Source organism: Vigna unguiculata, chromosome 6, assembly GCF_037176805.1.
Source record: "Vigna unguiculata cultivar grain cowpea cultivar isolate G323 ecotype 2 chromosome 6, ASM3717680v1, whole genome shotgun sequence".
NCBI lineage: Eukaryota > Viridiplantae > Streptophyta > Magnoliopsida > Fabales > Fabaceae > Vigna > Vigna unguiculata.
Window position 1 is genome coordinate 34,530,879 of NC_140797.1, and position 52,418 is coordinate 34,583,296.

The following is a 52,418-nucleotide window of genomic DNA, read 5'->3' on the forward strand; positions in this document are numbered from 1 at the left end:
AATGAGTTAATCCACGAACTTAATCATTCAAAAAATTCATGATTGAAATCAAATCTTATTTATTAAGTTAGGAAAATGTGTGTGAAACAAGATGTAATTAAAATTAAATCGATGAATTTGACTGTAATTTTTTAAGGCCTTAATAATTTTGCATGAGGAAATTTTTTTCTTAATTAAATAAATCGTGCACCTCATTCTCATTTATTTTTCATATGACACTTTTGAAGAATATTTAATGTGTTTAGCTGATGTTACATATAAAAATTATTAAATCACTTATTTCTATCAATTTCATAAATGTTTTAAAAATAAATTAAACATGTCAATGTATATTGACCTGTATTATTCTTTGAATTTGAATTCACCTCATTGGCTCTTTTACCAATCTTTCTACTGTTTCAAGTTCACCAATGCAGGAATTATATTGCTTATTGTTAAATATGAAAATTATAGAAAATTATAAACTCAGTTGCAGATACAATAAGGAGTATATAATTTGTTTAGTTCAGACTTAAATTAAATTTGAACTATTTCATTAAGATTATTACAATGTGATTGAATTAAGTAGGACAAAATTTCTTTTGTTATCAATTAACATATTATATCTAAAATTCACAAAATATTTAAATATTTTGAATAACAAATATTTTCTTGAACTTTTTTCACTATATTCTTTGAAGAAGTGATGATACAGGAATTCTTAGGCTGTATTCTAAATCTCATCTTTAAATTACTTTAAAAAAAACACACACATACTTTGTCTTTTAATGTATTCAAATTCATTCTTTTACTCCCTCTTATATCAAATTTCACAAGTGATTTTAGATAATTTTTGAACTTTGATAGGTTATATATGTATAAGGTTGAAATCATCTCTACAACTTAAGGGTAGAGGACATTTCGACATAGATCAAAGGGTAGACACATATGTCATTGCAATGTGGATTCACCTAAGCAAAAGGCCAAGTCATAGAACAATTAAGGGTAAGTAAGTATGTTAAGCAAAATCTAAAACCACATAGTCTTGCATAATTCAAGGCCAACAGTCTAGGCTCATCTAGGTAGTATAAATACAGTAAACATTCCCTTATGTCCGTACTTATTTAAGTCCACATCCTGTCTAAATCTGCATTTGAAAATGGAAAATTCTTCGATCAATAATTTTGTGACTTTATTTTCAGAAAAAAAAAAATCACGTAAAATTATTTGACAACTATTTTTTATTTGTTCATGTGTGATTGTTGATTGACCATTTTGTAAAATACAACAAAAGGAAAAGAACGCACCTTAACTTGATTTAAGTGATCCGATAAACAAATCTCACATGGACTGCGGTTTAGATTGCTTCAACAAAACAATAATCTCCAAGCATTGACGATCATTCAAATGTGAACTTTGACCTTTGCATTTCGTATCTTCTTGATTGCTCATCATTTGCAATAATAAGGCAAATTGATTTTTCAGAAAATATAGAATTTATTATATGACTCATTATTAAAAATATTTACTTAATATTTTGTATTTAAATTAGTTTTTAGAAAATATTTCTATTTTTTAAAATATCTTTCAATTTTAAAAATTAGTTATTATTTTATAATTAGAAATATTTTATATTTCATACTCTGTTACATTATATATATATATATATATATATATATATATATATATATATATAAAGAGTATATGAATAAAAAAAATTACAAGTTTTTCTATATAACATATCTATTTTATCTATCATATATCATCTATCATATATTTCTATAACTTCATATTTCCTAGAATTTCCAACATTGATAATATTTCATACTATAAATATATGACTTCTAATATTTTATATTATAATTATATGACATATAAAATTTCATAAGTCCGCATCTAACTCTCCAAATTAAAATGCGGACTTAAGTGAATATTTATTGTAGTATTGTTCACAAGGTAAGAAACAAATCTCATTTTATTACGATCACCTATATTTGTTGCAGTAACTAACTTGAGCGTCGAAGTATTTTTGTAAACACTCTCACGAGGACATCTTTGTAAGAACATGTTATTTTGAATCATCGTAATTACAGTATCAACATAAAGTTTATTTATTTATTTATTGATATCGTCCTAATAAAATAATCCTTATAAATATTTAAAATTAAAGAATAAAAATGACACTAATAATTTCACATTACAAAAATGATGTAAAAAATATTCAAGACATCTTAAAAGATCATGATAAAAATGAGTATGATGAATTAATATTTTAAAATTATAACAAAAAATTATATTAAGTTGTTTTTTTTTCTGTTATATTTGTAACAATGATAAAATATATAAATTTTAAATATATTGTTTTAATTTCTCAAAATTACTAGTTAAAATTTGTAACTAAGATACTGACATATAGTTCTACATTTTGTTCCGTAAAAAAATTTATATATAGTCATGCCATAATAAATGGAATTTTTTTGTTATATTTGAATTACATCAAATGTCCAACCAAACCAACAAAGTCTTTAACAAACCTTATAAAAAATCGTTCATCTCTTAAACTGAATGTTCAAGAAATATCCTCAACTAAATATAAATGTACCCCTCGAACACTTATTATAATGTATACCAAAATTTGTAGAAATTTAAGTATGAGTTTAAGTTTCACATTAACTATAAATAAAAAAGTATAGCACTATATAAGTATAAAGACTCATAAATTCATTGTCTTAAGGTTTTGGGTTGAGAGTGGTGACTGTCTTATATGATTGGACTGAGGTCTTATTGATGTTATATCTCCTCAATAAAACTTTCTCTTTCTCTATAGACCTAATAAGTGGTATCATAACCGATGGTTAAAACCGACTCAGACGAGATTTTTTGTTAAGGCTATGAAAAATATACATGTCATCTTCAAATCTATCTTATATGTAACTCAATAAATTTTGGCAAGTAAATAATTTTTGTCAAACAACCCACTATCATTCACACTGACCTCTAACAATGATAAATAATCTATTGACAAAAAGAATATAACTATGTTTTGACACACAAATTTAATTTTTTGTTTTTAAACTATGCGTAATCACATTTATGTTTATACTCTATTAAATACTATTAAGTATATAAATAGTATTTTTTTTAACTATATAAACAATGGTTTATTTTTAGTATACTTCGGTTTTTGTATTTTCATAGTTTTAAGCATTTATATTTAACTTTCTTAAAAAAAATCAATTGCTTAACCTTGGTTTTTCCTTTTAATTTTTTTATCTAAAATATTAAAAAAAAACAAAAATGTAACATATTTTTTATTTATAAGAAAAAATACATTAAACATTTAAATAAAACATATAAAAAATGCCAAATGTCGATTTTTCTTTTGTGCTATATTCTCCTTGGTAAGCATATACGATAATGAATTGCATCTCTTAACATTTTTATTAATTGTTGGATGATGAACTTCAACTATCCGAATGATTTTAAAACTACAAGAACAAAATCTCCGTAATTAAAAATCAAAATCAAGAGAACAGTTAAAGTATAGAGGCCAAAAATATAACCAAGTTTCTATAAATTGAAAAGAAAAAAGTTATATAAAAATAAATGTAAAGAAGTATTTAAAAGGTGTTGTTATTAGTTAGTAGTAATGAATTGGAAAGAACATGAAGGTGTGACATGTGTCCACCGAAGTGACAACCTTAACCATCTTTCTTATTCATCTCAAACACACTTCTATTATCATATCACCAAGATTGTGACCATTTTTCTTTTTCTTTTGTGGCCAACACTCTTCCACCTATGCCAAATCAATGTCACAACCTCAAATGTCAAATTTCATTCATAGCTCAACCATACCATATGCAATGATCAAAACTACACCATATCTTTATCAATGTGTTAATTGAGTAACATGTTCATAGATTTGATATATATTCATGAAAAAAAAAACAGAATTACTAATATACACTAAAAAAAATTCTAAATAATTATCGATTTTAGTAATTTAAAATAATTAGTTACTATAATGACCAATTTAGATATTAATTTATAAATTAAAAATGATTGGTAACTAAAATAATTTTTATCGTAAATTAGTATTTGAATTGGTCACTAATATTAGTTATTAAGATTTTGACTATCAAAAGAATTTGTCTCTAATAAAAAATTAGTCTCTAAACATATTTTTTGTGTCATTATTTAAAATTTTTCTTGTAGTGTTAATCTTTTTACATTATGTTAGTTTATAATTTAAATAGTAATTTAATATTTAGGTTTTCTTACACAGTTAGTTGAATGCTTTTTGTATAGTTGAAATTTATAATCAATAAATAATTTTGTATACTTAATGTATTTAAAAGTTTAATGTTATATCAATATTTTACTGTAAAAATGTCTTATAAAATTTATATTTTAAATTTATGACTTTATGTATAACTCTCCAATATATCCTTAAGAAGACTCAACCGTTAAACGTGTGAAAAGAGTAAACACTAAGCAAAATTTTAATATAATATTTTTGTACTACGATATCGTCAACTTTATTAATATTAATAATTACAATTAAGTTAATTGAATAGTAAATATGAGTGGTTAGAAATTATCTTTCATTAGTTAGGGTTTGATTTGTTTGAACATGTACCCGAAATTTTTAATAGTATGATAAATATTAATGGTTAAGAAATATTAGTTTTCTTAATGTGAATAAAAATGTACTTGCATATTGTAGTATAAAACCTAAGTAATATAACAACCAAAACACGAAATCTTTTCCAATAGAAAACTTTGGTTTTAAAATTATTTTCTGTTCTTTTCTTCTTCTAAATATTAATTTTTCCTTTCAAATTTTAAAGGGAAAAGTGTCGTACGAGAAGAACGGGAAAAATATATGGCTATAACATTTAAAACTTTATAAAGAAACTGGCAACATATATCCTTGTAAAAAATAATAATTTTAGAAAATAAAGGTTTGAATAGAATTTTAAAAATATTTTTGGAAAACCTTTTTTTCAAAAGCTTTATATGAAGTTGTACGAGGGTCATGTGATGATTTTGTAAGCTATATCAAAAAAATCTTTTATAAAGTTATTTAAAAAGATAAGGTATCTAATAGAAGAAAATATTAATAGCAGTGATGGATCTTGACTAAAATTTCTGGAGGAGCCAAAATAATATACTTAAAATTTATATATTTAATATTACTGTTACTAATTCAATAAAAATAAATATATAATTTAGTGTAGTTATAACTATAAAAGAAATTGCACCTATCTAAAGATTATCTATCATTTTTTTTATATTCTAGAACTTATAACTACATTTTTCAGCTATTATTTTTCTTATATAAATAACCATATTATCTACAAAATATTTATTTTGCCTTTTATTAATGTGCACATATCGATTCAAAAGTCATCACAAGCATTTCATTTCATTGTTATGCGATGAATAATGATATTGTCCTTTTTGATCTTCACTTTTCTTTTATCAATTTAAAAAAATGAATTTATTCTTTTATTTTTCATCAATATACCTATTTAAAAAACAAATTTAATACTAATTTTTTTATCATAATCTAATCAAACATTAAGAGACATAACTACTATAAAAAATTATGATAATCAAGTACACTTAAAAATTGTCTATAAAAAATCACACAATACATTACTTACTCTTCTATATTCATAAAAAATAAATAATATACAAAATGCCATAAGATAAAAAATAGTACTAAATATTAAACAACTATTTCATTACCAAGTGAGACAAGAGAAAATTACCTTCTTTTTTCTTTAAAGATGAAAGAAAAGATTAAAAAATGAGGATAAAAATAATGAGTTTCTGTTTAATTTTTTTTTTGAGTAATAAAAATAATTAGGTAAAAGTGAGAGATGAGTACAACATATGAAAAACTCAGAAGAGAGAAAATGAAAAATATCTTAATAATTTTTTTTCTTTATTATATTTAATTTTATATTTTATTATTTATTAACATTAAATATTATACTTTAAAAAAAATTCATAACTTAATTTTTATTAAATTTTTAATATATTATTACCTAACTTAAAAAGATAAACATCATTTAAAAAATTTAATAATATATATATAAATTAAAAAAATTTAAACATGTAATTTAAAAAAAAATGAAAAAATAAAAAAATTGAAAATTATTTGCTCACCAACTCCTAAAGAGCTCCGCCACTGATTAATAGCATAATTTGTGCATTAGTTCATCATAAACTAAGTTAGATATACTTATTATTCATTAATTGTATAAATTTCAATTAATTAAAATAATTATAAATATTGTTAGTATTACTTATCACTTATAATAAACATATATGAAGTCATTTTTATTATTTAAATATAGGGTGAAATATGTTTTTGGTCCCTTAACTTTCAGTGAATTTGGAATTAATTCATTTCGAGACTTTAGACCAATTTAGTGTTTCATCTTTTGAAATACATGAGTTTAATCATTTTAATCAAATTTTGGTAGATTTATTTGATATTTCGTACGCATTTCGTAATTAAGTTGTTTATACTGTTTGACACATGTTTGCTTTAATGTTAAGTTAAATTCTATGATGAAATGCACTTGAATTGTCAAATAAATTTAATAAAATTTGATTAAAATAACTAAATTCATACATTTCGAAAGATGAATGACTAAATTGGTCAAAAGTTTTTAAATAAACTAATTCCAAAATTCACTAAAAATTAAGGGAACAAAAACATATTTAACCCTTAAATACACAATGTCTCTTTAATTAGATGTTAAGATAACATAATATTTTGTGAGACTATATATTAAACTTTTTTAGTGTCTACCATATATACCCGACGATTTTATTAAAGTATATCAGTGAATTTTAAATTTGTTTTAATTTTATAAAACTAATTTGTAAAGTAATATATTTTATCTCACTTATATATTATAAATTATGATGTGAAATTTTTAATACACTCCCTCGTCAAAACATATATATTGAATATTGGACTAGACATTAACGATGATCAAATAGGAGCTTGATAACGATTAATATAATATATCCAATAAAGAATAATTCTGACATCAAAATATTTAAATTTTAAGCTCAATTTAAGCTTAAAAAATTATTTATAAGAAGAGATTTTTACATCAATCAATTATATATATATATATATATATATATATATATATATATCGTAAATGATGTGAAAATTTCAATAATATACCATTGGTTATTATCAAAACATAGGTGTTTTAAATTTGGTTTTAAATAAAAGAAACATATTTAAATCTTTATTATAACTAAACTTATTTATAATTTCATAAGGTGTTTTTTACGGTATACCTAACATAACTTTATTTAAAAAATTCACAATGTGTTTGAAATAAAAATAAATAACATGTTAGAACTAGTTTATACATATACTAATTTGTAAAACAAATTTCTATAAAACTAGTTTTATCTCCTGAAAAAATAAATTTTATAATTTTTGTCTTTTAAAATTACTTATGCAAAATCTTTTTCAAACACCTTTTAATTAAACATAAGCAACATGAGGTTTAACCCTAAATTCTATAACTAACTTCTAGATAGTGGTTGATAGAATATATGCAAGATTTTGAGGTAAATCATTGGGAATAATGTTGACTCTTTCCTATAACAATATTAACTATTTCCTTTAACTTTTAAAAGTAGAAATTAATAACAATGGTTATTTATATAAAGATTCCAACGCAAGAATAATTTATGGAACATATTGGAACTCGTGAATCACACACGTACATAATTATTATAAGCTGAAGAAATTTGAAAAAAATAAAATAAAATGATATATATGAAGCAGTAATAATGTAATACATAGAATTCTGGTGGTGCAAATAAATACCAAGAAACACAAGCTTTTATAGTTTTAAAAATAAATGTAAACTTTCACGAGATGTACGAGTTTTCTATAATGCCTAACTTTTGTTTTCGATATAATTAATTATTATAGAATAACATTTTTAGCATACAAATTAGAAAACATAAATCACTATAATTCATATAAACCAAATTATAAAAACCTTTTATATAAACTACTAAAAAAAACTAATATTTCATACCAATTTTGTTTTGAAATTTTTTTCATAAAAAATACTTATAAATTTTATTGTAAAAAAAATTTTGCAAAAAATTATTACTAATTTTCTTGCAAAATATTTTATATAAAACACTTTTAGCAACAAATTTGTAGAAAATATTTATAAATTTTATAATTTCATAGAAAATGATTACCCACAAAAAAATTACCTATTAATTAAAATTCTTAAAAAAAAATGATAGAAAAAAAAATCTTACAAATTTTCTTAACAAATTTGCAAGAAAAATTATATGAAATATGAGAATTTCTAGCAGTGACTATTATATGATTGTAAATCACCGTTAATATGATTTTTAAGAACATCATTCTAAAATTTAATAAACTTAATAATTTGTTATTAGATAACATGCCTAACTTTTATATCATTAAGTACTAAATCTATCAATGTTCTAAAATTTAATATACATAATTATCAAAAATAACATCACATGATTTGACCTATTCAATTCAAATTCTGAAGAAACATTAAGTAAACAAGTGTGTAAATACTTTTAAAAGAAGCAATTCCATTGAGACAAGAAGTATCATATTTGAATAGGTACCTATAGTTAGCTAGTGCATCACATCAATTAACAAAGGTTGTTACACACAATTCTACATTTCTATATGATATCAAAAAGTTTACAATGTCAAAGTCACACAATATATTAATAAAGAGTTTGAAAGTTGAAACAAACTCATTAATGGCTATGAAGCTATGGCTATACCCAACCAATAACCCCAACTTTTGTGCCACACACTTGACTTTGGTCCAACCATTTACAACTATAAAATAAAAAATTTAATGTTTATTATATTTTATAATTTATATTAGAAAAATGAGATTAAGTCTCTTTCATCATTATAAAATCATTTTTTAAGATAGATATAGTTATACTTTAATCTTATCTCTAATTAATTTAATATTCTCAACAACAAAAATAATTATTAAAAAATCATTATTAGAATTATTTACAATTTTTCGAGATGGAGTTTAATTATAATAGATAAATGGAAACAAATTTTATTTGATGTTAATGCTTGTATATTTTGTTCTATTCTGCATTTAGTTCGCAGAATGTAAGTCAGATTTTGATTAAAGAAAGTAGGCTAATTTTTTTTGACTTGTCTTGCATAACATTTGTAGTCCGCATAAGAAATTTAATAAATTTATTTTTACTTAATTAAATTAAAAAATAATAATTTCTATAAGTTAATTTTTTAAATAAGTAATATTCATAATTTTACCATTTTTAATTTTTAAATACAAGTCTATTGAAAATCGAAATGTCATTGAACTAGAATGAAACAAGGAAATAAATGTGAACGAGGAAGCCACTTTTGAATGGGCTGGACGTGAATGAACAAGTTAATTTTGGATGGACCGGAGAAGAAACGAAAATGAACGAGTTACTTAGAAAAAATACACACAACATGTTGTACTAGTGTTGCTCGACTTTGGAAATTTAAGTCTATACGAACTATGCAGGTCAAATGTGGGTCAGTCTGTCGTTGCCCATGCGTACCGCTGGTTATGCAGGACTAACTATCCCGTGTTACCATCCCTACAAGTCAATATATATATATATATATATATATATATATATATATATATATATATATATATATATATAAGTTAGGGGGTGATCATGGATCGGATTTTTAAAGATCCAATCCATATCCATTTTAGATCCAAATAATTGGATCATATTTTGGACCAAATCCATTTTTTCTACAAAACTAATTTGAATAATTTTTTTTAAAATCCAGATCCAGATATTTGGATAAAGATTTAAATCCATGTCCAAATATTTGGATCTAGATCAAAATCAAGAATCTATTTTTTATAAAAAAAATTTAAACTGAATTCTCTAAAGCTTGTATCGTTGGGCCTAACACAAATGAATTTGGCAGAATTTCGATCAGAGCCGACTCAACTGAATTTTGGTTAGGATCAACTTGCCCAAATATGGCCAAATTTCAGTCGAGGCTGACTTGACCGAATACAACCCAATTTCATTGTGACTGACTATGTCAAATCTGGCTGAATATAGCCAAATTTCTTCAAGGGCCGACTTGGTCGAATATGACCAAATTTCGATTATGGGTTGACTTCGCCCAATATGGCAAAATTTGGACCAGAGTCGACTTTGCCAAATTTTTGCAAGACCGACTTGCATCAATTCGCACAAATATTGGCTGGGGTCAACTCGACTAAATTCAGTCGAATTTGGGTCAAGGTTGACTTGACCGAATACGACCAAATTTTGATCACCGTGGACTCAGCCAACTTTTGGCCAAGCTCGACTCGACCGAATATGGCCAAAGTTGGACTATTATCAGCTCTATCAAATTTTGGCTAGGGCCGACTCAACTAAATTCGGTTGAATTTTTATTGGGGCAAACTTGGCCAAATACGACCAAATTTCGATCGCAGTCGACTTGGTCGTATACATCCAAATTTCTTCAAGATCCAAATACACCTAAATTTGGGGCGAGGTTGATTTGGCCGAGGTCGACTCGGTCAAATTTTCGTCGGGGTCGACTTGGTAGAATTTCATCTGAGGTCAACTCGACCTTGTTCAGCCAAATTTTAGTCGAGGCCAATTCGGCTGAATTCGCCAAAATGATTAGGGTCGAATTTGGCCAATTTTTGGTTGTAGTCAACTCGACTGAATTCAATTGAATCTTGATTGGGGTCGAATCGACCGAATTTTAGCCGAGACCGACTCGACGAAATTCGGCCAATCTTCAATCAAGACTGACTTAGTTGAATTTTGACCAGGGTCAACTCGGCTGAATCCCAGTCAGGGTCGACGTGTCTCAATTTTCGACCTGTCTCAACTTTCGACCTTTAGCCTAACTTAATTTAAATTGAAAATTTTGATTAAATTTTTAGATTATCCATATTTGAAAATCTGTATTTAGATATTGGATATCCACTCTAAAAAATATATAAAATGTAGATTAAATTAAAATCTAAATTCAATAAAATGAATTTAAAAATGGATTGATTTAGAGTAAAAGTGGATCAGATAAAAAAAAATCAAATTTTTTCGCATCCCTAACGAGTGAATTAACATCCGAATAATATCGTAATTAGAAAAGAAGAATCATTAATATATAAACTTAAAACAAAGTTATGAGCACACGTTACTCTCCCATGTGTTTCATCTTTCTGACTTCTTTTTTTCCCTTTGCTTCTGCGTATTGGTTTTAACTCATATGGCCATCACATGCTCAGTCAGAGATGTGGCTTCACGTGTTTGTCTTTGGATAACAATATTCAAAGGATCCCAAACTTCTGAATTTTCTGTCACTTGTCACCATTTTGTGTAACGAAGATTGCCTCTTCAAACTGAATGTGCAAAATTTAAGGTAGACCTAATTTTGGGTCACACTTTTCTGCTATATATTGTACAAAATTTAAAAAGGGTACCCGAATGAAAGTTGATATCTATAAGCCACAAAGAAATAATCTTATCTCTTATGCAATTTTATGATTCTGGTTTCCTACAAGTGTTTTCTTTTTGGGTATCTTTCCCTTGGCAAATTCTATATAAAAACCAAAAGTTAGGGAGTTGCTTTTAGAATATCTTTGAAAAAAGATCTAAGAATTAGATAAAGGAATTAAAGTTAAAGACAGTCACAACTTTTCTGAATGGTAAGAAAACACAGCACTGAAATGGGATTAGAAATATAGGGTAACCTTTGCCTTTTGCTTAAAGTTTGTTAATGGAGAATGGTATAGAGAGGTTGATTAATGGAGGAAGAGAGAATTTTGAAAGAAAGAAGAGAGAAGAATGAGAAAAGGATAGATAATGGCAAAGTGACACACTAGTCACCACAATTTTTAGCTTTTCGACGCGTAAGATGCTCCAATAACAAAAAATTGTGTAAGTCACTCACTTATTTGTCAAAAGTGGGGAATCACCTCATTTAATACTCAAGGCTGCCATTGTGCTTTGGCTGGTTCAAAAATGAAACAAGCTATTGTGCTATTTTGTTTCTAAATTCTAATATGATATTGGCTTCAAAAATAATTAAATGAAGTTAGTTTAGCCTTAGAAAAAGTAAAAGACACATCAATTTAGTTTTTTAATTCATCATGGGTTGCTTCCACTCTTTGTGAATGTGCCTTATTTCGATGGACCTACCATGTATGTATACTTTAATTTGAATTATGTTTTTTATTGGATGCTTTATAATATTTTATCGTATTTATTAATAAATTGTCTAATCTATACAAAATAATGTTTTTATGATAATAACAATTTTTTATTTTTTATTTTAACAATGTCTAATAAATATAATTTTAATTTAGATTCACAAAATAACAATCTTATATTTATTCTGTTTTTAATATTTTTTATATATTTTTTTAATATGCATATATCTTTATTATTTTCAAAATAAAAACTGTACATCAAATCTAAATCAAATCACAATAGATATTATTTAGTTTCACCGTTTAACAAAATGTCAAATATCTAAAAGGAACATAATAAGCCGTTTTTAGCAGTATCTAACTTGAGATTACCTATCAATTATAAAATCTAAGATTTAACAACCCTTCTACTAGAAATATAACCACGTGATGAACTCAACTCTTTGCAAGCACAAGGTTATTAATTACGTATGAAACAAATGTTTAAGATGGTGATTTCTTTATTTACTAAAGGATGCGATTAGAATGTGATTCAGAGAGAATGAGACAAGGAGAAAAAAAAATGATGTATAACTTATCTGACCGACAAGTTCTTTTTTAAAAACTGCACCATGCGTTTATAACATGGTTGGATTAGTTTATTTCAAAAAACTGCCGACTTGGTGTTTAAAACTCAAATAAAAATCATAAAATTTGTTAAAATAATTAATTTGTGAGAATACATATGAAAAAAATAACTTAGGCAAGTGGAACAAGTGCTCAAACTTTTTTCTGTGGAATAAAAAAGCAGGTTGCACTGCACCTTCATGGAAAGTACAAACCGACATGGATTTGTTAGTGATTTAGTGAGTGATGAGAAGAAAGTGGTCACCCATTTATTTTTTGATCAATTGCAAAGACTATTGTTCATTGAATGTCAATTATCAACTAGAAATAATTGAGTAATATATAGTTTTAGTGTGACAATTACTATGCACTTAAAGCAAGATAAAAGAGAGAAATTACAATTACCCAAAACTGATATATTATTTACCAAAACAATGTGAAATTACACAAGAAATGGGATAGATAAATGTGTATCTATGAGTAAAGAAAGAGCTTTAATTTATTGCAAAGAGTTGTAAAGAATTGAATCATAAAAGAACTGATCATGGATCACATTAATCCACTTTATTGAATTTAAGATTAAGACGTAGCAAAAAAGAAAGAATCAAGAAAGCTCACTAATCACACTTTGACATTTATCTTCCAAAATCTTCACAGCTTCAGCAAATAGCACTTCAGGGGGTAATGCTCCCGTTGATTCAATAGTAACTACACACACAAGTCATTTAATTTTTTAAGTTAAGATTTCAGAGAAGTTTGAAGATCTAGTCCAGTGAATTCAGTAGACTATATGGTACTTACATATGAAATGATTTTTAACCCGACGTAAAGAAACACGATCTTCCCATTCTTTGCCCCCTCTGATGCATTCTCTGCACACAGTGCAATTCCTTGGTCTGGCTACTTTTGCCCTTCTTTTACCTACTCAATAACCAAATCAACAAACTAAGAAAAGTACCAATGAGAAAACAAAATGAGATTACATGTTTTTACTATGTTATGTGCAAAACCATCCTTGTCCATCATATGATGGACATTAAAAAAACTATGAAACAAAAAACTGAACAACCTTTTCCAATGTCTTCAATATCAAACACGTTAGGCCTACACTTATCTTTTAATTCTTCAGCCTGTTCATCCACAACATCTTTCAAGAGTACAACCTAGAGAAGAAAATCAAGCTTATTTGCAAGTTTTTGGCAGTGAACAGAGTGAATAGGAATAGTAGATAACATATTTTGTATTCTCTTACCTCTGGAAGCATCCGATACCAAGCAGGGGCAACTGGGGACCATTTTGTATGTGTCTTACCAATGCCTTTAACCGCATGTGCTTCAAGTTCAATTTCCTACAATAGTATATGTTTACCATATTTGATGTTAAGTTTGACAGTATTCTATACCAAGACAAGTAAACCGAACCAAGTTTGAAAAATCAGATAACTCGGTGCATTCCATTGCATGCTTAAAGAAAAGACTGATAGAAGTTAGAACCAGAGGTAAATGGACCTCATTGGTATCAAATATGTCACAAGTGACCAACAATGATACAATTATCCAGTCCATGAGGAAAAAAAAGGAACTTGGCTGTAAGTGAACTATAACCATTGAGTAGATTCAGGGTGGAAAGAGAACATCAAAATGCCACTTATAAAAATGTCCAAAAAGCAAGACTGTTGGAGAAGGTTACCAATGAAAATATTAATTGATCTCTCTCTAAAACTTAAACCATAAAAGAAAAAAGAACGATTTCGCTTCTTTTAGAGAAGGTTACCTGACCAGGTCCAAGTTTAGATAATATAATATCTGGGTATGTAAGACCAATTGAATCGTTGGAAAATTCAGGAAGTGAATCTTGGCTGCAAGAAAAAGATGTAAACGTTTTTGGTTTTGTTGATGCTGTGTTTGGTTTGATATCTTCACTGGGAAACTCGCTCCCATTGGGTAACCACTTTAGTTTATCGGATTTCACTGCATTAATATTACAATATCATCAAATAAACTGATGCATGGGTAAAAGACGAAGTCAAATAGCTAAATAAGAAATTAAAAGCACAATATATATTATAAAGCAAGAGCCCCAAGTAATGTACCCTTAATACGAGATTGTTTTACTTCACAACGTCCATGTAGACCAAACACAATGGTGTTCTTTTCATTCCTGTCATCTCCTTCATTATCTATTCAAATGAAAGACAAAAATAACGCATTTAACCAGGACCATACAAATGCAATACACTGAAATGTGTACTCAATAATTCCAAATTTCAAGTTACACAGAAGAAAGTCATAAAAATAATGAGAAATACAATTAGTGTAGATATAAACCTGGATATTCAAATAGCCTGGGATCAGCACGAATTGGAACGAGACCCAATCTATGGGAAAGAACTTCATCTTTTAAAACCGATGTATTGTTTGCGATATACACTCTTTCAATAGCCATTGTTGGAACCTAAATTATACAATCACAAAAAAATAATTATCTCTACTCGTACCACACAAATACACTACTACTAACAACCTACCGAAAGTTATCATCCAAACAGAAATGAATAAAACCAAAAATAAGACAACTGTAAAATGCTATACATAACTGGAGCTAATAAAAGAAATCTCCATTCGCAAAACATATCAAAGCAAGCGAAATAACCCTCTCATGCAATATGTCTCCTCCGGCTTTAGGAAAATAAAGAAAACATTCAACTTGTAAAGGCATCACATTTTTTATACACTTATCAATGTATAATGTATCATTTCATGACAAGCACTTCCTTTCCATAACTATCTTGATGACTTTCTGAATTTGTTAATACAACACATACATTTTTGAGAGGATAATAAATTTAGGGGTGTACAAAAAAGTTAGTGTTCTAAAAATTCAAACAGTTTTAAATTGTTCAGTTCCAAATCCAAACATAAAAAGTGTTTTAGAGAACCAGTTGGAAAGCAAACCACTTTTCAAGAATTAGTTCTGAAGTGGTTTTGTACTGATCTGATTTCAAACCATTTAAAATATTGAATTGGTTTTTAACTGTTTTCGAACCAGATTTCACAATTACTATGCAATGCGTAGCTGCAACAAGTTTAAACAGGAATCTTAATTTGTGGGACTAAAGAGGAATTATATAACAAAGAAAGTACCATAAATTTACAGCAGTCATCTCTATCATGTGCAAAGATTTTGTAGCACCAAAAGCAAAATGAAAATTCCAAAGAGCACATCAATATTCTACGTTCTTGCTCCAAAATGAAAGTTACAACTACCTATTTACCCAACCTTCATCTTATTACTACATAATTTTCTTTTTTTTCCTTTCCATGATCCTGGGAATTATAGTGAAATATATTTACACTTATTTCAAAGATGATCGAATGAAAGAAAACACTGGGAGCCTTCAATATCAGTATTCTAGGCCATATAAAAACAATTCACATAATGCAATGCCTTTGATAGTCTAAGTACACTAGATCCCTTTGAGTAAATCCAAAGTAACTTGAGGACCTACTGCTAAGAATTGGAGTAAAACAAATCTGATAATTTGAAATCAAGGGAAATAAATTTGACTCTTGCAAGTTTGCAAGTCTATCAAACTCTACTATAAAACATTGTTGTCTACGAGGACAAACGTACCTCATCTGCAAATATAGCTACTTGTACAATTAAAGATTAAAAAAAAATGTTAATTTAAATTCAGAAATCTGGCAAAACCAGTCAAGGTACTGTACAGAGACATTAACACGTGTAAATGCCTTAGATTTAAAGCATGATTCATAACTCTATATTCGTTTATTAATAACATTAGGTGTATTAAAGATAAAAACATTGCAAATCCTGAACTAGAAAAGGCAAATGAGTCGGCATCATTCACTGTTACATTAAAAAAATGAAATTTAAGAATAACGAACGAGTGTTGGGAATACGACAAGGCATCTAGCCTCGACACAATAGCACTAACAACATGCATTGACAATCAGGAAAGCAAAAGTATATCACCTCTGACATAAGAATTCTTCGAAATGCATTCGCAATTGATGCATCAACACCAATTATATCAAACTCCATCTCACTATCAGTAAGCCGCTTCACTTCAACTTTAAAGTTTTCACGGAAGCTATCAATCCGCACACTATTATCAGCTTCCGAAAGCGCATAAGCACCAGAATATTGTACAGTATCAGTCTACAGACACCAGCATGAAAAAAAAAAATGAAAATAAGAAAACAAACCGCTTCTAAGAAAATAACAAATGCGAATACTTGGAATCCTAACTCCTACAATTCCAGCACCCCAATTGACAAGGTAGAAACTTTTTGAAACTGAGCGTTAAAAAAACTAAAAATAAATGGTTAAAAAATACGTAGCATAAAAGGGGTAAAACTAAAATAATTTAAAGATGAAAAAAAAAAAAAAAACTTAAGGACAATAGGGTTTACATGCACACCAGCATCGTTGAAAATTTGGAGTTGTGGATGGAGCTTTGTGGGAACATTTTCTAAGCTCATTATATAATCAAGTCCTAATCCAGTATTACTTTGTTCCGCCATTGGTTCGTCTTCCCCAGGCATCCTTGTGCTTCGTTCTCCCTTTCTGTGGGATTAGCAACTGAAAGAAAGTGAATTAAGAAATATAGGGTTGGTGTGGTTTACGTGCTGAGTTTCTTCTTCTTCTACTTTTTTCGCAAAAAGAAAAAGAAAAAAATAAAATTATTATCAGGGTTTAAGGTTTTAGCGGGAATAAATAACTGCTGAGTCGTTTTATGCTTTAAAGAGGGTATTGACTTTGGATATTTGTAAGGAATTGGGCCGTTGGGTTGTTGGGCCTAGTTGGTTTTCGAATTATTCATAAATATTAATAGCCAATTGCTTCCAGCACCTACAAAATAATAAGAAAAGACTCAACTTCTTTTACCACAGCACCACACCACTATCGTCCCTGCCACCGCTCTCACCATCACCATCACTATCATTGCAGATACAGAAGAAGATGGAGGAAGAAGAAAAAATGTGAAAAAAAAAATCATTCTGAACAACATTTTCTAAAATACATTTCAAGTAGAAGTGTTTTGAAAAACTTATTTATTTCCAAAGTTTGTTCTGGAAATCATATTCCCTAAAATCTTTTTTAAAATGTATTTCACGCATTTTGAAAACTTTATTCTGAAAATTTTATTTCAAGATTTTTGTTCTAAAAATTTAATTATGAAAATCTTATTAAAAATAATCCAAAAACCATGTTCCGAAAATTTTCATTATATTCCGCAAATTACTGTTTCAAAAGGTAAATATCGTTTCAAAATTTTATGTAGGTGGACAGAGAAAATGTGGGATGCAGCAAGTAAAATCTTAAAGAATTAGGTTTTGTTTATTTTTTACATAACATCATATCTATATTTAAAAGGGGCCTCTCCCTGCACCTCCAATGATTTCTCCTGTATCTCCAAAATTTATTTTAATTTCATTTTTGGCCATGGTTAAAAAATGAGTTACTATTTTTTTTACTGCAGTGCACCTCAAATACCCCCGCGCCTCACCGCACTGCACCCCTAAAAGCAGATTCCCTACACTCTCTGCACCCCCTGTCCTTGGAATCTTTGACCTTAAGCTTTTTTAAGGTGCAGGGCCTCCATTCTCCACACACTATCCCCTTCTCCCTCTTCTCCCACACACACAACACAGCACCCACCTTCTCCCTCTTCTCCTGATGCTATGCTTTTTTTTTTTTTTTTTTTCAAAAACGGATTGTGAAATCTGTTTGGCTTTTTTTTTTGTTTGGAAACGGACTGTGTAATCCGTTTCCTTTCTTTTTATTATTTTTTTTAAAAAAACAGATTGTGAAATCTGTTTGTTTTTTTTTTTGGAAACGGAATATGTAATCCGTTTCCTTTAATTTTTTTTTTTCAAAAGCGGTTTCCTTTTTTTATTTTAGGTGAAACGGATTGTGGAAGTCGTTTCCCATACTGCTGAAACGGAACCTAGAATCCGTTTTGGCTGTGTTTTTTGGTTTTGGAGTGAAATGTGAAATCCGTTTTATCATTTGATTTACTTCTTTAATTTTTATTTAAATTGTTCTTCAATTTGTGAAATTCAACCTACACTTACTTACAGTTCTTGTTTTGTTTTTGTTTTTACGAGTACAAAAAAAATGGAAGATGAGGACGAGTATTTCTTATTTAATAATATAATTTGTATTTTATTTTATTATAGCTATAGTTAGGACACGAGGAAATTTATCTAGACGTGGTTCAAATGATACCCGAGAGTTCCACACAAGGTGGTGCACGCACGTTTTTCACTTTGCCTGCACATTTATGGGAAACGGATTACAGAATCCGTTTCATACACTGTGAAACGAATTCTGTAATCCATTTCTTAAAAAAATTTGCATATATATTATTGAGTTGATGACTTAGTTTTCTAAGATTGGATGCTTGTAGGATCATCAGTAAGTTGCTACCATCTCTTAAAATAAACCAGTGTCAACATTAACCGTGAATAAAGAATAATACCTGTTTATTTATATCTTCCTTATAACTTTAATGGTGGTATTAGGGCATTTTTCAGTAAATAGCTTATAACTTAACTTCCTATCATATATACAACCACAACTAATACAACAAATAATTCCAGACAGAAACACATTTACCATAATCAAAAGTTGTAATAACAAGGACGAGCAAAAAGTTCTTCCCTCACTTGCAAAACAGAAGGAAGTGTTAACGGATAGAAAATAAATTAAAATTAATTGATGGCAAATAAAAAAAAGAAATATTTCTTTTCTGATTTACAGCTTTGCAGATGGAAACTAGTTTTACAACTAAAAATGACCGGAAGTGAAAGAAAGAACTACCAAAAGCATAAAAAATGTGCCACTAACTCAGACCTGAAAAATCACATCCGTGATATGTTTCCAAACATTAAATTACCTTAGAAATAAAACAAAAATGTGCCCTACGAATAGGGCATGCCTATGATTTCAGGGTACACTTCAATGGAACTGGCAATCACCCCAGCACTTGTCTTGGAGTTGAATCACTGCTTCATGTATTGCCATTGGCTTTTGGTCATTTTTGCTTCTGTTGTTTAATAACTTTTCTCTTTTTTTGTCGTAAATCGTTTCTCTTCTCCTCCCTGCAGGAATCACAAAATCATTAAGGTTTTCATAGAAAGGTTTATTTCCATAAGCTGGTTTAAATTTACTGATAAAGATATATTCTACGTCTACACGGAGAAAACATCTAACCTGGCTTTTGAAATCTCTTCCTTTGATGGAAATTTCCTCTTCATCCTCTTTTTGGGCTCAAATTCAGAAGATTCTTTGCCATTTTCTTTTACACCATTAACTGGTTTAGAAGGGAACTTTCTTTTCTTCGTCTTTTTGGATTCAGATTCGGAAGTTGCATTGCCATTTTCTTTTTTGCCATCATTTGATTTCTCCTTTTCATTCTCCACCTCAGTAGGAATATCTTCCTCCTTCTCGGCTGTTTCTGATGATTTTGCACCAGGCTTTGAGCTACTCATTTTTTTCAACTGCAATATTAGGAAGAATAAAAACTCAGTTTATTTTAACTATATACAAATACACGGTACTCAGATTCCCAGCTAATCTATAAAATTGGCAAAAAGAGATCGAACTTTTTCCAGATAAGAGGTAGGATACCAAAACTAACGGAAATAAATGATTTTTTTTGTATTGCACTCCGATAAGTACAACTGAACTCAAACCACAAGTTCTCAACATAGATAATTTGACAAGTTTCAAAACAAAAAGATAAATCTGTAGCCTGGTTTTACCCAAAAAATTGCAATCCAACAACTTGCTTTATATTCCAACAATTTCATTTATCATACTGATAATACATACCTTTGCTACAAAAAAACCATCCATATTTTGTACGTGAGGATAGAAACGCCTTGTCTTTTCCAAAGAAGGGTGAAAACGTTGTTCCCTAAACCTTATAAAACTGATGGAAAGCAAATGTCAAATATACTGACGTATATAATTCCTAATAATAACAACCAAACTACAAAAAAAAATCATTACCCTGGACGACCAAAATCAAGTCCACACGGAACCAGTTTAACATCCCGCTTTTTGAGTGCATAGTCAATAACTGCTTCGTTCTGAAGAATGATGAAAGAACTTGTATAATCATACGACATAAAAAAGGAAAGAAAAGAAAACGAACATACAAACTTAGAACATTCAACTGAAAAACAAACCTCAGCAACCATGATTGAGCATGTAGAATAAACAATGTATCCCCCAGATTTTGAATTAGCATCCACCATGTCAATTGCCGCAAGAATTAGCTCCTATAGGGAAATAAACCAGTTACTAAACAATAGTTTGTCAGGAAAAACTATTATTCAGGGGTTAGATTTGCTCTACCAACAAAAAAAAGAAATTTACTGTGAAAGAAGAAAGATGGAAAACTTGTCCCACTATTTGATGGCAGAATACAAAAGATGAATTATGCCACGGCCTGACTTTGCTCACTTCCCAAACAACATTTCAACATAAATGATAATTTACCTTCTGTAGCTGCGCACACTTCTGTATATCTTCCAAATTTTTAGAGGTTTTAACAGACTCATCTTTCGATATAACCTGCATACAGAAAGTACTTCAGTGTCTTTCAAAGTTCTTCAAAAAAAAAAATATCAAATCCACCCAAACATTGACACCCTAAATATTATTCACTATTTCTTACCCCAGTTCCACTGCAAGGGGCATCCAATAATACTCTATCAACAGCATTGACACCTAGAACTTTTGGAAGCTGAAAAAGATAATATAGACATTAGGCCTACAGATTATAGGAGTTACAAATGAAACTGACATGTGAAAATCTGAAGTTGAACCAAAATGCTTATTTATAAATTTACAAAGGATAACATATAATAATAATAAAAATAATAATAAATCAAATGGATAAAGTATGTAACAATTCCTATAGCAACAACTAGACATGCTAAACAAAACAATTTAACATATTACTATTGCAACAGTGAACTTAAAATCTGAGATGAACCAGAAAAACACTCTTGCAGAGCATGAACAGAAGCTGAGACAAACAGTTGTCAACCTATCCAGATAGGGTTGAAGCTTTCAAACCGATATTTTTCTCCTGAAGAAACAATTGCATGAGCAAGAACGTTTTTTTGAAACAGATTTTGAATAAGGCTAGATTGAGGTTGGCAGTGAAGATGTTACAAGGGATGGAAGACAATGCTCTTTTCTTGAAATCACTATCAATTGAAATAGTATGAATATAGTCATCATTAACATAATTGTTAGTCTAACGACCTGCACCCTATAGTTCCAGTTTCTTTTCTTTACATTCTTTCTTGTCACAAATATTTGTAATGTTTCTCTCACCATTTCATAACAATATAGGGGAAGCCCTGATTCTTTACTCCAAATTGTCAAACCAAACAAATTATAGAGAACAGAGAAGCCAAATGGATAGTCTAAGAAAATACAAAACCAATGACTATAATGCAATCTTATTGCAGTAAGGACATCAAAGCTCTTTTGTAACAAATACAAGTAAACACTAAAAAATAGCAGTAATACAAATGATGCTAACCTCCTTTCCATCATAGTTACAGACTACAGTGTTGGATACACCCATACGATGCAAATTTGCAGTCAATGACTTAAGCCTCGGTACCTTCATTTCATTTGCAAAAATTATTCCTGCCATAAAAAATAGTATGATTGGATTACTAGAAACATGAATTTCACGAATTTACAAACATAAAACTTGAAGAAAATCGTGCAGGTAAATCAGTGACTCAAATTCAAATATCCAAGGGTCTGTAAATACCTCAACATAAAAAATGAATAGGATAATGCTTTTTTTAGATCAGTGCAATGAAAAGAACTTTACAGACTATTTGGGACCAAGTAATTGATGTACAATGTTTGAAATAATAAAACAAATAAAAACACTATAAATACCAGTGTTCTTCATTAGAGCAGCAATGTAAGTTGTTTTACCACCAGGTGCAGCGCTGCAAAAGGCATAAACTTCCTTCAGGAAAATAAAAGTATTGCAAAAAGAAACATTTTCTGCATTGCTACCAAAACCAATAAGTGCTCATTAAAAATGTGAATGATAATACCAACATCAATTAACCTAAGAAGCAAGCACAGACACTCTAAAAAGCAGTCATGCATGTCACAATCATGTCAGAGCTTGACCATGTTAGCCACTGCATGAACACTGAATATTGCTACATTTTTACAATGATGTTTACTTACGCCATATCAACAACTCGTTCCTTCTCTTGAGGAGCCAAGGCCATGACAGGCAGAAAAGAGCTTGCACTTTGTAACTACAGAAAGAACTAGTAGTAAGTGAATCGTGCAATATTAAATGAAATGCAATGAGAAGCCAGTGGTAGAAGGGCACCTACCATGTAGAAACCAGCCATATACTCAGGAGTGGCACCAATTGGCACTTGAGAATCATACACAACAAGTCCAACCTGCGGATAAAAAATTCATCACAGTTTCTTGTTAGGTTCTTGCCAGTACTCATGACAAAAAGAACTACACAATAACAAGGAGTCAATAGCAGCAAAGAAATATAAGGTCCAGATTTGCAAGACATGGGTCCTTCTTACCTTTGACCATTTGCTTAAAGGATCCAAATTAACACCCCTATTTATCAAAACATCAGCCAAATCCCTTCTGCGTGTCTGAGTGATAGCAGAAGAAAAATTTATACTATCAGCGGGGAACATGAATAAATCCACATTAAGATATAAACCCAAAATGACAGAAATGACATGCAACCTTCAATGTATTAGTCCTTAGACATATAGGGCGTGGCTTTTCAAAGGCTTCAATCAGTTCCATAAGTTCAACAACTGGAAACATCTGAGATAACAAAATACAAAGTTTTCTTACAAATTTTCATTACACAAGAATGAAACACAACTCCCTTTGTGTCCAGTCACATCAAGGTTAAAACGAACTCAAAGGGCAATAATAGCATTTGGGAAGAACTAAATGTTCAATATGCTAGCAGTAACCAACCTCCACTAGAGCACCCATTAGAAACTCGTTGTAGCCATAGTATGTGCAAATATCTTTCTTAAGCTGTTCAACATAATCTTTCCTGGTTGCCCCATCTTGCCTCAAAACCTTAAAATTTGAAAGAACACGAACAACTACAAAAACGAACATTTAAAAGAGTTACAACAACATAACATGTATTTAAATATTCGTTTAGAGCCTTCCAATATGAAAATCCTTCCTCCCAAAGCAACAATAGGAGAAGCAACTATATTGATGGATTAGAAAAAACGTGTATTACTTTTCCCAAACACGCACTTATAGCACAACCTGGACAGTATCCACAACAGTCAAAGAGAGTAAGCAGCATAGTAAAACTTACTCTCTTTAATCCTCCTTTGGAGATTGGAAAGATCAGGTGGACGCAAAGCCTCTTCTTCGAGTTCCTAACAGCCAAAATGAAAAAGAAACATTTTCAACCCATGTTCCATCATCCAATAATTTAAAAACAAAGAGTAGCCGGTTTAAACTGCCTTTGGGTTAAACACCTTGACTAAGCTTAATAGCAGCTCTTTACATAAGCTTGCTTACTTAAAAAGCACGACAAAGCAAACACATTAAACTTACATTGCATGAGAGGTAAGAAAAATAAAAATAAGCTACAATAGCTCTTCCTAAATCCAAAATAAGCCCTGACTTACAATTAGCTTACATAGCATTCTAAAAAAGAAAATACTCATTCTAAACTATTCACCTATTATTTAAGCAAGCAAAGAGGGTTCCAAAAATATGAAAAAAGAGAAACCTCTTGGGTCGGTAATCTGAACTCATCAGACTCTTGGTTGATATTGAGCTGCATTTCGGCTTCCGCGTCCTCTTCCTCTTTCGCCTTCTCTTCATCAATAGCTCTCGACTTCTCCTCGATGTCATAATCATCAGAATCAGAACCAGAACCTGAGTCCGAACCCGGGGCTTTCCCTGCCAAGAAAAGCAATATACAAACATCAGAAGAAAGCAACAGCAACAATCTCGAGAACTACACACGCGAGCATTCGAACCAGCACCTTCATCATCATCATCGCTTCCTTGGAGGAAATCGTCTGCTAACGGATCGTCCCCTCCAGAAGAGAGCTCCGACGCAGAATCTGAGTTGTCATCGCCGAGTTCGAGTTGCTGCGGTTGCTGCTGCGACGGCGTGTCTTCTTCGGATTCGGAGCTGGAATCGTGCTTGGGTTGGGCCTTCTTAGGGTTCTTCGGGGACTTGCGTGCCTTCGAAGGTTTCTTCCTCGCGGGAGCCATTGGAAAGTAGTGAACGAAGCAGTAAATGGGTAGTGTGGTTTGGGCGCAGAGTTTCTTCTTCTTCTACTTCGGAAAAAAATAAAATTCGGCTAGGGTTTAGGGTTTACCAGCAGACATGCCACGACGACGTTTTATGCTTTTATTATCCCAAGTGAGACCAAGGGTTGGCCCCTTGGGCCTTGCTTCTTTACAGAATTATCAATAAATCAATAATTACTAATTTCGTGTCATTTTATATATTTTTTATAATTAAATAAGTTTTTGTTAATTCTAAAACTAGTTTATATTGAAATTCATACGTTCAAAATTTATTTATTATCATTCTATTCCCAAATTTTAATAAATATATAAATATTGATTCCAAATTTAACTTTATTACTTTTAATTAATAATATTTATGTATATTTATATATATATATATATATATATATATATAATCAAAATTAACATCCAACATTATTAATTAAAAAATAATGAAATAACTATTATAATCAAATTTACATATTGATTAAATATTAGATATAAAAAAATATTTAAAAAATTTGGAGGTATCAATGATAATGTGAACCAATTTTGAAGATACTAAAATTTTATTTAATTTGTTTAATTTGTTTATGTAATTACTTTTTTAAGGAGATTTCATAGTCAGGTTGAATATACTAGTGTACACACGTGCGCTATCACGTATCTATATATGCAATTTTTTAAATATGAATGATAATATCTTAGTATATTCAAAATAATATGTAATGCTATTAAGTTAATATATAAAATAAATTTATATTTATTAAAAATGAAGTGAAATGTTAAAAATAAAGTAAAATGAATAGAAAAATTAATTATTGATAAATAAATAAAAAAGATAAATAGTTTTATAGAAAATAGTTAAAAATAATCATTAATTTAAAAAATTTAATAAATAAATATATTGTAAAGAATATAATTGGTATTATGAGATGTGGATAAAAAAGGGAATTCTTTTTATATATCGTTATAGACGTAACTTTCACATTATTTCACTTTGAAAAAAATAATTTTCTCTTTTATATTAATTTAGTGTTTTAAGTAACTTGTAATAGCTTGTTATGTTAAAGATAAAAAGATATTCTGGTAGTAGCAGGTATCACGTTAGGTCAAAATATTCACGCTAAGCTTTTACTTTTAACTTATTAATTACTTTGAACATAAATCACTGTTACTTTAGTCAATTCTGACTAAAATTGTTTTTTTAGGGTGAGTTTTTTATATGCATAGAAAAACTACAACAGGAACCAAACTAAAAAAAACTTTAATTTGATAGATGTTAGTTTGATATATTTCGATAGATATACTTTAATTAACGAATGACAGGGAAAAAAAATTCAATGTTTTATTTTTCAGATTGATTCTGTGAACAACACGATTCTTTATAATTTATAATTATTTGTCAGTTATTTATTTGACATACGAAAATAAAAATACTTTGTCATGTGTATATTTATCAAGAAGGGTGATAGATAATTTAAGTTGAACAGTGATAGATCAACTCCGACTTGATTAAAAATCGATATCAGTTTTCAACTCAAGGACCTATCATTTAGTTGAAGATTATTAAATGGATTCTGAAATTATGTTTAAGTTCATTTAGTCTGAAATTTAGTTGAAAACAAGGAAATCGATGAAAATGCATTATCTCAATCACTTTAGTTCCTAAATTAATATGATCTACTTAATAATATTATCATTATATTCTTAACAATCTTACTCAATGTGACAAGATAGGTATTGTGTAAGATGCCTGTATAGCTTATAAGCTAATAACAATCATCAAAGTTGAACTTTCATTATTCAAAGCAAACTAACAAATCTTCATTCTTCAATGCATGACGAAAAGAATAAAAATTTGAGTACAAGTAGTATCATACAATGGACAAAACAAGTATGAATAATGCCCTCAAGCATTCAAACCAAAAATGCATTCCTATGCAAAACTTTGCAATACAAAACATGAAAAAAAATGGTAATTGACAATTAGAAATGGCTGTTCCCAGTGACTTGTAATGTCCCTTACCCGGTAACTATTCTTCAAGGTATTCATTTTCTCTAATACCAATCTCAAGAAAAGCTTGGGGCAGCCAGTTTCAGAAGTGCTTCTGGAACAGCTTCACTTAACTGCAAATGTTATTCAAACTATTTCTTTTCCCTGATAATGGTATCAAGACTAGTTTTTAGTTCACTCAAATCCAAGCTCTTGGAAGCCGCATTTGCCAGTTTCATTTCATACTCAGCCACTTCTCTTTTAACTCTATCAGTTGCCAGAATTTTCTCAGATATTTGTTCAAAACGTTTGTGGATGCTAACCAGGAGCCTATAAACCTGCAGCCCTGTTGGATCCTTCTTTGCTTCCCTGAAAGGATATAAAATAGAACAAAATTGCACATTACTTACCTTGGGTTTAAAAGCAAAATAACTAGTAGTATACTTTCTCTTCATCTCACTCTTCTGATTGCCTTGTATATTTCAATTTCATTTATTTTTTCTTGCCTGTGCATAATGATTAGTAGTATTTGTGTGGCAATAGAACTTCCATACCTAAAGACAATTTCATCTGCAACAGCATATGTTCGATGCAAGCGTTCTCGGATAGAATTACTCTCCAGTTGAATCTCCCGAGTATCTTTCAAGATACGCTCAATATCCGTGTCTTGTTTCCGGGTATTTTTTGTAATCTCCTTTATCCTGTCAGTATAGGATTTCCTGGATGCTGCTTTCTGCTGCTTCTCAATATCTGCAGAAAGTTTCAAATTTTCCTCCTCCCTAGAGAATGAGGGAGAGGAGAGAACATCTCAGAAGGTATATGCATTTTCTTAGGACTTTATGCATAAGAAACTAGAAGAAATATAACTTACAAGAAGTTTCTATATCTATCAGTAATGGGAAAAGATATGGAAGTTTCATTTAAGATATCTTGCATTTTCAATCTGTCTTTGCTTACTTTTATTAAGAAATTTATTTCAAAAGGAAAAATCAATGCACAATAAACTTCATATGTACCTCTTCACAATTTCAGATGAAATGAACTGCTCTTCCTGCTGCACTTCTCTTATCTTCTGAAGCATTTCTAGTGCATCTGGATTGTTTGAATACAGAGACTCCTCAAGACTTCTCTTTCTCTCCTCCGGGTGTTTTCTTGCAGCGTCCCTGAGACACATCGAAAACAAAGAAGTTAAAAATCATTCCACTGCCTTCACTCTCTTGAGAACCTGAAGAAAATTATTCTGTGCTCAAGAATTATCATTTTTGTCTTATCAAAGTAATACACCCCTTCCCCTTTATACAGGTCAAATTGAGCATTGAACTACTCTATGCTGTGCCTATGCTGCTGACCCAGAATTAAAGAAAACCTAATAAGAGATGGCATACTGAAATAAGTAATTTTAGAAAAAAACATATCAACAGTTTGACCTACCACTCAGATTCCAAAGTCAAAAGGTGATCCCTTTTAGCTTGTACTTGTTCATTCAACTGGTCAATGTAGAAGTCAACAGAATGTTGGTTATTAAATATCATTTCAGCTGCTTCCTTCATCAGTTCCAATTCTCGTTCAAGATGCTCTAGTACTGAAGTCTTTACAGTTACTTCATCAAAGAGTTCTTTCTCCTGAATTTGAAATTTATCAGTTTCAGTTCAAGTCTCATCTAGTCCAGCATCAAGCCTAAAGAAAAGAAACATATAAGCCATATACTTCAATTTTGTAAGACCTTTTATACACTTTAATTTCAATAATACCTCTTTGTTATACACGCCTTTATAGTTGGACATAGTAGATAAGGAAATAAGAAAAAGTACAAAAATCATATTTTCTCAGTTAGACATCAGCTTATCATGAGATAGTTTAGGAAACATACTTTTTGCTTCAAGACTGTCAAATTTCCACACTCAATATGAGCAGGATTCTCTTTATTTTCTATCGAACCTCCTCCATCATCAACTTGTCCTTCAGACAGTTCCTGTGCATTTAATACACAGTTGAATTCATCCTTGATAAAACCTTCCATCCTAGAGTTGGATTCATCTTTGTTCGCCTGATTGATAAAAACATCACCCTTGGTACTCTCTGTTCCATGTGTCTGGGTGTCCATCATAAGAGCATTTAATGTGCTTTCAACTATAAAGTAATCACCAATTATCTCTTCATTGTCTTCATTTTCAGTTGGGTCCTACAAAGAGCTTAGCTAGCTAGCTTTTCCTACAAAGAGCTTAGCTAGTTAGCTTTTCCTACAAAGAGCATAGTCTGTGTTTAGGTCTACTACATATATGGTTGGCTTGGCAACCATTTAACTTTTACACAACTACGAAATCCTCTACACCAAGATTTCTATTAACTTATGCATATCTTCTTCAGATGGATACAGGAAGAGCTACAAGCAGAACATATATTCTTTTTTTAAGTATTAACACAGTAACACTGAACACAAGAATCACAATGAGAAGAAAAGCAAGCAAAGACACCCACACTAACATCAACCATCATAGATACAATACAAACATTTTTCATTTAAAACATCATAAATCCCCAGTACCAAAAAGAGAAAATACAAAGACACAAACACAGCTACAAATATGACAATGGTACACGAAATAATAACAACTGAAAATATAACGCTCCAAAGTCCACACAACCAAAACAAGAGCATGTAGTGGTGGGGGATTGTTCTACAAAACAGCACTCTTCGAACATCAATCGTATTAGCACACCATTTTAAGAATTATCATACCAAGAAGCCTCACTTTTTCACACTATACATAATCAGGTTAAGTTGGATAGCACACAAAATATGCTTATGCAGCTTACCATGCCTAGTTTAGTTCACAATTCACAGGCAGAACATCAATCGTATTAGCACACAATTTTAAGAATTATCATACCAAGAAGCCTCACTTTTTCACACTATACATAATCAGGTTAAGTTGGATAGCACACAAAATATGCTTCAGCAGCTTACCATGCCTAGTTTGGTTCACAATTCACAGACAGAACGTACCATTGCAACCCCATATTCCTTAATTGTATCAGAAATGCAAATCCACCAAAAGGCACATGAATGCCAATTGTCAAGAATTATAATTAACTGACAAACATCAACTTATAAGATAATAATATGATGACTCTTGTAAATAAATAAATTAATTCATCAAAAGATAACAGTGAATTGTTCAGCAAACTAGAATAAAAAGAATTAAAACAAAGAATGAAAAACGACATGAAGATTTGATCACTGCTGAATGATCTGCTATTCCCAGTCACTATTCCATTAAGCTGCAATAGTTATACACAGACAGAACACCGCACACCAGAATACTATTCACAAATGGAAAAATCTAACTAAAAAGTAATCATTTTTATTGGTTCCCATACATCCAAATACTGACCAAGAAGGGAAAATTGCAAAAATTGAGCATTGTGATAGTACCTGGGTGAAGCTGATATCTTGAACTGACCCAAGTTCTCAATCTCGAAGGTAATTTCGGAGGTGACAAAACTCCGGAGGATGTTAAAGTTTGAAGCTCTGAATTTGTAAGAATGGTGTCTGAGTGTCTCCTTGGAGAGTCTTCACTCTGTTTATCAGACACCAAACGTCGTCGTATCTCTCGTGCCATATCTGATAGATCAAAGGTTTTATTTTATTATAAAACAAAAAGATGAATTTTAGTATTCACACTATACAAATTAAGTTATTAGTTTATATAACTCCAATGAAATGAGTAGTTTGAAGATACAAGTTATATTTAAAATTTATGGTGAATAAAATGCATTATAATACAATATTTATTTTTTTAACTATTAATCAAATTTTAAAATACTCATCAAGTAAAATTAGACATCGATTATTTTCTTTTTGTAAAATAAACAACTTTTTATTTTATTCATCAAAATATATTATTCTACTAGATTATAGTAGTTAAAGTGTGCATAATAAGTGTATATATTTTGATTGAATTAATCAATTAGTTCATTGAATGTCAATTGATTCTTTCTTGATCTTGTAATATGACTATTAATTTCATGAATTTGTAATATTTGTAGATAGTTTATATTTATTATTGTCATGTTTTAAAATAACTCATCAAAAGGATTAATTATCATATTATAAATAATATCGGTAGAGGTTGAGAAAAATATATGTTCAAACATATAAGAGGTTGAGAAATTTTCTTAAATATATCTTCATTAAATAACTTTTATAGACATTTTTCTTAATAAATAATTCTTCAATTAGATGATATTAAGGAATCAATTTTATTTATAATTTGTTATGTTTTTATCTTATTATAAGAAATAATGGTGCATTTAATAAGAATTAAAGGTAATGTTAAAGACTACTCAATAAAAGTTTATGTGAAATTAGAAAATTTTGTATAATGTTGTCTGGAATGTGCTTTGTAATGCAAGATATACTAATTTAGACAAAAAATTGACAACTTACTTCTTTTTTTACTTGCAATGCAATGGTAAGTGTATTAGATTTCATCTTAAAAGTAAAATTGACAACTTACTTATTTTTTTTACTCACAATGCAATGATAAGTGTATTAGATTTCATCTTACAAGGGTAATATGTAATGATCAACCTTATGATTTAATATCACTAACATTTTTATATTTCTAGAGTATGATATCAATATTTTTTTCTCAAACTTGAATAATAAAGCAATTCCTACCTCAGCTATTTTCTCATTAGTTAGTATTATCTTCGACTCTTAATATTCAATAAGTTTTTTTCTTTCATTTTTATTTTTCTAAATGTTTTGGATTTGTGGCAAGAATTCGTGTTAGAGTTGCTCCTCAACTATGCATATCACAAGTTTATTGATATTTTTGTTTTACAAATGGTTATAAAATTAAAAAGAGAATCTCAATATCTCAATAAGATAAATAAAAAAGGAAAGGAAAGAAAGAACCAAGATATGTATCGGAAAAGACATGTAATACGAAAAATGAAAAATAGAAAGCTAAAAAAAGAGATAAAAAAAAGGAGTTGAGAAAAAATAAAATCCATGAAAAAAATGAGAAATAAACAAGAAATAAGTGCTGAAAAAAATTTATAATGATAAAGATATTTTTTTTATGATTGTGTAAATATTGTTGTTCTGTTCATGGAACAATATGAGAAAAAGCTTTTACAACAACACATCATTTGATTTTAATGTGGTTTTAATGAATAGTATTTGTACGAATTATAGTTTTGAAACAATAAAATGAACCTTTTTATTAAACTATTATGTTTCTCTTAAAGGAAGTATACTCATGATACTTAAGAATGAATAAAATGATATGATATATAAGAGATCAATAACTTTGATTTTTCTTTGTAATTTTATTATGTTTCCAATTAAGAGGTTGAATAAGAGAAAAAATATATATTCAAACTAGACAACAGAACACCTTTTATTTTTTTAACGTAAAATTCACTTTATTTAACGTTGCCTAAGAGAAAGATTCTTGAAGATAACATTTCCGTCAAAGGCTCAACGATTGCATTCACATTCTTTTGTCCTCATTTCTTTGTGAAACAATGGTTTTATGAAAAGCAAACCTGTGAGTGCACCTAATTAATGGAATGCTGAAAAATTGAAGGAAATGGGTATTTTAAATGTTCAGAATCTCCTCAAACCAAACGTTCTTCATTTTCTTATTATGCATATCATAATGGTTGAAAACACACCGAAAACTTTTGATATTGGTTAAAGGGCATGTATACTAGGACTACATAGAACACACCAACAACTTGTCATGAAAAGTTTGTGTCACACAAACCAAAATTTTCCCTTTATATATACCCATGATTGTTGGTTCGATGCAGTTGACTCAACACATCAAAACTCAGTTCCTAGACTTCATTGATCATGGAAATTGGGAGAGAGGATGAGATTGTGGACATGCCCATGTCACCCCCAATAGTTGATTCCATTATTAACAATGAATGTTGTCACCACAGAGAGTTCATGTCTCAGACATATCTGCAGAATAAGTACTCAGAGATTGATATAGACACTGAAGATTCCAATTTTGATCAAAATCGCCCCCTCCCCATATTTCTCAAGGTACTAGGAAACAATGCCTTTAAGTTGTAGGACAAAATGACACAGTAATTTTTTGAAAAGTGAATAGTGTATGCCTTTAAGTTTGTTGATTGTTATAGTAGTTACCTTAAAGCCAATACTTGGCACTGTTTTTCATTGAATGACAGTGCATAGAAATTAATCTCTGGTTTATTTTCTAGAGTAGTGTGTTGACTGTTTAGAGATTAAACCCCCAACTGATGTGTTAAAAAGTGTATTTAGGAGAATGTGCTACCTGCATTCCTCTTCTTTTGTTTTGTGTTTGTTTTTGTCTTTTGTTGCAAATGGACGAACCAGTATTAGAATCAAGTAACAAGTATCATTGCTTGTGTTGGTAAGCCATAACTGCACTAGTCAAACTCATTGAAATTATTTACTCTTCCTTTCTCATGTGCAGTTTGAAGATGTGGAGTATAAGGTGAGAAATAGCCAAGCAGGCTCAGGTAACGTTGTGAAGTCAATGGTGTCAAAGGTAACCAAACACCTCACTGTGGAAGAAGATAGATACAAGAAAATTTTGAAGGGCATCACAGGAAGCATAGGCCCTGGTGAAATTCTTGCATTGATGGGTCCTTCTGGTAGTGGGAAGACAACCTTGTTGAGAGTTATAGGAGGAAGATTAGTTGAGAATGTAAAGGGAAAAGTAACTTACAATGATGTTCGTTTCAATCCAGCTCTCAAGAGGAGGTTAAGTGGTTATCATAATCATATATGTTACTTCAGAAATGGAATCCCTACATTCACACATCAATTGGAAGCATTAGATTAAGATCATTAAGTTCACAGTTAAGATACATATCTTAAGTTGAACTAATTGAGATAAAATATGAGTAATCTGATCTTCATTTAATGGTTCCAATTATCTGATTTGTGAATGCATGAACTCCCTGAATGTGTTACTTCATGTTCTTGATACTTTCATAGAAGATGAATGTGTGCTAATATTTGTTATTTTCTTTTTCCCCTACCTGCTAGGATTGGGTTTGTGACACAAGAGGATGTGCTTTTCCCACAGTTAACAGTTGAAGAAACTTTAGTCTTCTCTGCACTTTTGAGGCTACCAGGCAGTATGAGCAAGCAGCAGAAGTATGCAAAAGTAGATACCACCATCAAGGAGCTAGGCCTAGAAAGGTGTGTTTTGCACCATATATATGCTTATGACAAAATTAGAGAGAGTTTACTTCAATTGAAAGACATAAATGTTTTCCCTATATAATCTCTTGCATAACCATAGATGTCGCCACACAAAAATAGCTGGAGGATATCTGAAAGGCATATCAGGAGGAGAAAGGAAGAGAACCTGCATAGGCTCTGAAATTCTTGTTGATCCTTCACTATTGCTACTTGATGAACCAACTTCTGGGCTTGATTCCTCCTCAGCAAACAAACTCCTTCTCACTCTTCAAGGACTTGCCAAGGTATGTATTACTAAATTTAATCATGTTCCATTATGCCAAAAATGTTCAAATGCAGATATAGAACCTAAATGCATGAATATATATGCCGAATGCCGAGAGTCACATCTGATTTACTTATAGGCTGGAAGGACCATAATCACAACAATACACCAGCCATCGAGTAGAATCTTTCACATGTTTGACAAACTACTTCTGATATCAGAAGGCTATCCTGTTTACTATGGAAAAGCTAAGGAAACAATGGAGTACTTCTCATCTTTGAGATTCACCCCTCAAATACCGATGAATCCTGCAGAGTTCTTGCTTGACTTGGCAACTGGAGAAGTGAATGACATAAGTGTTCCACCAGATATCTTTCAAAATGAAGAATCTTCTGACCCATCAAAAATTGTTATTGAAGTAGGATTTTCCTCAGACGTATGTTTATGTACACATTTTCATCTCTTATCAGCTTGCTATTTACTGTTTCTTCACTTTGTTAGTATTTACAGCGCACATACAAATCTCTACTTGAGCCAAAAGAAAAAGAACAGAACCATAGAGTAGCAAGCACACCAGAACGCCTTCAACTAGCAATTCAGGTTAAGATGGAGTGGACATGTAGTTGGTTGGACCAATTTATGATTCTCTCCAAGAGAACATACAAAGCAAGAAGAAAGGAATACTTTGATAAGCTAAGAATAGTTCAAGCACTTGGGATTGCACTCTTGTTGGGGCTCCTTTGGTGGAAATCTTCAATCAATACTGAAGCTGGACTCAGAGATCAGGTAATTTCCATGCCATTATTTATCTCATGTTGCAATATCAAGTTTCTAATCACAACTTATGTTGCAGGTTGGTTTAGCATTCTACATCTGTATATTCTGGACATCTTCATGCATTTTTGCAGCAGTCTATGTCTTTCCATTTGAAGAGTACTACTTGGTAAAAGAAAATAAAGCTGACATGTACAGATTAAGTGTATACTATGCATGTAGCACTCTATGTGACATGGTGGCCACCATTTTCTATCCTACTTTTTTCATGCTCATCTTGTACTTCATGGCTGGCTTTAACAGAGCTGTTGCTTCCTTCTTTTTGACACTATTAACCATTCTGTTAATAGCTATAACAAGTCAAGTAAGTTGTGTGTTAAAAGTACTCAATGGATGAGTTAGTGGTTCATCAATCATTCATTCATTACCATCCACAATTATGTCAACAGGGGGCAGGCGAAATGTTTGGAGCTGCAGTTATGAGTGTTAAAAGAGCAGGTGCTGCTGCTACTTTGTTACTAATGTTATTCCTTCTCACAGGTGGCTACTATGTCCAGGTATATGCAATCACTTTATTTTGGTATGAATGTTTTTCCCATAATAAGTAGCAACAATACTAATAAAAGGAGACAAAACTAGGACTCAAGTTCTGCAATTAATTTAGTCAGATATTTATCCTTATTTGAGTGATCGATCATTCACATTCATTTCCATTGTGCAGCACATACCAAAGTTCATGAGATGGTTGAAGTATTTATCCTTCATGTACTATGGTTTTAGGCTTCTTCTAAAAGTGCAGTATTCTGGAGACCAGTTATATGATTGTGGAAGCAAGGGAGGGTGCAGGACCCTGCAGAGTTCTCCAACATTTGACAGTGTAAACTTGAAGGGTGGATTGAAAGAAGTGTGGATTCTGCTAGCTATGGCATTAATCTTTCGGTTGTTGGCTTATTTGTGTCTTCGTGTAAGAATTGTTGGTAGAAAAAACTAATGTATGATGGAATTCATTGCTTGAAATATATGTTACAAACTTACCACCATAGAGAACAATGAATAATACAAAGTCACTCAATTACTGCTGTTTAGTTGGAAAAAAAAGAAGAAGAAAACTCTCAAACTTGTTTGCTAAACATAAAATGGAGCTTTCAATTTCTTGTTTGTTACAGTAAACAACTAATGGTCAAGTGAGTGTTGCACAAGCTGTTGTACAAAAGAATAAAAAACTCATTCATGAACAAAATATATATTCTTTTATACATACACACACTTTATACTATTATTTAATTTCGAGTAAATAAATCATTAAAAAATGATATTTCACTATTTACTAATACAATCAAACTTTTTATTGATAATAAATAGTATATTGTAATGAGGGTAAATTTACACGAGAAGATACGCCTCATATTTAGCATAAAATAAGAAAGTACTAGTTTCAAGGTTCAACATATATGTACATAAAGTTTTCAATTAAGTGTCCATTTAATTCCTTTTCACCGAATAATATTTCATTTATAAGTTTCATTATGAAATTTCATAACGAAAAAAAAAATTCAGATAAACTTATATTAAAAGTTATTAATATGAATTTAAAAACATAGACCTATCACCGATATCTTTTATGTTATAAAGGTTTATTGTATGTTTGATTGAATAAATAAAAGTGGAATAATTCTTTGATGTATTTAGTAAGAAAAAATATGAAGGAAAAATATAAACATATAATAACATAAATTTGTTAATAAGAATTTTAAGTGTTCAAAGAAAAAAACCAATTTATATCTTGATAATAAAAGTGGCTTTTCTTCGCAAGTCGAAACTATAAAAGAGTGATTTTTTTTTTCTCTTTCTTCTTGCTCTTTTTAAGTTATACCAAACAATAACAAAAATCGATAATTTTTTTTATCTTTTGTTTTCTTCCATTTTCTTTCATTCGAAACATATGACAGAAAAGTCAAAAGAGGATTTATTCTGATATTTGATGAACAATTATTCTTTCTATATCATTCTATTTTTTCTTGTTCTCGTTAAATCCACGCACCTTCCTATTTTCTCACACAAAAACAAAAAAAAAAAACACTAAAAAAACATGAAGCCACTCATTCATCATACCTCTCTGTTAGTCAAAACTCTTTGAGTTGCTTTCTCTCTCTTCTGTCAGTTCATAACTGGCAAACACTGTCACCTCTGCTACATCATCATCCATCCATGGAACTTGTTCCATACTCTGAACCCTCCTCCACCTCCCCGGCATGGCAGGACATGTTCCGATCCGCCTCCTCCCGCCACCCCTCCTCCGCCCCAGCTCCCCACGCGCCGCCCGAGACACCCCACGCGCCCTCTCCCTCCTCACACGCGCCGTCCAATCCGTCATCCGGCGGTGACCCAGATGGAAAAAACACATTTTCCGGCGATGCCCAGGTGCGGCTGGCCCTTTACATAGCCATGGCCCATGCGGGTCTCGCATTCGCCATTTTTATTCTCTACACGTTCTCCAAGCTTCTAGAAGAGTATTTGAGACCTCTGCAATGGGCCGTGCTGTGTTCTATTCCCCTCAGGGGCATTCAGCAGACCCTCGTAGCATTTTGGTCCGAACCACTCCAATTGGGTCTCACAGAAACCGTTCTAGCTGTTCCTGTTGCTGTTTTCAGGGTTTTTGTTGGCACACTCGTTGAGATTCGTGAAGCTTCTTTCAGAGTCGTTTTGAGGACGCCAAAGCCCCAGCAGAACCTCCCCTCTAGGAAGCGTAGTGGGTTCTCGAAGCTGCTTCGTTTGCTTGTGTCTTTCGGGATTTTCATCATTGCTTATGAGAAGCTTGGAGGGTTTGGGGCTTTGTCACTTCTTATTCTGGGATTTTTGTTTAGTTCAAACAATGTGGATTCCACTATGCACACTTTGTCCTCTTTTAGGAGCCTTAGTTTCAGGCGTAGTGCAATTAGTGCCTTTTTCACCAGAGGGATACTGAGGAGGTTGAAGATTATTGTGGCGGTTGGACTCATTGTTGGCATGATTGTGGGGTTTTTGAGTGGGGTGATTTTCTTCTCTTACAAGATTGGTGTTGAAGGGAAAGACGCAGTGATATCATTGAAATTGCATGTGGAGGAGAGCAATTATGCTGAGAAGATTGGTGTGAAGAAGTGGATGGATGAGAATGATGTTGCTGGGATGGTGGATAGTTACACTACAAAGGTATATGAGACTGTTTCTGATCAGATAGATGGGTTGGCCGTGCAGTACAACATGACTGAATTTGTCTCTGGCATTAAGCATTTTGTGATATCTAATCAGGGAAACTCCTCAGTGCCATCCAAAGCCCTTATGACTCCCTCACCGTACGCTGAGAAGTTCCTGAGCTTGAAAACCAGGGTTAGGAACCGCGAATGGGGCCATATTTATGCAGAGGTTGATTCAATTTTTCGGGAGCTTGTGATCACCCGTGAGGATTTGGTTGAAAAGGCAAAAGGGTTTGCCTTCAAAGGAATTGATGTGTCTCGGCAAATTTTCGCTAGTAGTAGAACCGTGCTTGGCAGCAGTTCAAAGTTTATGTTTTCCATAGCCAATTCTATAATCTCTGGAGCTGCTGAGGTTATCAATTTTGTGTCTCAGTCAATGGTGTTCATTTGGGTTTTGTATTACCTCATCACATCAGAGAGTGGTGGAGTGACAGAACAAGTGATGTACATGCTTCCCATTTCAAATGCTGCTAGGGTCAGATGTGTTGAGGTTTTGGATAAAGCTATTTCAGGAGTGCTTTTGTCCACTGCTGAGATTGCATTTTTTCAAGGGTGTCTTACTTGGCTTTTGTTTAGGTTGAACAAAATACATTTCTTGTACATGTCCACCGTGCTTGCATTCATAAGTCCTCTCCTTCCAATATTTCCATCTTGGCTTGCAACAATTCCAGCAGCCTTGCAATTGGTGTTGGAAGGCAGATACATAATGGCCATTGTGTTGTCTGTTATTCACCTTTTTCTCATGGACTATGGAGCATCAGAGATTCTATTAGACGTGCCTGGGAATAGTGCATACCTCACTGGGCTAAGCATAATTGGTGGAATGACATTGTTTCCATCTGCTCTGGAGGTAATTATTTTTTTACCCTCCTTGATTTAGTCTTCTGATGATTATTGAAGCATCAGTCTCTCACTGGTGATGCTTCATGTTTAGCTGAATTTCAATTCTTCCATGCTTGTTTCTGCATATAACAAAATTGCTCTTTAGTTTTAGTTTTTATGTTAACTTGTTTCTTTTGGACATTGTTGGTTTAGAATAGAAAACTGGTTTACCTGCATAACTTGATTCAAATTCTAGTTTTAAGCTTCAAAATGTGGCTATTAAGTTGATTTGATCTTCTCCAAACTAAACTTATATTTGCCACTCTTGAAAATAACGTGCCAATGCACATCCATCTATTGAACTGTTCAATGAACAACAATTGGTATAAAGCTTCTTGATTCTTCTGGGTTATGTTTTTCTCTTTCAAGTATTATCTTTCTTTGTTAGGGGTCAGAATCCAGAGAAGAATTCGTGCCATTAGATGAAAATTAGATTGTTCAAATCTTATATCAGCATTTTAAGTTTGATTTACAAAGATAAAATATGAATCTTCCAATATTCATTCAACAGTTTCAAATGGTCAATACCCAACTGTAAGGAATCTTGATCCTTGGCATCATCAGACTTGAATTTTCCTGCTGAGTCTTTACTTTCAATGTTTGTTTCATTTCTTATCATGTTTGGTTCAGTCTATAAGGTACTTTGGTTAGATAAATTTCTCTTACGGTATCACATCAAATCATTACATTGACGAAAGGGTGGTTTATCTGGTTCTGCAGGGAGCTATCATGGGGCCATTAATTACTACAGTTATGATTGCAGTGAAAGATTTGTATGCTGAATTTGTGTTGCAAGAACCTAAGGACAATCCCAAGCAGAAAGCCAGCTAGCTAAGCTTCTTCTTCTACCTATTGTCCATAAAATTATTTATTTGCAGATGAAGTTTGGTGTAGCTGCATGATCTTCTTTGCCATTGTTGATGGAGTTTGCATTTAGATTTTTGAGTTGCTCATAGTCACCCTACACAATCTCATTTTTATCTGTATCATTAGGTTATTATAATTGAAAAAAATAGGATCATTTTATTAGTTCCAGGGGTCATCAAATATTTTCACTTGGTGGCAGTGTTTGTAAAAATTGTACACAATTTGTATTTGTATCTGTATCTGTATTTTATTCCTGAAACATTTTTTCTTATTCTTTGTACCGAAAGAAATGAAACTCATGCTGGCTTTTCAGAAATATCAGTGGATTTAATCATGAAGACGAGTTTCATTCACTAGCATCATTATGTGTATCTGTTACACGAGAAGAATAGTAGTAACAGGGTTTTAATTTTTAAACTGAAATTTTCAATTATCTAATCTCCATAGGAGAAGAATTCACAAGACTTTGTTATATTAAAATAATTAAGAATATTATGGTAAAATAATAATTAATAAATTATAGAATTCTACTGAGTAATATGAGTAGCGTTTGATGAATATGTTCTTAAACAAATGAAAGCACACGAATTCTATATTATTTATGCGATGCCTTTTAAAATAGAATATATAGAAAACATAGGGGAAAAAAGTGAAATACAAAAAAAAAAACCGTAATAAAAAAGAAGACATGGGCTTTTTATCCAGGCCCGTGTAACATATTTATTACTTATTTTATTTTTCATGCTTTGGTAAAGTGTTCAGAAGATGAAGAACCCTAATCTAACATTTCTTGTCATCTTCTCTCGACATAATCGCGATCTCACTTGGTTCTTAGCGCAATCTTTATTGTCGTATTCTTCGTCGTTGCACCGTCATCAAGCCAGGTAACTATGATTCCCTACGTGCTATTTTTTTTTCTTAATTTTCAACAGAAAATTTGACCCGTTAGATTAGAAGAGTCTGAGCCGTCAACTTTGTTTATTTGACCTGAGCCAGTCCATTGTTTCTAGAAATCCTGAAAATGAATTGCGCATGCTCTTAATGAAATTGAACCGTCTGTTTATTCACAAAGAAAATTTCGGTTGGATGTTTGAGTTGTCGGTATAATTCAGTTTCAAGATGAATTTTTTATTCATTTTTCCATGGTTTCTTGAGTCCATATGGAATTGACGAATTATTTTTTAATTAGTTTGTATTTATATTGTAAATGATTTTTTTATTGATTATGAAAATATAGATAGGTATATTTGAGTTGTTTATGTAATCGAGTAGCAAGATGAAATTTTTATTCTATAACGATAGCTTTTGAGTCTCGTATAAAACTGAGAAATTACAATTTTATTTTTTCATTAAGTCTAAATTTGAATTGGTCGTGGACCGTTATTCAAATATAGGATCCACCTTGATTCATCTTCTTTTTCTAAAGGAGGTGAAGTCAATTTTGCAGTGAAGTCTGACATTACTTCACCTTTGATCACTCTGCAAGGCTCGTATTCGATATTTATACTAAGATAATTCAATTAACCATTTCACCATTTGACCTAATACGTTTGGTTTCCATCCCAGGCATCCCATGGTATTAATAATCTTTCATTAGACCACATGATCTTTCCTGTATTTTTTTCTTTACATTGGTACAAATTTTAAACTTTTTCTTATCATCTCCATGTCCTATAATAAGTATCTCAACATTTTCAAAGAGAATTTTCGATCATCTTCATAATCATCTTTCACATTATCATCTTTCATATTATATTATCGACTGCTCAAAATTAAAAGTATTGGCATTATTATTTTCAAAACATTATTAAATTTATTCAAGTTTATAAAAGAAAATATATTAATAATCAAAGACGTGAAAACAAAATTAAGACACAAATGATAGCAGACATGATTAAGGTAAGAGAAAGTGTGAGCATATATAGTCATAAACCCTAACGCAGTATTCCTTTGAGTGGTTGGAAGTGTGTGAAGTAATTTGGGATAGTGAATTCAGTTGTGTGACCCCGTTTCTTTTGTGCGATTTGAAGCAATGTGAGAGAGCAAATTTGGAGATGGATGGTTTAATTTATTCCTGCAAAAGTGCGGTGATACTCGTATTATGTGAGGGACATTATGAAAATACCCTTCTGAAAATACCCTTCTGTTTTCTTGTTTTTCATACAAAAAAATATGTCATGAGTGTAAGAATTCATAACCGTGTGTGATTGTTGAGTGCATCCATGGAGGGGAGGGGAAGAATATGAGGTGCTTCAGTGTGGTGGGGAGGAAGAGGATGGAGGTGGTGGGTTGTGGTGGCGAACTTAGGTGAAGGAGGTGGTGCTATGTGGCGGGAATGAAGTCCCATAGTGCTAGGATATGCACACTGGTCAGTGCAAGTGTGTGTGTGTTGTATTTTTTTTTTAACTTTTATTTAAAATTTAGTTGTATAATATTTTTAAAAATTAATTGTATAAATTTTTTTAAAATTAATTGTATAATTTTTTTTACATTCATAAAAATTTAAATTTTTTTACATTCACAAAAATTTAAATTTTTTTACATTCATAAAAATTTAAATTTTTTTACATTCATAAAAATTTAAATTTTTTTATTTTAAAATTTCATATAATTTTAATACTTTTTATAATTCAAATTAATTATTTTAATTTTTTTAAGAACATCAATTAAAAAAATCAATCTCTTTTTACACAAGAGTTTTATGGTAACTTAATATTTATATCTATTTTAACAATTAATTTTATCTATTACATCAATTAAATTTCTTACTAATTTTTATAAAACTTATCTTCAAATTCACTCACTTTACTCTTTAAGTTCACTCAAAAAAGCACAAAAATTTATTTACCCAAATTTACACAGATTCATTTTCAAACTCTCCACCATATCCATTCCTCAAAGGAACACATCCTAAAGGTGTGTTTGTTTAGTAGATGGATTTGTGATAAAGTGTGAAGATGAATTTATGTAAATTTGAGTGAATAAATATGTTTTTTTAGTTGGATTTAGAGGGTAAAATGAGTGAATTTGAAGATGATTTTTGTGAAAATTAGTGGTACACATTCTTAGGGTGTGTTTGTTTAGTAGGATGGATTTGTGAGAAAGTGTGAAGATGAATTTATGTAAATTTGAGTGAATAAATATGTTTTTTTAGTTGGATTTAGAGGGTAAAATTAGTGAATTTGAAGATGATTTTTGTGAAAGTTAGTGGTAATGTGATAGATTAAAAAAAACTTGTAATAGATAGAATATGAAGATTAGTAAAATACCCTTGATAATAAAAATGTATGAAATAATTTTTTGATTAGTCAAAAACATTAAATTTTAAAAATATTATTTAATAAATTTTAATAAAAACATAAATTACATTAAATTATTATTATTATTTTTATAATAATTACTATTATTTGAAATATTATTATTAATTATTATATATTATTTTTATAATTTATTGTTATATTTAATTACTATATATTATTTATTTCTATTATTTGATTATATATATATATATATATTATTACACACACATTACACAACATTGGTTATGTAATCGGTGTCGCTTTTCACACTACATCAGCACCAATTATGTAACCAATGACATACACACATCACCGCAGTTATGTAACCAGTACACAATCCCTTGTAACATCGCTCCCACTCACACACCATCCAATATTCTCACCCAATACTAGTTTTACACCAACTACAAGGTTAATTTGGTAAATTTAACTATAATACTCTCAAATCATGACATACAAGCAAAGATGAAATATGGAAGGAATTTTGCAGTTCCTGCAAATAAATGTACATCTGTTCAAAAAAAATAATTGCGTTTTCACAAATCCATACGTGCAAATATACACAAAAGAATAAAGCTTTGAGTAAAAGAAAATGATTATATGAAAATATTATATTTGTAACCTTGCAAATTTATAATATAATATACAATGTATTGGAGTTACATTATTTTATTGTTTAAATATATATAAACGTTATATTAATAAACGTTATATATTTATAACAATAAACGTTATTTTATTGTTATATAAACGTTATTTTAAAGTTAAAATTTTCAGGTAACTAATTCTTTTTATAATTACTAGTGAACACATAGGTGCGACAGCGTCGTCTGAATATTCGCATTTTTTAATTTTTAAGAAATTTAAGATTAATAATAAATATATAATTTTTAAAATAGTTATTAAATATAAAATTAAAAGAAAAAAAGATATGTAAAAATAATTAAATAATAATTTAAGACAAAAGAGATTTGTAGAAAAATGATCAAAAGTAAATTATTTATAAAATAATTAAGGGTAAAACGGGTATTATGAAATGTAGAAAAAAAAAAGAATCTTCTTTATTGTTATAGATGAATGATAATATTAATTTATTAACAAAATAATGAAATGGTTACAATAATTATAAAATGAATTTTCAGTCATTATATATTAAGAAATAAAATAATTATAATAATTCAGAAATATTGATGTTGAAATCTTTATATAAATAAATTATATATTATGATTAATGATGCGAATACGTATGATCCTTTCGCCTTTGCAGCAGTTTTTTGGGTCAACACATGACAAAATAAAGATGCGAATAATAATTTAGTAATGTTTCGTAGATCAGGTACTCTGTCCTCAATTTTTTGTTCACCCCAAATGCACCTTTCGTCCTTCAAGGACAAATTAAAATTACTTTCTATATGCCTATTAAAGTTGCTTTTTGTATGCTTCCAATAATTTAAGTTGGTAAATAAATAATACTCTTTTTCCTTAGAAAAATAATATGTAATATAGACGTCATTAAATATTGTAAAATATATTTATAATTTTTTTACTACATGTCTTATAACCAACTTAATTATACTACATACTACACTTTCTACACTAGTACGAAAAAGAGTATTAGTTATTTATAATTAAGAAAAAAATTAATTATTAGTTACTAATCTTCAAGCGACAAAAAAATTAAGAAAGTGATTCACTTGTAGAAGTGTCGGAGGCATATAGAATGTAATTCCAATTTGTCCTTGAAGGATAAGAGATACATTTGGAACGGATAAAAAGGTGAGGGTAGATGTATCGGTTCTGGTTACTTATTGAATTATTCATAACATTAATTTGTTATGTATTTCCAGAAAAAATTGCTACCATGTTAGCGATGAAAGAAGCCTATTGGGAACAATTATTTATGGTGAAATTATAAAATTTTGTTTTTCATACATAGAAAAGTGAGACAAATACCGAAAATGTAATATGAAATAAAATCCAATATTTATATATACACATTTTTTTTTTGTTTTATTTTTATTTTTAATAGAGTACTCGTAAATTATTTTTGTAATGGCTAATTATGATAAATAAGTTTCATCATGGCCAATAGCAATAATTCAAGAACATCATATCTTAAAAAAAATTACTCATTTAAATTTTTAAGGTATAACCTCCAACTACAAATTAATTTAATTTTTTTTTAATTTTTTAATCAATGAACAAGGTACATTTGAGATGTTAAGTGTTGAGTTTTTCTAAACTATTAGGATAAAAAAGAATAGAGAAAGAAAGATAAAGGAACAAACAAGTTTATACTAGAGCCCTAAAGCCCTTGTCAAGTAAGTGTCCAATGACCTCAGTGTGGTGCCTGGTGCTATTACCTTTAGAACTCACTGACCATATTCCAACTAGCATAGTTAGGACTGACCAAAATGAATTGAATTGCACTGCACTGTTAAAAACTGCATTAAACTAGAAAATAGTTCATTTAAACTGAATTGAACTGAAAAATAGTTCAAATGAATTGAATTGGACTGTTTTTTATTTTAAGAAATTGAATTGAACTGAACTAAACTAAACTGCATTATAATATGAACTGAATTGAACTGTTATAAACTGAACTATTTTTCAAAATGTACTATTTTTGAACTGAATTGCACTATTTTTGAACTCAATGCACTACTTTTGAATTAAATTGCACTATTTTTGAACCGTTTTTGAATTAAATTGCATTAATTTTGTACCGAACTGCATTATTTTTTATCCGAACTGTACTATTTTGAATTGAATTGTACTAATTTTGTACTAAAATACACTATTTTTTACCTGAATTAAATCGGAAACTAAATAAAAAAATATGACTTAAATTTATATTTTTACATTTTTTCTTAAAAACATAATATATTTACAATTTTGTTTCTAAATATATCATATTTATATATTTGTAAGTGTATTATTAATTTTGTATAAATAAAAATTAATTTTATTATATTTACTTTGTAAATAAATTTGAATTCTCACTAATAGTGGTAATTATTTTATAAACATCCTTTTAAAAATATATTACTATTACTTATTATTATTGTTGTTGAATTCTAGGGGTGGCAATTAGGGTTTGGTCCGTCAGGCCGACCCGCAGGCTAGCAAAAAAAATGAGGGACGAGCTAGGGTAGTGAGCCCGCAGCCTGTGCGGGTCGCAGGCCGGCCCGCAAGCCCATATAATTTTATTTTTTTTAAAAAACTTACACTTGTGTATATTAATTACTTTTTTATGGACTCTTGCATTAGCGTTTCAAATTCTTATATAACTGGAAAAGACAAGTATTATGTGTTTTTTAATGTGCTAAAATTTAAAGAATACATTGTGTATGTCATAATATGAATATGATGAAAATGTTGAATTATCAATTTATATCCAATTCCCCAAAGTCTTTACTTAATTTTGTGAACTTCTTAAAGTTTTTCAATTTTTAAACATTGAAAATTTTATCATAAAAATAAAAATAAAAATTAAAAAAAAGCGGACCATCTCGTGGGCCTGCGGACTGAGAAATATGCGGGACGGGCCAGTGTTTGCAGTCCGCATAAAGTGTGTGGGGCGAGCCAGCCCGCGTTGTGTGGGCCTTATGCGGGCCGACCCGGCCCACATTACCACCCCTACTGAATTCATTATTTATAGTTAGAGTATACTCATATTTATATTCTTCTATAATTATTCTATTCATTGACAACTTAATTAATAGTTTAAAATATCAACACAATAAATTAAATATACGTTAAATAATGTATTAACCAAAATCAATTTGTGAAAGAATATTACTATTTTCAAATATCAATTTCTTTAAGAAAAAGTATTATTCTTACAAAATATGAAAATTAAAATTTAATAATATTAAACTAGAAAAAAGAAAAATCCATGTATACCAAACCTAATTCTAAATTGATGGAAAAGAACCAAATAGCTAAATTCGGGTGGTAAATAATTCATTGTAATTGAGATGGTGGTTTAGTTAGGTATATAAAAAATAAATTTGGATAATATGGTAAAAAGAAAAATATTCAGTTTATGCTAAAACAAGTGTTACAAGACTACTGGGCTGTGATGGGTAATAGGAATCAGTTCCGCTTACAACACTAGAAAAAAAGTGCAGTTATGTGAGTAGATAACTGTTATGGGTTCAGTTTTTCAAAACTTAAACTAATAAATATTATAGTTCAATTTTTCTATTTCAGTTAGTTTTAGTTTAATATAATTAAATTAACTATAGTTCAGTGTAGTTAGGTTATTTTTGCCCAGCCCGAAGCGTCGTCGATACCCTTTTAGCGCCTAATGCCACACCAAAATTCAATTAGAATTAGTAATTTGGTTTGTGCATTTGGCTTATGTGTCAATTTTACTGCTTTTCTAACTTGTAATTGATTACCAAAACAATGTATAAAATGTTCCCTCATAAGCCAATTACTCAATCTCAATTGTTAACTCTCAACCATCCCAAATACAACCATACAAGCAATAACTACGAACATTATATCACAGAACTTCACACGTTAAGCTCAAACACCACTCAAATGTCAAACTCAATCATGTAATACAATTTTCTCATTCATTCAATTATCACACATCTAACCAAATAAATCAATCAAAGGTGACATACCAAATTTAAGGTAAAAAACACAATGTACCAACCATCCATCTAGACAAATAAAAAAAAGGGTTAAGTATGTTTTTAGTCTCTAAACTTTGACCCAAAATTGAAATTCGTCCCTGGTTGAAACTTTGATGAATTTTGGTCTCTAAATTTTAAAAATGAATGAATATAGTCCTTTTAACCCAATTTTGTTAATTTCTTTTTAGGTTTCGAACGCATTTCTTAGTAAATATTGAGCCGAGAATGTGTCAAGCAGCATAAACAACTCCAATATTAACATGAAACACATTCCATATGTTGAAAAAAGTCAATGTAATTGGGTTAAAAAGACTATATTCATTCATTTTTAAAGTTTAGGGACCGAAATTTATCAAAGTTTTGACTAGGGACGAATCTCAATTTTTGGCCAAAGTTCAAGGACTAAAAACATACTTAACCCTGAAAAAAAATTGTAAGAATTAAGATTAGATTTCCTTACGTTGGTTAAACAATCATTTAACTCACATTTGCTTTTTAGAGTTTCATTTATCACAAGTTGACCAAACTAGACAAATAAAACCCCTATTAGAAATCTATCTAAACATATTACCATAATCACAAAGCAACAAAGATTTATTTTGAGCACCTTCGAATCACATGCATTGCATTACTTTCCACATGCAAACTCAAAGAACAAAACAACCTTAAAAGGGGTAAAAAGTGAATTTACTTTGTTCTTTACTCTGATCGGATGAATATATAGACCTCTCAATCGTGAATCTATAAATGGTCTTTAATTATCAAACAAATGAGAGATGAGCTTAAAAGGTTAAAGAGAAGATAAATGAAGTTTTAATATATTTATAATTAAGATTTTTATGAATAAAATAATTGAGTGTCATTATTAAAATTACTATTCCTCTTAAACTATTTTTTATGTCCTTAAATTTACTTTTCTTCTTATTCTCCTTTTTCTAAAGAAAAAAATTGTTGTCAAATTTGTTTTCATAAATACAATAATATATTATGACTATTGATAAAATCGAGTGCTATAAAATAATAATAATTCAAGGTCTAAAAAATAATTTAAATTCAGATTCATTAAGATTATAATAATTTAAAATCCAAATTATCCCAAGAAAATAGGTTCTTCAATTTGCCAAAGAGAATCCATATTCAAGTTTCAAACTCAATTTAAACCAAAATTAACTAAATGCAAGTAAGAGTGTTTAAGAGAATTTCTTGCTTTAAATGTTAGATTTAGTGGATGAAACTTTTTTGTAGGCAATGGTGTGTGCTTGTTTTAAGTTGAAAATGTGAAGATGGATGGATGAATTGCTTTTGGTTATTGTGAAATCGTGAAAGGGAAAACCTTGAAAATGAAGAAATGAAAATTGGAAGAGAAACCAAAAAAGTTTGAAAATTAGGTTAAGACAGAATTGTGATGTTGATGAAAAATATGAACAAAGCCAAAAGAGGGTGAAGAAGAAGATGGAAGATGCAATTTCTCCAAAATTGCTTCAAGATCATGTAAGCATTTTTTTTTTCTTTTCTGTTAAAGAATTTGATTTGTAAACATTGTTAATTAATAGATCATTAATTTGTACAAATTTCTAACATGATGTCTCTTGAAAATTGCATTATAAGTTAGTGCTAAGATTAAAATTGTCTAACTTTTAAATGCATAAGAATAAATTTACAATCAAAATTATTGGAATTGAAATTATTCTCACATGGAAAAACTGAAAATGGTTGGAAAAGAAATAAAGGGTATTTCATCATTCTCAATACATAATGTTGGTGTTCATTATATAATTGAATTATTTAAAAATAAATAAATTAAATTGTTATTTTAATTTTTAGAAACTGAATTACTTTTTTAAAAATAAATTATGAGTTATGATATTAAAAAATGTATGTTAAAATAAATTTTTTATTGATAATAATTTAAACAATTTATAAACTTCTGACCATTTATAGGTGTTCAATTTGATTAAATTCACTTAAACTACAATCATTATTCAAACAAGTCAGAAACTTCTAGTCATTTATAAGTGTTCATTTTTATTAAATTCACTAAAATTACACTCATTATTTAAACAAATATTGAATTAAGTTTTATCAAATTACTTTTATAATTTAAATCAAATTTTATAGTAGCTGAGTAGAATCGTGCATTTTATTCACTCCTAATAATAATAATAATATTTTATTTATGAACTATATGTATTTTCAGGAGTGACACTTATGTTTGAATATTGTAAAATCAAACCCTTCCTAGAATAAAGATTAACAAAATAAAAGATCAAAAACAAATTTTACTCAAGAAGAAAGAAAGTTTGCTGGATAGTAAAACTGAAAAGAAAAGATAAATAATGAATTTAGTTTTTCTCCACAACAAAAAAATATATTTGTATATTAACAACTAAAGTTTTTAAGGAACCAAAATACACTTATCTTAACAACTAATAACATTTTAAATTATTCAATCAATCTTTTCATACACTTCCACTCTAAATTAACGTTAGTACACATACACTAATATTAATTAATGTTTTTTATGAAAAAAAAAACAACTTTTCGTTGAACAAAAAAAGATATTGCTGCCACAATATCCAATTTTCCATTGAAAGTTATTGTTTTTCTTTGCAAGAAATATGAATAATTAATATTTCATGTCCCCACATGCCAAATAGGGTCAAATTGAAGTCAAATAAGTTAGAAAGAAGGTTAAAGTATTTTTTTTTTATTTGTTAATTATAGGTTGTTCTTTTCCTCTACATATCCACCTAATAAGCAACATGTTGCCAATTTTGATTGGTCATTCAAAGTTTCAATTCTAGTTCTTCAAGTAACATATCTACCCAACTTCTTTCAATTCCCTTTCACACACTTTCTTTTCAAGTCACCAACCTAATTTAAATTACAATATTTTCAACTCCTAAAAAAATTTAAGCATTTTATGTTGTGTTTATGAAATTCATTGCCACTAAATTTATTTTCTATTTGTGATGTTACATGTGTTAATAAACCACTTATTAATTAACAATTAACAATAATTAAACAATAACCAATAGTTGAGTGTACATGGCTCCTACCCATCAATTTCTTGGCCTCCATTGAAGCTCTTTGGAGTCAAGAATAAAAATATGTATAATTGTAGTACAAAAGAAAATGATGTATGAGCTAAAGTTTTTATCTTTTTATTTTTTGGCTCAACATTGTATTTATTTTCCCTTTTATTTTAATGCCCATTTGCAATAATTGCCCAAAAATATGATCAAACTTTGCCATCATTTCGGATAGGCCTTCTTTCTATCACATTAATAAGATGATGTTGACTTCCATTAACTAGCTTCATCCAAGAAGTTTACTTTGTTGGCTTTTAGTAATAGTTTTTCAAGTTCTTCACAAATAAGATTCAACCTTGCTTATGTTCAACTCATTATAACGAGAAAAAAAATGATAAATTATAAGTTTGATTACTTTTTGTTTTCACTTTCAATCACAAGAACTATAACAATAACCTTTTTTTTTTTTACTTTATTTTATGTACAAATATAAAAAAAAAGGCTAAGTTAACGTGACAAATTTGTAATTAAAATTGAAGAACAGAAGTAAACAAACATATCCTTGTATTCAGGTGGCCAAACATCTCTTTTGACAAAAGAATGTTACATTGTCTCTCATTAATTGAAAGTTTTAGTAAATATTCTCACAGCTCTACATGGAACAGCGCCTTATGCAGTATAATCGATCATATTACAAATTACAACTAGAAAAATGGATTTTAAAAAGAATTTTTATGGTTTTTAGTATTAAAAATTAGTTAACTCGATCTAACTTATTTTTTGTGAACTAAAAATTTTGTAGTCTAATTTGATCTATTATGGATCAATGAGTTAAGTAAATTGATTTACTTCAAAATTATTGTTAATGAATTATAAATTAACTTGATTGAGTCAAACTTCTTTAACTCGTGTATTAAGTAAATTAAATTTAATTTGACCACATTTAAAAAAATTACATTTTTCTAATTCAATCGAACTCTGACTTAAA

At 29.8% G+C, this 52,418-nt stretch overlaps 5 protein-coding genes across 10 annotated transcripts; 2 read left to right on the forward strand and 3 right to left on the reverse strand.

Moving 5' to 3' along the window:
• Positions 1-13,347: 13,347 nt before the first annotated feature.
• LOC114188880 (uncharacterized) lies at positions 13,348-17,602 on the reverse strand. Of its 4 annotated transcripts, none has more exons than XM_085674577.1 (9): positions 17,303-17,602; positions 16,863-17,048; positions 15,194-15,320; positions 14,959-15,045; positions 14,640-14,836; positions 14,119-14,214; positions 13,936-13,996; positions 13,668-13,787; positions 13,348-13,574 (listed from the first exon to the last, which is right to left on the reverse strand). In XM_085674577.1, the coding sequence occupies exons 1-9, from the start codon at positions 17,432-17,434 to the stop codon at positions 13,471-13,473; spliced, it is 1,110 nt and encodes a 369-aa protein (XP_085530703.1). In that variant the 5' UTR covers positions 17,435-17,602; the 3' UTR covers positions 13,348-13,470. The 4 variants fall into 4 exon arrangements, 3 of the variants coding, with proteins under 3 accessions (XP_085530703.1, XP_027933340.2, XP_027933341.2); XM_028077539.2 differs by having other exon boundaries at positions 13,936-14,029; XM_028077540.2 differs by having other exon boundaries at positions 13,936-14,029; positions 17,311-17,601.
• Positions 17,603-19,621: 2,019 nt separating this feature from the next.
• LOC114188843 (S-adenosyl-L-methionine-dependent methyltransferases superfamily protein) lies at positions 19,622-25,311 on the reverse strand. Of its 2 annotated transcripts, XM_028077502.2 has the most exons (17): positions 24,959-25,310; positions 24,700-24,872; positions 24,277-24,340; positions 23,916-24,049; positions 23,673-23,756; positions 23,501-23,575; positions 23,291-23,362; positions 23,136-23,209; positions 22,833-22,885; positions 22,459-22,568; positions 21,580-21,648; positions 21,402-21,476; positions 21,089-21,181; positions 20,910-20,989; positions 20,730-20,829; positions 20,109-20,395; positions 19,622-19,996 (listed from the first exon to the last, which is right to left on the reverse strand). In XM_028077502.2, exons 1-17 carry the CDS (start codon positions 25,191-25,193, stop codon positions 19,930-19,932), a joined length of 1,845 nt encoding a protein of 614 aa, XP_027933303.1. In that variant the 5' UTR covers positions 25,194-25,310; the 3' UTR covers positions 19,622-19,929. The 2 variants fall into 2 exon arrangements, with proteins under 2 accessions (XP_027933303.1, XP_027933302.1); XM_028077501.2 differs by having other exon boundaries at positions 20,910-21,181; positions 24,959-25,311.
• Positions 25,312-26,987: 1,676 nt separating this feature from the next.
• On the reverse strand, positions 26,988-30,817 carry LOC114186838 (uncharacterized). 2 transcript variants are annotated; one of them, XM_028074882.2, is made up of 6 exons: positions 30,647-30,817; positions 29,081-29,450; positions 28,642-28,832; positions 28,227-28,373; positions 27,765-27,989; positions 26,988-27,579 (listed from the first exon to the last, which is right to left on the reverse strand). In XM_028074882.2, the coding sequence occupies exons 2-6, from the start codon at positions 29,315-29,317 to the stop codon at positions 27,363-27,365; spliced, it is 1,017 nt and encodes a 338-aa protein (XP_027930683.1). In that variant the 5' UTR covers positions 29,318-29,450; positions 30,647-30,817; the 3' UTR covers positions 26,988-27,362. The 2 variants fall into 2 exon arrangements, with proteins under 2 accessions (XP_027930683.1, XP_027930684.1); XM_028074883.2 differs by having other exon boundaries at positions 29,081-29,421; positions 30,647-30,789.
• A 2,004-nt stretch (positions 30,818-32,821) lies between these two features.
• LOC114186783 (ABC transporter G family member 26-like) lies at positions 32,822-36,463 on the forward strand. Its single transcript, XM_085674228.1, has 9 exons — positions 32,822-33,277; positions 33,693-33,990; positions 34,255-34,426; positions 34,530-34,713; positions 34,834-35,112; positions 35,196-35,480; positions 35,548-35,832; positions 35,918-36,025; positions 36,190-36,463. Exons 1-9 carry the CDS (start codon positions 33,080-33,082, stop codon positions 36,457-36,459), a joined length of 2,079 nt encoding a protein of 692 aa, XP_085530354.1. The 5' UTR covers positions 32,822-33,079; the 3' UTR covers positions 36,460-36,463.
• Positions 36,464-37,539: 1,076 nt separating this feature from the next.
• On the forward strand, positions 37,540-40,766 carry LOC114188159 (transmembrane protein C9orf5 protein). Its single transcript, XM_028076710.2, has 2 exons — positions 37,540-39,551; positions 40,304-40,766. Exons 1-2 carry the CDS (start codon positions 37,677-37,679, stop codon positions 40,412-40,414), a joined length of 1,986 nt encoding a protein of 661 aa, XP_027932511.1. The 5' UTR covers positions 37,540-37,676; the 3' UTR covers positions 40,415-40,766.
• Positions 40,767-52,418: the final 11,652 nt, after the last annotated feature.

Excerpts from the sequence above, each read along its gene's own strand:
- LOC114188880 (XM_028077539.2), bottom strand. The coding sequence starts at position 17,434 with ATGCCTGGGGAAGACGAACCAATGGCGGAACAAAGTAATACTGGATTA. Across the intron at positions 17,049-17,302 it reads TCAACGATGCTGGTGTGCAT|ACTGATACTGTACAATATTC; the intron begins GTAAACCCTATT and ends TGGTGTCTGTAG. Across the intron at positions 13,788-13,935 it reads TATTGAAGACATTGGAAAAG|GTAAAAGAAGGGCAAAAGTA; the intron begins GTTGTTCAGTTT and ends GTTATTGAGTAG.
- LOC114188843 (XM_028077501.2), bottom strand. The coding sequence starts at position 25,193 with ATGGCTCCCGCGAGGAAGAAACCTTCGAAGGCACGCAAGTCCCCGAAG. Across the intron at positions 22,569-22,832 it reads TGCTCTAATGAAGAACACTG|GAATAATTTTTGCAAATGAA; the intron begins GTATTTATAGTG and ends TTTTTATGGCAG. Across the intron at positions 20,396-20,729 it reads ATGGTTTTTTTGTAGCAAAG|TTGAAAAAAATGAGTAGCTC; the intron begins GTATGTATTATC and ends CTAATATTGCAG.
- LOC114186838 (XM_028074882.2), bottom strand. The coding sequence starts at position 29,317 with ATGATGGACACCCAGACACATGGAACAGAGAGTACCAAGGGTGATGTT. Across the intron at positions 28,374-28,641 it reads TTGACTTTGGAATCTGAGTG|GGACGCTGCAAGAAAACACC; the intron begins GTAGGTCAAACT and ends GATGTGTCTCAG. Across the intron at positions 27,990-28,226 it reads TCATCTGAAATTGTGAAGAG|GGAGGAGGAAAATTTGAAAC; the intron begins GTACATATGAAG and ends CTCATTCTCTAG.
- LOC114186783 (XM_085674228.1), top strand. The coding sequence starts at position 33,080 with ATGGAAATTGGGAGAGAGGATGAGATTGTGGACATGCCCATGTCACCC. Across the intron at positions 35,833-35,917 it reads TAATAGCTATAACAAGTCAA|GGGGCAGGCGAAATGTTTGG; the intron begins GTAAGTTGTGTG and ends TTATGTCAACAG. Across the intron at positions 36,026-36,189 it reads CAGGTGGCTACTATGTCCAG|CACATACCAAAGTTCATGAG; the intron begins GTATATGCAATC and ends TCCATTGTGCAG.
- LOC114188159 (XM_028076710.2), top strand. The coding sequence starts at position 37,677 with ATGGAACTTGTTCCATACTCTGAACCCTCCTCCACCTCCCCGGCATGG. Across the intron at positions 39,552-40,303 it reads TGTTTCCATCTGCTCTGGAG|GGAGCTATCATGGGGCCATT; the intron begins GTAATTATTTTT and ends CTGGTTCTGCAG.